The sequence below is a fragment of the Jaculus jaculus genome, chromosome 7 (assembly GCF_020740685.1).
Source record: "Jaculus jaculus isolate mJacJac1 chromosome 7, mJacJac1.mat.Y.cur, whole genome shotgun sequence".
NCBI classification, from domain to species: Eukaryota; Metazoa; Chordata; class Mammalia; order Rodentia; family Dipodidae; genus Jaculus; species Jaculus jaculus.
The window spans coordinates 96987874-97059962 of record NC_059108.1 but is presented as its reverse complement, the minus strand read 5'-3'; the positions used below and the strand labels follow the sequence as shown (position 1 = coordinate 97059962).

General features: G+C 38.3%; 1 protein-coding gene and 1 pseudogene across 1 annotated transcript; one reads left to right on the top strand and one right to left on the bottom strand.

Moving 5' to 3' along the window:
* Window positions 1-7091: 7091 nt before the first annotated feature.
* On the bottom strand, window positions 7092-8235 carry LOC101597540 (cyclin-G1-like). Its single transcript, XM_045155034.1, has one exon. It carries the CDS (start codon window positions 8100-8102, stop codon window positions 7221-7223), a length of 882 nt encoding a protein of 293 aa, XP_045010969.1. The 5' UTR covers window positions 8103-8235; the 3' UTR covers window positions 7092-7220.
* Window positions 8236-28668: 20433 nt separating this feature from the next.
* Window positions 28669-59567, top strand: LOC105943787 (annotated as a pseudogene).
* The last annotated feature ends 12522 nt before the right edge of the window (window positions 59568-72089 follow it).

Genomic DNA, 72089 nt, shown 5'->3' with positions numbered 1-72089 from the left:
TTATATAAATGGATTGAAGGACAAAAATCAAATGATCATCTCATTAGGTGCAGAGAAAGATTTTGACAAAATCTAACATCTCTTCATGATAAAAGTCCTACAGAAACTGGGAATAGAAGGAACATATCTCAATATAATATAGGCTATTTATGAAAAGCCTACAGCCAACATATTACTAAATGGGGAAAAAAATGGAAGCTTTTCCACTAAAATCAGGAACAAGACAAGGGTGTCCACTGTCCCTACTTTTATTTAATATAGTACTGGAAGTCTTAGCCATAGCAATAAGGCAAAAGACACACATAAAAGGGATACAAATTGGAAAAAATAGATCAAGTTATCACTATTTGCAGATGACATGATTCCATGTATAAAGGACCATAAAGACTCTCCTACCAAACTGTTATAGCTGATTAGAAACCTACAGCCATGTAGCAGCATACAAAATTAATACACAGAAATCAGTAGCCTTCATATATGCTAACAACAAACACACAGAGGTTGAAATCAGAGAATCACTCCCATTCACAATCGCATCAAAGAAAATAAAATACCTTGGAATAAACCTAGCCAAGGAAGAAAGGATTTCTACAATGAAAACTTTAAAACACTCAAGCAAGGTATTGTAGAAGACACTAGGAAGTGGAAAATCATGCCTTGGTCCTAGATTGGAAGAATCAAAATTGTGAAAATGGCAATCTTACCAAAAGCCTTCTATACCTTTAATGGACTCCCTATCAAAATTCCAAAGGCATTCTGCATGGAAATAGAAAAATTCAATCCAAAAATTCATTTGGAATCACAAAAAAACTCAAATATCTAAAATAATACTGATCAACAACAATAAGGCTGGTGGTATCACCATACCTGATTTTAACCTATACTACAGAGCCATAGTAACAAGAACAGCATGGTACTGGCACAAAAGCAGACATGTAGATCAATGGAACAGACAGAGGAACCAGATTAAGTCCAGGTACTTATAGCCACCTGATATTTGATTAAAAAAAAAAAAAGGCCAAAAATGCTCATTGGAGAAAAGTCAGCCTCTTTAGCAAATGGAAAACTGCTTATGTATCTGGAGAAGGATGAAAATAGATTCTTCCTCTCTCCATTCACAAGAATTAAGTCCAAAAAGACCTTAACATCAGACCTGAAACTCTGAAAATGTTAGAGGAAAAAGTAGGGGAAGCCCTATAAAATATTGGTTTTGGCAAAGACTTTTTGAATACAACCCCAATTGCTCAGGCAATAAAACCACAAATTATCCACTGGGGCTTCATGAAATTAAAGATTTTGTACTGTAAAGGACACTGTGAATAAAGCAAAGAGGTAACCTGCAAAATGGGAAAAAAATCTTCACCAGCTATATATCTGATAGAGGATTAATATCTAGGATATACAAAGAACTCAAAAAGTTAAATAATAAGAAATCAAACAAGCCAATTAAAAAAATGGGCTATTGAGCTAAACATAGAGTTCTCTAAGGAAGAAGTACGGATGGTGTATAAGCATCTAAAAACATGTTCTATGTCCCTAGTCATCATGGAAATGCAGATTAAAACTGCATTGTGATTCCATCTCACTGTTGTCAGAATGGCTACCAGCATGAAAACAAATGACAGAAATGCTGGTGGGGATGTGGAAAAAGAGGATCCCTTCTACACTGCTGGTGGGAATGCAATCTGGTCCAGCCATTGTGGAAAACGGTGTGGAAGTTCCTAAAACAGCTAAAGATTGAACTACCATATGACCCAGCTATAGCATTCCTAGGCATATATATCCTAAGGACTCATCTCATTTCCTTAGAAGTACCTGCTCAACCATGTTCATTGCTTCTCAATTTATAATAGCTGGGAAATGGATCCAGCTGAGATGTCCCTCAACTGATGAGTGGATAATGAAGATATGGCATATTTATACAATGGAGTTCTACTCAGTGGTAAAGAAAAATGAAGTTATGAAATTTGCAGAAAAATAGATGGATCTGAAAAGGATTATACTAAGTGAGGTAACCCAGGCCCAGAAAGCCAAGCACCAAATGTTCTCTCTCATATGTGGATCCTAGCTCCAGATGAATGGGCTTCTGTAAAAAACTCAATAGCAGAGGTCAGTAAGCTAAAAAAGAGATACAAAGGGAAGAGAGAGGAAGGGAGGAGGGTACTTAATATGTTGGCATTGTATATATGTAAGTAGAAGAATAGATTAAAGGTGGTGAAAATGCCCAATGTGAGGTCAGGGGATGAGACTGAGTAAAGAAAAGGTGGAGGGAGGGATAATCAAAATCTAAGAGGATATAATTAAATCAAATGGAATCCTTCAGTTTTGGACAATGGAACACTCAGGGGCCATAGATCATTGCTGGAAAAATTTCAGTGCCAGGGATGGGATACCATCCAGTGAGTTGTTGGCAAGGGAGGTCCCTGATGATCCAAAAACATTATAGGCCATTGTTAAGGCTCTTGGTTTCCCACCAGGGATCATTGCTAAGACCTTATTGTGGAAGACTCCACATATTTGGCCTGTAAGGCCACTGAGATATCCTGTTGGAACTGAACTGATAACCTTTTCCATGTAGAGCAGCTGACAGAAAGCTGGAAGAAGCCATTCTACATGTAGTTCAATGGGTAAAAGATACACAACCAGTGAAGATACTCAACAGTGGAAACTGCCAGCCTTATATTGGCCAGCCAGGCACAATGAGCCAATGGTTGCAATAGTGGCATGTCTGTCATGGTGGAAACCAACTGCCCTCCAATTGGACTGGAGGCCTGCTCCAAGGGAGGGAATACATCCCTTATACTGAAAACTAAAAACAGGGGTAGTCATGATCCCTAGGGGTATAACACATACTGATGTCTGGATAAGTGTATACACTATGCTTATCAAACCGACCAGTAAGCATTTCTCTTAATATGCATACCCTTATATTAATGTTACTCTCACTTTGGGTAGAGAATCTTCTCTTCAGATGGCAGTGACCTTGGGACAACTCAAAAGGTATCATGGTGCTGGAAAGAAGTGACTGGAGTACTGAGTAACATCTCGATCACACCTTCCAAGGCTCAGGGTCTAATGTGGAAGTGGTGACGGAAAGAATGTAAGAGCCAAAGGAAGGGTAGGACTCCTTACAACTTGCTCCCTCCAGACATAAAATGGCCTGGATATCCATGACCTCATAGTGCCTGACACTACGTACACAAGACCATCATAAGAGGAGGAAAAGATCATGACAGCAAAATAAAAGAGAGACTTATTGAGATGGTGAGGAGATAAAATGGAGAATGGAATTTGAAAGAGGAAAAGGGGGGAAGGGAGGGTATTACCATGGGATATTTTTTATAATCATGGAAAATATTTAAAAAATTGAGAAAATAAATAAATAAATAAAAATCTTTTGACCTTAGTCTTCACTCCACCTTCTCCAGGACCCTAAATTTCAGATGCTTTCCCCTTTCTCCTTTTGAGGGTTATATCTTTAAGGCTACCTACAAGGATAAAAGTTTCTATGGTATCAGCTAATTTTGTATTTAATTTTGTATTTAATTTTGTATTTAATTTCGTATTTATTTTACATTTCTCCTCCCCCCAAACCATCCATCCCTATTGTCCGGGACTTGAGTTTTCTATCAGGTATCACATCAGTGCAGGTCCAGATTAGTAACCACAGAGAAGAGACACAACGCAACATTTGTCTTTCTGTGATTGTGTGAGTTCACTGACTATGACATCTTCCAAGTCTGCCTGTTTTTCTATACACTTAATTGTATTATTTTTTCTATTGATAAAGACACCATATGCTGCTGACACATAGCACAGAGAGACCTGGCTAAAATTCAGAAGAAAGCCAGTTTCCAGACAATTAGGCTGTTTAATGCTGGAATACACTACATGAGCTAGTAGGCAAAAATGGCTAACAACAGTCTGAACAACCAGAGTTCTAAACTAGCCAGAAGCCAACACCCTGACAAGATGTACACATCAGTGCAATAGTGGCACACAGCCTCAGTGGGTAACCAGTAGCTTTCTGATTGGCTAAGAGATCCACTCAGTTGAAAGAACCCATATCTGGAATTGGTAACCAGGTCAGAATCCTGTGGAGAAAAAGAGTATGTTCTCTAGTGTCAAGATCTCACCAGTCTTTGGCTAAAAAGGGGGCTATATGCATCCAATTTTCTCTAAATTAATATTTGCCCTATTTAAACTATGTTGATTTCTCTCTTATTAGAGAATCTGTACTTCTTTTTAAGAAGGTAGAGAGACAGGAGGAGGTAAACTACCCCTTGCACTTCAACCAAGCCACAGCTTAAGCCACAGAGGAATTGAGGAGATGAGCAAGAGTGCTGCTTCCATGCTGAATATGATAATCAATGCCAGTGTGTAGGAAACAGACCCTAAGGATACTCAACATCTACCAAAGCAGAAATCCAGAGGCTCCTAAGAGCTATCACTGAAGTAGAGTTACAACTCACTCACCAGGGCTTAGGGTATTTTGCAGAAGAGTGGTTGGAAAGATTGTAAGAGCCACAAGTTGAGACATCATGCCCAGAGGTTTTCCCTCTCCACCAAAATAACTGACTACTGCTCCCACAAAGCATAAACTACAACCAAATGGGGAATACCTACAACTGCACTGAAGAGTGTCCCCAACAGAATAGGAGCAGAGATGAGGGAAAATCGGGTACCAACACATGATGTATCCATATGAATCATGTTAATAATAATAATAATAATAACAACTTAATAGTTATTTTAATTTTGGCTATACCAGTGTAAATTCCCACAATAGTGTATAAAAACTCCTCATTCTTCATAACCTCACCATATTTTTTTTATCATTATTGTCTTAATGATAGCCATTTTGACTAGGCTGAGAGGAAATGTCAAGATGGTTTTAAATTTGCATTTCTCTGATGACTAAATATGTTGAACATTTAAAAAAAACACCTGCTGCCATTTGTGTTTCTTCTGAGAACTTTCTATTAATTTTATTCTTATTCCTTTTTTTTTTTTTGCATTCCATTCATTAGTTTTATTGAAAGGTATACCCCCTGGTACCAAACAAAAATGTAGTTGGTTAGGTTACCTCTCCCAACTCAAAAATTAACACTGAGGTTTCCAAATATTGAAGTATATCAGCCTTTTGGGAAACTGAATAGTTATAAGATATGGTTTACAAAAGCTAAGGATTAAATACACAGGTTCTTTGGTTTATTTTTCACCACTCATTTTTCCATAGAATTATGTCAACACTAGTTACAGCCATTCTGGATGAACTCAGGCTGTCCCTTACACTGAGTACTCTTTATGACACTTGAACACCACAGATCTCCTCACATTCATTGACCAACATGGAGAATCCTGAATGTTAACTACCTCAGAGATCTCATGCTTTTCTTAAAACACCCTAAGGAATTTCTACAAGCATATTCTGTTCCTTTTAAAACAAAATTCTACATTAGAAGCAATGGTAGCTTTATAAAAACAATTTGTAGCAAAACTTCTGGAGTGCTTTATCTGGCCTGAATTTACTTTCCCAGGGTAAAGCAAGTTTTCAAAATGGTAACTCATTCTGAGCTATCAATATAGTAGAAACAAATGTTCTCAAATGTGACTAGATTGAAAGAGTAGATTCTGTATAAAAAGGTTTTTTTTTTTTTTTAATCATAGATACAAAAATCACCTGTTTTTCAGAAGAAATATTCATGGATATGCCAAACTTGTGAAGTCTCTACTTTTTGCTTTGTATAAAATTCTTCAAGTTTAAAGGAATACCTCATGTCAGAATTATCCACTGCTTGCATTATGGGTCCTAAGCAATATTAACTACCCAGAGTATTAGCCCTTACACTGCCTTAAAGTGCATTTGTGAAATGTTGGTTTTGATATAAACCTCATGATTTAAATTTCATTAACCATTTTCAATACCAACTAAATATACTGATCCAATACAGAATGTTAGATCAGTGTTAGAAACTAAGATTCACAGTTTACCTCCTCAGGCTTATTACTATCACTTCACATTTATGTCTTTGGCTTTGATTTAAATGCATCACAGGTGAATTCAATTCTCAATAATTCTATGGAGCACTGAACTGGGCAGTTGTCCCAAGCTGAGAACACCACACCAGTCTAGTTGTGACATTCTGAGTTCTCACTGCTTCAATCCACTCCAACAGGGAATCCCGAGCCTGGAATCATGGTGAAAGGTGTCAGAGTTGAAATTTTTTGTTTCTGCAATGATATTATCCAAAGACAACAGAAAAACAACTTAATCAAAGTCTGCCTATATATCACCAACAATCATGTGTAGATGTGTTAACATTTAGTTTTGAATACAAAAAGAGAAACCATCACTATGAATTAAGAAATTTAGATGGCAAGAATATGCAGTTTATATCAGTAACCAAGTTTACATTTTTAGACATATTACTTTCTAGTATTTGAACCACTATAGCTAGCTATGCTATGTTATGCTATGCTATGTTATGCTATGTTAACAACAGTATTGAGACACCCTAGCAATGTCCAGGACCTGGCCAGCATTACTCATCATGCCTTTGCTCATCAGCTCACATGCTCAGCGTTGTTCATATGCGGGTGGAGCTTTTGTTCCTGTTATCCTAGCTGGCCTGTGTAACTAAATGAGCAACATGGTGAGATGGTAGTCAAGCTGAAAAAACTACTATTTTAGTACTATTAAAAAAAAATCAGGCGGGGCTGGAGAGATGGCTTAGCGGTTAAGCGCTTGCCTGTGAAGCCTAAGGACCCCGGTTCGAGGCTCGGTTCCCCAGGTCCCATGTTATCCAGATGCACAAGGGGGCGCACGCGTCTGGAGTTCGTTTGCAGAGGCTGGAAGCCCTGGCGCGCCCATTCTCTCTCTCTCCCTCTACCTGTCTTTCTCTCTGTGTCTGTCGCTCTCAAATAAATAAATAAAATGTTTAAAAAAAAAATCAGGCTTGGGAGAATGCTGGTTTTAAAGCTGAAAATTTAACATTTTTGGGAGTTGGGAAATTCCTTTCTCCTAAGAATAGTGTGTCTTGTACATGGTAAACACCTTTATGTAACAGTTGACTAGATCAGTGAAATCATTTTTCCCTTTTCTACTTCAACTTCATATCATTTATTTTGAAGGTACTATTTCAATTCTTCAGCTGAGAAAGAAAATTATCACACTGGAAAGTTTCCCTTCATCAGAGAGTAACCTCTAAATTTGGAAACTAAGAAATGGTTTCGGGAATCTTTGGCAGGTGGGTCACCCTCTGGTAGCTGCGTTTCAGCTGTCGTGTGCGCCCAGAAACCATCCATTTCAACTTCTGAACCTCAGGTTTGGAACACTTGCTGGATGAATATTCAGCTAGACACTTGGATACAAGCTCTTGCCAGAAGGTCAAATCTCGGCCATTTACCTTGGAATGTTTCTGAAGACTTTCTACTTCTTCTGTTAACATTGCGCACTTCAGTGTTTGGATCTCCAGTGCAATGATAGACAAAGCCAACACAGAAGGCGTTGCTTTAGAAAATATGATCCTGCAGTGACACGCCTTGAGTTGAGCTTCCAGTCTCTCAAAATTAAGACTGTTTCTCCTCTCATATGGCAAGTTCTCTTGAATGAGTGAATAATAGAGCTGCAGGAATTGAAAGGCAGTTGTAGCTTTGACTTTCCAACACACCTTCTCCAATATAATCTTTTCCATTCTCATCAAGTCTGAAATCGTGAACTGATACTGACTTATCCGGATCAAATCAGTTGCCAACGGGACATTCCTTTCCTCTTCTGTCAGTTTTACTGCTAAATAAAAACAGCTCAGTCCAACACACCTGAGATGCTTCGGTTGTACCTTCATTTTAGACAGGAATCTGTCCAGTAAATTCACAGCTAAAGAAAATGTCTCAGTGTCGAAACCAAAGAACTGAGTTAGACTAAGCAGATCTTTCACTTCAAAGTCCCTCAATCTCGCAGTCATCCTGAGGCCATTATCGTGGGCAGACTCAATCAGTTTCAAGCCGCAGACCTTTGGCTGACATCTGGACTCCTGTTCCAACAGGGTATTCGGCTGGTGTAACAGTTTCTGAGAGTAGGTCGTCAGTACTTCTATCATCTTGAGTGACAGTCCCTGCTCCGCAGCGGTGACCACCCTCCCCGGGCCTGCTCTCACCTCGCCCCGCGACACCGATCCGAGAGGATTTGGGGGTGCTGGGGCTCGCGGGCAAGCGTGGCGGGGCCCGGGGAGGGGCGGCGGGTGGGGGGGGTGGTGCAAGGATCTGCAGCACAGCCCAACGCGCTCGGCCCGTCTCGCGGTCCGGTCCTTATTCCTTTTTTCTTTTTTTTTCTTCTTTATTTGAGAGAGAGAGAGAGAGAGAGAGAAAGAGAGAGAGAATGGGCATGCCATGGCCTCCAGCCACTGTAAAAGAACTCCAGATGCATGCACCCCCTTGTGATCTGGCTTACATGGGTACTGGAGAATCAAACCTAAGTATAGGCTTTACAGGCAAATGCCTTTACCACTAGGCTATCTCTCCACCCCTCATTATCCTGTTTCTTAATTTACAATTTTATTTTGTGTTTATTTTTTATTTTTATTTTATTTATTTATTTTTGTTTTGTTTTTTTGAGGTAGGGTCTCACTCTAGCCCAGGCTGACCTAGAATTCACTATGTTATCTCAGGGTGGCCTTGAACTCACCGCGATCCTCCTACCTCTGCCTCCCAAGTGCTGGGATTAAAGGCATGTGCCACCATGCCCAGTTTGTGTTTAGTTTTTGTAGTTCTTTGCATATTCTAGGTACTAAGCCACTGTCAGAGGAATTACTGGAGATCTTCTCTAATTCTATAGGCTTCCTCTGCACTTTGCTGATCACTTTGCTTTGCTGTGAAAAAACTAATTTCTACAGCTCCATGCTATAGAAATCCTCCTCAGAAAGGTTTTACTTCCAGTGTACTGGTCATTTTTTCCTGTAGTATTTTCAGCATATATGTCTTTAAATAAAGGTATGTGATCAATTTTGAGTTGATCTTTAGACAGAATGACAGATAATGATGCAATTTCAATCATCTTCAGATAGATATCCAATTTTTCCAACACCATATGTCGAATAGGCTATTTTTACTTTTGTTTATGTTTTTCTGCTTATTTGAGAAAGCTAGGTGACCATACCTCTATGGGTTTAGTTCTCCATCATCCATTTGATTTTAGTGGTCTATGTGTCTATGATTTTTTACTATGGTTTTAGTTTTTGGGGGTGTGGGGGTGGCTGGGGTTTCAAGGTAGGGTCTCATTATAGCCCAGGCTGACCTGGAATTCACTATGTAGTCTCAGGGTGGCCTCGAACTCACAGGATCCTCCTACCTCTGTCTCCTGAGTACTGGGATTAAAGGTGATTGCCACAATGCCTGGCCTTTCTTTTTTAAAATTAACTAATTTATTTATTTTCAAGCAGAAAGAGATAGAGACAGTCCATCATTCCATTTTTTTTTTTTTTGAGGTAGGGTCTCACTCTAGCCCAGGCTAGCCTAGAATTCACCATGTAGTCTCAGGGTGGCCTTGAACTCATGGAGATCCTCCTACCTCTGCCTCCTGAGTGCTGGGATTAAAGGTGTATACCACCATGCCTGGCCCTATTATAGTTTTATGCAGAATTTTTGATGTGGAATTGTGATACCTCTAGAAGTATTATTTCAGTTTTCTTTGGCTATGCTTAATCTTTTATGTCTCCATTTAAATTGGATCATTTATTTCACCTGTAAGAAAAAAAAATTATTTGTAACTTTGATTAAAATTGCATCAAACCTGTAGATTAATTTTGGTAATTGTGCAATTTTCACAATATTGGTTCTGCCAATTCAGTAGCATGGACAGTCTCTTCAATATGTGGTGTGTCCTATTTATACTATCTGAATGTCTTTCTTACAGATATCTTTCATATCTTTGGTGAGGCTTATTCCTAAATTGTTTTCTAGGGAAATTATTAGTAGGTTGTGTTACTATTTTCAATATTTTCTATAAAATGTAATTTTATCCCAATTTCTTCAATGATCCATTGTTTATTCAAAAGTGTATTGTTCCATCTCCAAATATTTGTGTAGTTACTGATTATTCTCTTGCTGTTGATTTCTAATTTTATTTCAGTGTGATTTGATTGAAAAGGTATTATCCTATTTTCAGGAGTTGTTGAGACTACCTTGTTGGCTGATGATGAGATTGATCTGGTAGAAGCTTCCATGTGCCATGGGAAGAATTTGTTTTACTCATCTCTTCAGTGGACTCTTGTTTAGATATCTGCTAAATCCAGGTGGCCTATGGGATAAGTTAGCTCTGAGTATCTTCTATAGAATTTCAGTTTGGAAGTTTTGTCTAAATATGCTAGTAGGCTATTAAAGTCTCCCCTTATTTTTGTGTCTATTATTGTCTCTATTATTGATGTACCTTTTTATGCATTTTGATACTTGTGTTATGAAATTGAGAATCCTTTGTTTTGTGCTTAACTCTTTATAATTGTTACAACTTCTTGATTGTTCTCTTTATTTATATGCAGTGTCCCTTTCTTTTCACTAGCTTTGGACTGAAGTCAGCTTTATCAGGTATAAAAATATCCTCCACTGCTGGTTTTCTGCTTACATTTGCTTGATAGCTTTCTTTTCAGCCTTTGAAACTCAGTTTGTGGATATCTAAGTCTACCTCTGTTAGTTTCTTGAGAACTGCAGATTTGGGGTTAAAATTCTGGTTGGCTGGGTTGTTGGCTCCAGAGTTGTCTTCCTAACTTTGCTAAACATGGCTGATTTATTTACAAGTATTCTTTGTTCTTCTGTTAATTTCTTGGTCAGTATGTTTTTATACATGCTCACATGACTAAGACTATTTACCTTCTTAATGTGTGTGTAGTGTGCCTTTAAGAATTTTATGAGGCTGTCAAGATTGCTTGGTGGTTAATGACACTTTTTTTGAAAAACCTGTGGCCCAGGTTTGATTACCCTCATTAAGTCAGATGTACAAAGTGGCTCATGCATCTGGAATTTGTTTTCAGTGGCAAGAGGCCCTAGCATGCACATTACTTACCCTCTGCTAATCTCACAAAAATAAATTTAAAAAAATTAAAATGAAATTTTCTGTAATGCCTTAAATTTGTGTTTATCTAGGATTATTATTTTTTTGCCATCAATTTTGAAAGATAACATGAATGGGTATAATGCTCTTGGAAAGTTGCTTACTTTAAGATTCTGAAATATATGTTTCTTTGCTGTTTTTGCTTTTAGGTTTGCTGAGGAATGTTCTAAATTCACTCTGATCTTTCTGCCTTTATGTATGAGTTGCCATTTTTTCCCTTACATCTTTTAACATCCTCTACTTTCTGTTTTTGACATCTTGGCTAGTATGAATCCTGTAGAAGTTCTTCCCTGACCTTGTGTGTTTAGAGTGCTAATGTCTCTTGTTTGCATGTTGACTGCTTTCTACAGGTTTGGAAAGTTTTCTGCTATTATTTCATTGGGTAAACATTAAATTTCTCTATATGTTATCTCAGCTCCTTTTTATACCCCATGAATTCTGAGGTTTAGTCTCTTTATCTCAGATTTATTAGAAATATTGTTCATGATTCTTTTTTTCTCTTTGTAAATGTTTGTTTCAATTATTGTCCTGACTTTATCTTTCATTCCTGTAATTTGGTCTTCTGTATGATCTTACATGCTGGTAATGCTCTCTGTTATTTGAGTAATTTTCCTTATCAGTTTCTAGAATTTGTGTTTGGTTCTTGTTTAGTGTTTCTCTTTCCTTGTAGAGCTTTGCCTCTTTTATCGGACATTCTTCTGAAATTGTCTTATAGTATCATTCACTTTGAAGAGTGTTGGACCAAGTTCTTGAATGAATTTCCTCAGTTCATTCATTTGATTGATTGAGCCATTTCTGTAATTATTGATCTTCTTTAGAATTAAGATTCTGAATTATTTCTTTAACATTTTCTCTATCTTGAGAGTTATGGCTTCCCACTTGTAGGAGAATAAGTAGGCTGGAATTGGCTCAAGATGTGCCCTTACAGGAAACACCTGAACGATAAGACACCGGAGAGGGTAAGATTAAGTCTAACCTAAACCTTCTACATCTTCCCTCCCTCCCTCTCCCCTCTAACTCTTGTATATTGGTTATTTTTTTCCTCATTTTCTTAGTGGGCACTGACCTGTAACCCCCACTACCACCATGGGGCTATCATCCACAATGAGCTTTTGATCAGTGAAACCGAGAAGGTTTCCTAAATGAATGACAGACTTCTGTCAGAGTACTTGATGACCCACCAAAGGCCAGTGGTAAGACCCTATTGCTGAAGACTCCATATGCAGCTGACACGTAAAATGGAATGGCATGGCTGGAAACCAGGAGAGAGTCAGTCCCCACACAGTCAGCGTGTCTAGTGCCAGAAGGTGCTACATGGCGACTGGGGGAAATGACCAATATCTGTCCAACCAACTCATGGTCTAACCTACTTAGCAACAAATAACCTGATGTGATGCCCACACAAGTGAAATAGTGGCACACAGCCATGGTGGGGGACCAACTGCTACCCATTTGGCTAACTGATTCCCTCAGTGGTATGACACCCATAGCTGGAGCTGGGAAACAAGTCAGAACTATACCCAAACATAAGCCCACTCTCCAATATCAAGCTACCATCAATCATGGGGTACAAGAGGGCCTACACCTATTATATTCTTTATCAAAAAAGTAAGTGTTATCTCAATTTTCCTGGGTGCTAACTTACTCTCCATTGGAGAATCTGCTTCTCTTTTTCAGATAGATGCAGATCCTAAGGAGAGAGCTGCCCCATCATACCTCAAAAGGGGCCCTACTGAAACTAAGGAAAACTGGTGAAACAAGCAAGGGCGCTGTTTTCCTGATGAACCAGATACCAGCACAAAGGGGAAGGAGACCAACACAGAGTAAAATCAACTCCTACCAAATCAGAAAGCCAGAGCCTCAGAGGCCCCCAACACCTCAGCACTGAAGCAGACTAAAAATGAACCCAACATGGCTCAGGGAAATTTTGCTGAAGAGGGGGCGGAAAGAATGTAAGAGTCACATGTTGGGTCATGATATGCAGAGACATTTATTGTACCAATAACTGTGAGCTAGCTCCACAATGCATGACCCATTTACATCAACAAGGAGGGGCTATTGGGAGGGGTAGGTCATGGATGAGCCCAAACAATGGTACCAAACTGCCTGTGTTTGCTAAAAAGAAAACTAATAAATTAAATTAAAAAAAAAAAAAAAAGATGTGCTGATCCCTCAATATGTTTTGTGTCTCTTTGGGGTTTTTGGTAGTTAGTTAGTTTGTTTTTGCATCTGATAACAGATTTGACTCCCCTGGCTGTTTTGCAAGGTTTATTTTTCTTTTTAAATTTATTTATTTATTTATTTATTTGAGAGTGACAGACAGAGTGAGAGAAAGAGGCAGATAGAGAGAGAATGGGCATGCCAGGGCTTCCAGCAAGAACAAATGAACTCCAGACACATGTGCCCCCTTGTGCATCTGGCTAACATGGATCCTGGAGAATTGAGCCTCAAACCAGGATCCTCAGGCTTCACAGGAAAGCTCTTAACTGCTAAGCCATCTCTCCAGCCCGCATTTCTTTCCTGCATGCTTTCTTTTTTGTGTGTGTGAAGGTGTGCCTGGAGTGGAGGCAGACAGTGTTTGCCTGGGGTCAGGGTGACACTCGGGGTGGAGGGGTGCCACTCCACGGCTGCCCTGAGTCACTCCAGTAAGGATGAGCGTCTGCTAGCAGGGTTGGGCTTTTCTAGGATGGGACATTTATTTCTTAATTAGCAACTTTATTTGAAATCTAGTTATAAATTTAAGCTCTTTTTCAAATCAATCCAATTTATAGTTAAATACAATCTTAAAAGATGAATTATTTTAATTTAGCCAAATGTATGCATATAAATGTTTACATCTAATTCCACACAGAGTGAGATATTCACTAAGATAATTTCTTACCATTTTTGCTGGCATATGGAAAGTTATAACTTTATATATTCTTGATTTTTTTTTTTGAGAGAAGGAATAATGGTTTTCATAACTGCCCTGTTTCTCATTTTTTGTTTTCTTATCTTCCTTAGTTTGAAAATCTGTGAAAGTAATAGAACAAATCTAACAGGTAGAAAAGGAAAAATGTGCTATAGGAGAAATTTCTGAGGGCAGCAAGAACACAAAGTGTGATACAGTGTGTACGGTAACTGTGGACAAAGCATGTAGTGATGAGATGCATGTGTATTGATCTCTTTTTCAAGGTCATTTATTTTGCCTGCTAGATTAATGCAGAGAAATAAAATGGAACCTTATGAACTAATTTTTATTCAGGGACTTTGCACTGAGGACTTGCTATGAAAAGTGAACAATATTGGTAGAGGAATATTCAAAAATAACCTTCCTAAATTGAAGTAGAACTTTTGATCTCTTACTTCTTATTTTATAGTCCCTACTTAGCATGCCACAAAGAAAATCAGGAAATTAACATATCCAAGTTAAGGGACAAGATGTTGCTTAGGGACCTAGTGCACCTCCAGAGCTTCTGAAATTGCATTTTTCTTGCAAATGGGAATATATGAACAGGGATGATATATGCAAATATTGGCTAGAACACATTGATCCTAACAGCATATGGTGACTTGTACGCAGCAGTCCACAATACAATGATCAGGCCCTTATACTGTAAAAACAGTAATAGTTCCTGAGTAGCTCTCAACTTCCCTCCAAGCCATGGGGTCATCTCAGCTCCCAACTCCTAAAATATCACCTGGGAGAGAGAGTTGTTGATAGTATTTACCTGACAAAAGTTGAGTTTTACAAATGATAACTTTAAATTCACAATAAATTTCTGACATTAAGTTTTAAAGCTAAAAGAATTTTCTTCAAATATACAGAAGTGTGTATAATTATGTAACTTTTTAATTTATTATATAATGAAAAGAATGGAATTTTCTTTGTTCATGTGCATAATACTGAGAAAATTATTCTGCTAGCAATATCACCATTTACCCAATTAATCAGTTTTCTGTCATGTATTATGTTCATTTCTACTTCCTGTCTGTTGATATTACTAAAGCATGCTAAAAGATATAGTAGTAACATGAAGTTAGCACATTTTTATTGTTGAATATTAATAATAAAATAATACACATATTTCTCCATCTTTGTTTTTGACTTGTAAATTCCAAGTGCTTTAGATGACTTTACCATGTGACCACCTTGGACACAGGTTTAGTTCTCTTCATCTGTGCATTCACAGGGCACTGCACTTGGGTAACACTTGAATACACTCTAGTAGATTATGATTTGGGATTTTGTTCAGTGCTTCCAATGGAAGAGTAGCTTTCCAAGTGAAAACTGGAGTATGGGGCTGGAGAGATGGCTTAGGGGTTAAGTGCTTGCCTGTGAAGCCTAAGGACCCTGGTTCAAGGCTTGATTCTCCAGATCCCACGTTAGCCAGATGCACAAGGGGCACACATGTCTGGAGTTCGTTTGCAGTGGCTGGAGGCCCTGGCGTGCCCATTCTCTTTCTCTCTCTCTCTCTCTCTCTCTCTCTCTCTATCTATCTCTATCTGCCTCTTTCTCTCTCTATCACTCTCAAATAAATAAATAAAAATGAACAAAAAAGTTTAAGAAAAAACAAACTGGAGTATGTTCCCAAGAAGTGGGATCATCTGTTATGGATTGTCATGTGAGAGACAATGAATAAAGGTTTGGTGGGTATTAAAGAAATGTAAACCCACAAATGCAAGATGAACTCAAACTAGAAACATATTTCTGCTTGACATTGGTCTTTCGTCAAACTCTTTATAAATGACTCACACCAATAACATGATCTCTTATTTACCCAAAGAATCCTAACAAACATTAGAACTCTGAATCAGTTTACGTTATAGGTGCAACATACCCAATAAATTGGTGCTTTGGATTTGCCTAGTATTCTATGGTGGAATTGATTTCTGAAAATGGACACGATAAATATATAGTATCATTATGACACTGACGTTGCAGATTACTTTAAATGTAATTAACAGGAAATATAATGTTGATAAGACATGGATCATCTTTGTATTTGGTGTATATATACAAATAAATAAAAAAGTTAATAAGAACTTCAAGTTAATGAGTGCTTCCTTGAGTTCTCCAGCTCATTTTCTGGCTGATTTAAGGTTGACTAGATTAAGACATCGCTATTTCTGTAGGAACTTTCAGTTTGAATTTTATATAATTTAAAACAGTATTTCAAAATGTTATATCAATCTTCAGTTTCAGCTTCTTCACAGTAAGTCATTGTCCTGGTTTACTGTTAATATGATGGGCATAACTTATGATATATTTAATGATAAAAACAATGAATGCACCAAAGTTTTTAAAAGAAATAAATCCCATTTTAATTAAAATTGAAATGTTGAGGTCCAGAGGCACTGAATAAGTAAGAGAATGTAATTTTTCGAGTATAGTAGCAAATCTGAATTTTGTAAATTACAAGTTACTGAGAAGATAGACTCTAGTGTTAGTAAATTCAGAGTGTGGGGTAAAAAATGGCGAACTCTTCCTGTGGTACTAAGCACAGATGACTAAGAAGAACAAACGTACAGAAAAAAAGAGGCAAAGAGAATCCTAAGGCCCCACATTATGTTTTAAGGAAGATTATCCACTTATTCATTGCTTATGGGTGTGTGTGAGAAGGAGAGAATGAGGAAAAGTGGTGTGTATGTGTGTTTGTATGTGTGTGTGTGTGTGACAGAGATAGAGAGAGAGAACAAGCTTGTGAAAACGCAGGCATAATAACTCCATGGAGTGTAGAGGGCAAAGAAAAATTTTGAGTTTATGGTTCTTATCTTTCCCCTTATTTGAGGCAAGGTCTCCCTCGTTCTCATTCTTGCTGTTGTTGCCATTCTCTGCTAGGCTTGCCAAAACATCTAAGATAATGGGACATTCTCCCATTTTGCAGTCAGTATGCTGGGATTACTGAAGCCTGGAATAGGTTTTGTCTTACTACGTGGGATTTGGAGATCAAATTCAGGTTTTCAGACTGAAGCAACAAGAACGTACGTAGTTCATCAAGTCACCACCCCAGAACATATTTTTTCTTTAAGTAAATGTTACTAAATATATCTGGGGCAGAGAGGAGCTGTTTCTCAAACAAAGAAAAACGTAAGTTATGTTTGTCTAATGTCTTTGTAAATAGTCTGATGATTATTCTTCTGATAAATAGATCAACATTATTTGCTTTAGAAGAGCCCCATTTGTACTGTGATAGAGCAGTGCGTCCAATCCTAAGTCAATATCTATGCCACAGGGTTTCTTACAAGTGTCACATATCTAGGGAATATTTATATATGAAATGGGAATTCATTTTATCAGTGATCTCTATTTTATGAAATAAATTTAAATGTTACACGAAATATATATATGTTACTAGAGGCCAAGGAGTGTTATGGATGAAAAATATTCTGTGATGCATATGAAACAGCTTAAATGTCTCTTTACTTAATTTGTGCCTCTTGATTCCTTATATCCTTGATATCATTATAAAATTTGGTACTATGTAAGTCTAATTTGAAAATACGATATTTGTATTTGCATAACTAAAGAAAATTTAGGTAAACTAAAGAATGAGGTTGCCCATTCTGCTGTTGACAAGTAGGATAAATAGGACTTCATTTCCCTTTGGGAAATTGAATTAGAAGAAAAGGGACAATATTTTTCTCTAGGGTCTAGGATGAAGGAAAGCAATTTCATGACTGTCTGAGGGATAGTGGCATTTAGAGACTGTACACCTTTTTGAGGTGGAATGCTGCTGGATTTTGTTTTTGGAAGATTGTATAACAAATGTAACTGGAAGGGTTGATTGTGGGATAAAGAATTATCTTCAGTGTATAGGTTTCAAACATAGGACCATGTAAAGTATTAAAGTTAGACACTGGTCAAAATGGAACTTCACCTAGGCTGTTGTCTTCAATTGACCACCCTCTGTCCCTCCACTGTCTGAGACCCATATCAAGAGTGTGGTTGACACAGGGCAGTGAGGATTCCCTGTCAGGTCTCATATCTCTACTTTCACACCACACTTCTATATCTTCTGCTCAAGTGGGTTTGATCCTATGCAGAATACACTCCTAAATCTGTGTTCCAAATAAAAAGGACCGCACAACTTGGTGGCACACTCTGGGTTCAGAGTTCACTGAACCATTGACTGCAATGGGGCTTAGGCTTGTCCTATGAAATGTAAGTAATCTAATCCTTACCTGTCTTTGTCAAAATTAGGTGGTTATAACATACATTTATAGTTGTTTATAAACTTCAGAAGGGATATTTGGCATATATATATATTTCAGTACTCCCTTCTAAAGCACAGCAAATATTGAAGTGAGTTCTATACTTTTTTTTTTAAGAATTCTGACATACAGAAAATAAGAATTTATAGTTTATTTCTAGCTCAAGGTATAATTTGTTTTTGTGTGGTTTCTTACTATCTGATTTGTCAATTTTTTAAATAAATTCCTCTTACTGGAACAAAGTGATGCTAATGTCTTACATAGTAGTGAATAGAAACATACAAATTAAAACTCACTTATTGAAACATTCATTATTAAAGGTAATTCACTATTAAATTGTTAAAAAAATTATCATAATTTAGGAACTTAAGATAAAGAGAAATGTTTTGTGAATATATAATTTCACATAATCTATCAGCTATATCAAGCAAGGTGCTAAAGTCTATAAGCCCAGCACTCAGGAGGCAGAAGCAGGAGAATCAGGAGGGAATTCAAGCCCAACTTTATCTTCACAGGGAGGTTCAAGTGCCTGTGTTACAGGACAATGTATCTGAACCTTCACTAGACCCTTACAGGAAACACCTGAACCACAAGACACTGGAGAGGGTAGGATCAAGACTAACCTAAATCTTCTACATCTTCCCTCCCTCCCTCTCCCCTTCTCCCCTCTATCATCTCTCCTCTCTAACTCTTATATATTAGTTACGTTTTGCCTCAATTTCTTGGTGGGCACCAATCTGTAACCCCCACTTCCAGCTTGGGGCTACCATCCACAATGAGCTTTTGATCAGAGAAACCTACAAGGTTTCCCAAAACAATGACAGACTTCTGTCAGAGTACTTGATAACCCACCAAAGGCCAGTGGTAAGACCCTATTGCTGAAGACTCCATACGCAGCTGACACGTAAAATGGAATGGCATGGCTGGAAGCCAGGAGAGAGTCAGTACCCAGACAGTCAGTGTGTCTAGTGTCAGAAGGTGCTACATGGGTGACTGGGAGAAATGACCAATATCTGTCTAAGTAACTCATTGTCTAACCTACTTAGCAACAAATAACCTGATGTGATGCCCACACAAGTGAAATAGTGGCACACAGCCATGGTGGGGGACCAACTGCTACCCATTTGGCTAACTGATTCCCTCAGTGGTACGAGACCCATAGCTGGAGCTGGGAAACAAGTCAGAACCATACCCAAACATAAGCCCACTCTCCAATATCAAGCTACCATCAATCATGGGGTACAAGAGGGCCTACACCTATCAAACTCTCTATCAAAAAAGTAATTGTTATCTCATTTTTACGGGTGCTAACTTACTCTCTGTTGGAGAATCTGCTTCTCTTTTTCAGATAGATGCAGATCCTTAGGAGAGAGCTGCCCCAACATACCTCAAAAGGGGCCCGACTGAAACTAAGGACAATTGGCGAAACAAGCAAGGGTGATGTTTTCCTGTGAACAGGACACCAGCACAAAGGGGAAGGAGACCAACGCAGAGAAAAATCAACTCCTACCAAATCAGAGAGCCAGAGCCTCAGAGGCCCCCAACACCTCAGCACTGAAGCAGACCAAAAATGAACCCAACATGGCTCAGGGAAATTTTGCGGAAGAAGGGGCAGAAAGAATGTCAGAGTCACATGTTGGGTCATGATGTGCAGAGACATTTATGGTACCAATAACTGTGGACGAACTCCACAATGCACGACCCATTTACATCAACAAGGAGGGTCCAATGGGAGGGGGTAGATCATGGATGAGCCTAAACAATGGTACCAAACAGCCTGTGTTTGCAGAAAAGAAATCTAATAAATTAAATTAAAAAAAAAAAGTTCATTTTTCCCAAATAAAATGAAACTTTAAATTTTTCCAAGGTATATCTAATTGAATTGAGGCAGAGAAGACAAACTAATGAAATTACTTCATAAAGCCATTGTATCAAAATTCACCTATAGCATTGATACTGAGTGCTAAAGTATCAGATGCATTTTATTAGTTATAATTAAATAATTCCCAAGTATACTAAAATATTTATTTAGAAATGCTAAGAAGAGGCTGGAGAAATGGCTTATCAGCTAAGGTTCTTGCCTGAAAAATCTAGTGATCTGGGTTAAATTCCCCAGTACCCACATAAAGCCAGATGCAGAAAGTAAAAAGGCTCATGTACCTGGAGTTCATTTGAAGTGGCAAGAAGCCCTGGTGTGCCCATTTTCCCACTCTCACTCTCTCTGCTTGCAAAATAATTGAATAAAAATATTTAAAAAGTTTTTTGTTGGGCTGGAGACATGGCTTAGTGGTTAAGCGCTTGCCGGTGAAGCCTAAGAACCCCGGTTCGAGGCTCGATTCTCCAGGACCCACCTTAGCCAGATGCACAAGGGGGCACACGCATCTGGAGTTCATTTGCAGTGGCTGGAAGCCCTGACACGCCCATTCTTTCTCTCTCTCTCTATCTGCCTTTTTCTCTCTCTGTCATTCTCAAAGAAATAAATGAAAATGAACAAAAAAAAAAATCAAATAAATAAACAAACATTTTAAAAAAGTTTTTTTTGTTATGTAAAAACTTGTATGGAAAAATCATATGTTAGTACAATCATTTCCTTCCTCCCTGCCCCCATTCCACTGACAGCCCTCCTCAGTGGGATTGCTTATTTCTTCTAGGGTTGTAGGTTATGAGAAGTGAAAACATCAGTCATTCAAAGTAATAAATATATTAAAAAAAATGCTAGGAAGGTCAATAAAATCTGAAAATAAAACTGACACACCTTCAAAAAAGATCTATATTGTTTTAGTTATAGATAAGAATAAAGTTATGAGAATTCAGTTATGAAAGCTGTCCTGAGAAAATGTATTAAATTTCATTTTTACATACAGATTTTTTACATACAGATGATGTTTTTAAACTATGATACTCTATGAAAACCCATCTTAACCCATCTAAAATGTATATCTATATAAATCTATAATGTAAACTTTCTCATATTTCTTAGGAAAATTTGATATATCTGTCTTTTACATATAAATTTGCAAATAAGATTTGTCTGTAATTTCCTTCTTATATGAAACTATTAGGCTCATAAAATAGATGGTAGAGTATTTACTCCCATTTTCATACTTTTTATAGGAGGAAATTGAATACTTTTTAATTAAATAGACTATAATAGGTTAATTTTGAAATACTTATACAATTAATTTCATATTTTTTAGTTCAGGCAAAATTTATCTTTCAAATTAAGTCAATCTTGGAAATTTATCATTTATCTAGAAAATTATGTTCTCTTAAATATCATTGATGTCTTATTTTTATTAGTATGCTAATCTTTCATATAGTTATACTTATGTTCTTTTAAAATATTTTTATTTCTTTATTTGATTTGAGAGAGAGAAGAAGAGAGAAAGAGGGGAAAAAGGGAAAAGTTGCCAGTGCAAACTCCAGATTCATATACCAATTTGTCCATCTGGTTTTACATGATAACTGGGCAATCAAACCCAGGCAAACAAACACCTAAGCACCTTAGCCACCTTTCCAGCCCTTGCCTTTTGTATTCTAATATAGCCTATGCCATAAAATTCTCCTATTAGAATTTTAAATGTTTCATTTTGCATTGATATATTAGCCTTTTAAATTAAAATTTATATTTAACCTCAGGAAATGCTGATGTGTTAATTATACACCTCAATACATACCAAATGGTTTTACCTTGGAAATATAACCAGACTATTCCCCAGCCTCTAATGATCCCTCATACAACAGCAGCCACCCACCTCCCCAGATAAACACCACATCTGGTATTCACAGGACACAGGTTTTCTGATTGGCATTTTCACATTTATGTGAATGCCTGACTTCTGTGGATGAGCTGCATTGTCAGCTTTGTTTGTTTTTTCCATATAAAGCTTTGTCATGGGCTGGAGAGATGGCTTAGAAGTTAAGCACTTGCCTGTGAAGCCTAAAGACCCCAGTTTGAAGCTCACTTCCCCAGGACACATGTTAGCCAGATGCACAAGGGAGCACATGCGTCTGGAGTTCGTTAGCAGTGGCTGGAGGCCCTGGCACACCCATTCTCTCTCTTTCTCTCCCTATCTGTCTCTTTCTCTCTCTGTCATTCTCATATAAATAAAGAAAAATGAATTTTAAAAGTTAAAAAAAATAAAGATGTGTCATGTTAGATTATGAATTCCTTTTGTTGTGTACTCTTCTATTTGTAAACATAATATGAGCTATTAATCCATAAACAGGAATAAATCCATTCTTTACCAGCTTTTCACTGATTGCCTGACTAGGAGTTTTAAAACATCAGTTTTTAACATGCACAGGGTACTTTTGGCTTACTGTATTGAAAAATACCACCAATAGTAATATAGAGATGTTCCTAAAAGCACCCATGCTATTCAATACTCTCTCTCTTCAGTTATTTTTCTTTTAACCATTCTAATGTTTAGTACTTTTCCCTTAAGTTTTTAATTTGCATTTGTGAGAAAATAAATGTATATTTCCTTCTGACCTTTCTAAGTTGTTAATTTCCTTTTGCTCCTAGACTATTTTCTCAAAAAAATTTCCTGTTAACATCACAGTTATTTCACCTATTAATTTTCTAATGCTAAAAAAGTATGTTAAAAAGGAAGACCTGCCGGGCGTACTGGTACATGCCTTTAATCCCAGCACTCAGGAGACAAAGGTAGGAGAATCATCGTGAGTTAGAGGCGACCCTGAGACTACATAGTGAATTCCAGGTCAGCCTGGACTAGAGTGAAACCCTACCTCGGAAAACCAAAAAATAAAATAAATAAAAATAAAAGGAAGATCTTTTAGTAATTATCAGCCTTAAAATTTTTATAAAATCGACATGAGAAAGTAAACTACTGCTTCTTATCCAAACACTGTTATCACTCTCTACTACATATAAAATTATTGACCAAGATAGATCACTCATTTAGGAAATGACCATTCATAATTCACTTCAGTTGTCTATTTTCACTGTTAGAATGGTGACAACTAATTCCATTTATCATTCCAGTAGGACAAGTAAATATACTAGATAATACGTTTGGAGAGTTTTTACCCTTCTATCTTTTAAATCCAAATTGGAGTTCAATATGAGAAACTTACAAAGTCACTTTATTTATGTCATTACAATTATAATAGACTTATAATAAATGGTTTTGCATTATTGATTCAAAAGTTGTTGAACTTCTTCTGGTTAAGATGGCAGCTTAGGTACCATGCCAAAGCAGCCTAAGAGGGAAAATGACCAACAAAACTCAGCAAAATACACACTTTTACTAAAAAGTGAGGTGCATGGGAAATCGAAATGGAAATTGAAGTGGAGAAGTAGAAGAGATCCAGAGCCCACACAGGCAGGTTAAAGCAGCCCTGGCAGGTCTGCCGACCTGGTGGCAGCAGCACACTGGAAAGCCACCAGGCTCAGCTAGAGCCACAGGAAAAGCCAGGTGAGGGAGGCTGTCACTCACACTGTAGCTCTCCGCAACTGAAGAAACATGAAAGGAGAGCAGCAGTAAGCAAGAAGAAGCAGATCACAAGGTAGAAAGACACGTGGAACAGTGAGAGAACCACAGCACCTGTGGTTCCCTCCCCTCCCCCACCACCTGTGCCCAGCTCTAATGAACAGAGCAGCAGTCCTGGGCAAACAGTGGGACTCAAGCAGGAGCAGAGTCTGGCAGCAACATAAGCAGCTCCAGCACCAGCAGCAGCAGCCCAAGCAGTGGCAGATCCAGCAGCAGCAGCGGAGGATCCAGCAGGGGCAGCTAAAGCAGCAGCAGCAGCGGTGGACCCAGCAGAGGTGACAGACCCAGTAGTGGCGACAGATCCAGCAGCAGCAGCTTCAGGAGCAGCACTGGCAGTTCCAGCAGCAGGGGTGCCATTCTGTAGGGCCACAGTTGCCAGGCTTGGTTTGCCCCACAGGAAAAGCCAGTGCCCAGTTCCAGAAATCAGAACAGTAGCCTAACGACACAGCCAACAACTTGACTGAGAACAAAATCATCCAAAAATGTAACTGGGATTGATTGCACCAGGGAAGGGTCTCACTTGGTCACAAGCTGACTTGGATCCCTCAACAGACCAGAAATCTTAACCTCTTTGTTGCTACAGGATCTGGTTGTCATAATAACTTCTCTTGCATAAATATTTGGTGCTTTTTTTTTTTTTTGTGAGGCAAAGTTTTATTGGGTAGAAAGGAAAGAAAAAGAAGAAAGCAGGTACATTAGGTCTGCATCCCAGAAGTTGGTATCTCAGGATACAGGCCCAAACTGTTTGGACTATCAGATGTTTATAGTAAAAACAGGTTGGGAGTTAAACCACAAAGTTACATACTGTTAAACAAGAGGTGGGCATTTCAAGAAGTCACAAGGTTATATAGGTCATATAGGCAGAACTGAGGCAAGAAACATTCTATGCTATGTAATCACAAAGTTATTTAGAAACAAAGAGATACAGGAAGGTCATGGTACATACCACAGAGGGATCTTTCCATTTCTTTAAAAAAAAAGAAAAAAACAAATAAAAATAATTTATAAAATTGATTTCATAATTTGCAACCCAGTTGTTGCTTTATTGAAATACATAACTATGATAGTAGCATGCTTTTTATAAATAATCTTTTTTTGTTTTTCCTTATTTTTATTTATTTATTTTTTTAAATTTAATTTATTAATTTTCTTTTCAATAAATACAGTCAGCTTGGTACCATTGTTTAGGCTCATCTATGATCTACCCCCTCCCATTGGACCCTCCTTGATGATGTAAATGGGTCGTGCATTGTGGAGTTAGCCCACAGTTATTGGTATGATAAATGTCTCTGCAAATCATGACCCAACATGTGACACTGACATTCTTTCCACCCCCTCTTCTGCAAAATTTCCCTGAGCCATGTTGGGTTTATTTATGGTCTGCTTCAGTGCTGAGGTGTTGGGGGCCTCTGAGGCTCTGGCTCTCTGATTTGGTAGGAGTTGATTTTTCTCTGCGTTGGTCTCCTTCCCCTTTGTGTTGGTATCTGGTTCACAGGAAAACATCACTCTTGCTTGTTTCGCCAGTTGTCCTTAGTTTCAGTTGGGCTCCGTTTGAGGTATGTTGGGGCAGCTCTCTCCTTAGGATCTGCATCTATCTGAAAAAGAGAAGCAGATTCTCCAATGGAGAGTAAGTTAGCACCCAGAAAATTGAGATAACACTTACTTTCTTGATAGACAGTTTGATAGGTGTAGGCCCTCTTATACCCCGTGATTGATGGTAGCTTGATATTGGAGAGTGGGCTTTTGTTTGGGTATGGTTCTGACTTGTTTCTCAGCTCCAGCTATGGGTCTAGTACCACTGAATGGATCAGTTAGCTAAATCAAGACCAGTTGGTTCCTTACCATGGCTGTGTACCACTATTGCACTTGTGTGGGCATCACATCAGGTTATTTGTTGCTAGTTAGGTTAATCAATGAGTTGCTTGGACAGATCTTGGTCATTTCCCCCAGTCGCCTATGCAGCACCTTCTGGCACTAGACACGCTGTCTAGGGACTGACTCTCTCCCGGCTTCCAAACATCCCATTCCATTTTACGTGTCAGCTGCATATGGAGTCTTCCGCAATAGGGTCTTACCACTGGCCTTTGGTGGGTTATCAAGTACTCTGACAGAAGTCTGTCATTGTTTTGGGAAACCCTGTAGGTTTCTCTGATCAAAAGCTCATTGTGGATGGTAACCCAAGCTGGAAGTGGGGGTTACAGGCCAGTGTCCACTAAGAAATTGAGGAAGAACATAACTAATCTACAAGAGTAAGAGAGGAGAGAGATAGAGGGGAGAGGGGGAGAGGGAGGGAGGGAAGATGTAGAAGATTTAGGTTAGTCTTGATCCTACCCTCTCCAGTGTCTTGTGGTTCAGGTGTTTCCTGTAAGGGTCTAGTGAAGGTTCAGCCATTTGGTCTGTCTTTTAGGAAGTAGAATTTTATGGTACCATTGCCATTTGGGTCTGGATTAATGTTTTCCACCCTTCGATGCCCTCCCTGTTCTCCCATCCATCATATTGTCTAGTCCATGAGGTGCTTTCTGTGTATGTAAGGTATCTTGGGTAGATTCAGGTTAGGTGTTGTAGATCAGTGAGACTATGTGTCTATTTTTTATCTGTGTTTGGGTAAGTTCACTGAGAATGATCTGTTCCAGGTTCAACCATTTTTCCTCAAATTTTTTATGTCATTTTTTTTCTTACTGCTGTATAGAAGTCCATTGTGTAGATATACCACATCTTTGTTATCCATTCTTCTAATGATGGACATCTGGGTTGATTCCAGCTTTCAGCTATTACGAATTGAGCCACTACAAAAATGATTAAGCAAATCTCTCTGGCCTTTGGTTTGAAGGTTTTAGGGTAGATGCTCAGTAAGGGTATAACTGGGTCTGTTGCTATTTCTATAGTCAGCATTCTCTGATCCTGTGAGTTGACCAGCCATGTGGTGCTCGGTTCAGTGCTGTTTTTGATTGAATGTGTACAGTGTTTATTTAAATTTTAGAATCTACCTGTATTTTATTCCACTCAGCCTACTTGAATCCTCCCATAGCAGGGAAAATCAACCCCTAGAAACAGCTTTGTAGAACTCTGAGAGCCTTAAGAGCCACACCTAACACCTTAAGCTCCTATCCTGAAGATATATAACATCAAATCAATTGATACAGCTAAGAATACCTAGCTAGCTAGAACATCCAAGCATTAACTTAATCCAAGATGCAAAAATATATATATTATAACACAAGAAATACTAAAAAGCAAGACAATATAAATCCACCTAATGTATTAATGCATCAGAAATGACTTCCAGTGAGAACAAGTTAGAGGAAATGCCTGAGAAATATTTCAAAAGAATGATTGTAAATATGTTCAAAGAAGTCAGAGAACAAATCGAAGGAGTCAAAGAGATACTCAAAGAGGAAATCAAAGGAATCAAAGAAGATGTAGGACACCAATTTCATGAAACAAAGATGGCAATACAAGACATAAATAAGGAAATAGATATAATAAAGACAAACCAGTCAGAATTAGTAGCAATGAAGAACACAATTAATGAAATAAAAATCTCTGTAGAAAATCTCACCAGTAGAATGGATGAAGGAAAGAACAGAATACCTAAGCTAGAAGACCAGGTGGCAGATCTAATACACCCCAACAAAGAGAAAGACAAACTTATAGAAAAGTATGAGAGGGAATTTCAAGATATTCGGGACACTATGAAAACTTCAAATATACGAATTCAGGGCATAGTAGAATGAGAAGAATTCGGCTCCAAAGGCATAGTAGGCATCTTCAACAAAATCATAGAAGAAAACTTCCCCTAATTTGGGACAAAGAAGCAAATGCAGATACAGGAAGCCTTTCAAACCCCAGCCAGACAAAACCTGGAAAGAACCTCTCCTCATTAGATTATAATCAAACAGCCAAACACACAAACCAAGGAAAAAATACTGAAAGCAATTAGAGAGAAAAATCAAGTTACCTACAAAGGCAAGCCCATCAAGATTAGAGCAGATTATTCAACACAAACTTTAAAGCCAGAAGGGCTTGGAGTGATGTATTCCAAGTTCTGAAAGATAACAACTGTCAACCAAGGTTACTTTATCCTGCAAAGCTATCCATTCAAATAGACAGAGAAACAAAGACATTCCATGACACAAGTAGTTTAAAGGAGTATTTGAAGACAAAACCACCTGTACTGAAAATACTTGATAGGACCCTCCGTGCTGAAGAAAAGGAAAAGCACACATATAAGGAAACTGGAAAAAACAAGAAATACTCAAATACTAGTTATCACAAGAAAGCAAAGGTAGAAATGGAACTGTAGGGAGCTAATGCAGACGCCATTACAAGATGGCGCTGGCTTCCTGCCAGTCTTGAGGTAAACAATTCCTTATTTAGGCAGCGCCTCGGTGCCAACCTCGCTTGAGGTTGCGCATGCGCTTGATGTACCTTGTCCCAAGCCTATCCCGTGGCTCCTGTGGGCAGGTGAGCCTATGGCAGCCAATCAGCAGGCACCCCATAGTATTCTGCCCTATTAAAGCAGCTACACTCCTGCGTCCCTCGCCCCTCGCCATCAGCTTTCCTGTTAACCAAGAGGCTCTCCAATAAAGTGTGATCAAGGATTGTCGTCTGGTGGTCATTGTTCTCCTGCAGGACAGGGGGCTCGCCCCAAAGTGGTGCTGAAATCCTGGGAGGCTGTGTGCTTTGTGGTCACTGGGTGAGGGGCCGAAGAGGATCCAGAACTTGACACACGGAGAGGAAGACGTGGGTAAGTCATCCCCAGTCATAATGTTTTTTCACTTAGATCCCTACCTGATCCTTGTTATTTTCATTCCTGTGTGGTTTATTGTCCTTTTCGTTTGCTGTGAGCGCAACATGGGCAATTCTCAGGGTGCGAGTTTTGTGACTGTTGACTTTGTCCAGCCGATAAAGGAATTGCTTAAGCAGATGAACATTAGGATCTCCTCTGCAACAATTAAAAAGATTGTTAAAGACCTAGATACGATCGCGCCCTGGTTTGCGGTCTCGGGGGACCTTTCTCTCCCTACTTGGGAGAAATTAGGTAGAGAATTGGAGGCAGCAAAACAAGAGAACAGAATTGGTAAGGGTACACTGCCATTTTGGCGGCTGATTCACTCTTGCTTAAGTAAAGAAAACCACATGGAACTTATTAAAAGGGGACAGGAAGTTCTCGCAAGGCATCAGGATAGCCTTTCTGAGTCAGATACAAATGGGGATTCACACAATAGGCCTAGAAAAAAAGGAAAAATAAAAAGGGAAAAACAAAGACAAGATACAGAAAAAAGTTTACAAGATGAGCTCAGAGAAACAGGTGAAATCTATAATTGCCCCCCCCAGGGGGAAAAAGGAGCCTTTGACAGGCTCTACCCTCCCATTGAGGAGCTTACACATTTAAATGTACTTGACACAGATGAGGAGGCTAGCTCGGATTCTGCAGAGGAGGAAGAAAAAAAATTATTTAAAGGGGAAGAGGAAAGACAAAAGGAGGCCACCGCCTGTTATAAAAGGGAACAATATAGGTCCCCGCCTAGGTGCCCTCTGCTAACAAAGGGGCCTCAAGGCCAAGGGTGTGGTCCTTTACAGTCGATAGAGCCTTCCGCACCCCCACCCTATAACTCCCCTGGGGACACATGCCGCTTCATTAAAACAAAAACCTGGTCACGGCTGGCCTCCGCTTTTCCCGTTTTTGAGGACCCAGTAACTCAACAAAGGAGACATGAACCAGTTCCCTATAAACAACTAAAGGATTTGATTCAGGCTGTCAAGGATTTTGAACCAGGTGCAGATTATTCCGTTGCGCTGTTGTGCAGGATCATTACAGCTCCTTTGACTCCTACAGATTGGACAGAGTTGGCAAAGGCTTGTCTTTCAAAAGGCCAGTTCCTTGAGTGGAAATCTTTGGCTACAGATAATGCTCAGACACAGGCTCGAGCCCTATTTTGTCCTTTGTTGAAAATAGTCTGGTTTACTTTCCTAAAATCACTGTTCAGGAGCCTATTACATCAGCCCCTGCCATCTTTACTGATGGTTCAAAGTCTGGTCGTGGGGCCTACTTGGTACAGGGCTCGGAGCCTATAGTAAGAATGTTTAGACCCGATTCCCCTCAAAATTGTTGAATGCCTAATTGTTTTGGAGGTCTTTCAGACATTCTCTACTTCTTCTAACTTGTTCACGGATTCCCTACATGTAGCTAATGCGGTTGCTGGCCTAGAGATTGCCGCTTCGGTTCGCTCTACTAGTCTAGTGTCTAATATTCTTTTACAACTTCAGTCTTTAATTTTGCAGCGAACTTGCCCTTTCTATGTAACTCATATTCGGGCACATTCACTACTGCCTGGCCCCTTATCACAGGCTAATGACCTCATGGACCGGGCCACTAGGCTTGCCATGATTTCTCTGGAAGATACAAAAGCTTCAGCTACTGAATTCCATAGATTATATCATGTTCCTGCAAACACCTTGAGAAAGAAATTCTCCATTTCCAGAGATGAGCCACGAGACATTGTAAAATCTTGTCAGTCTTGTGTCACCTTTTTACCCTCACCACATGTGGGTGTTAACCCCCGGGGCCTACGTCTTGGAGACCTTTGTCAAATGGATGTGACACATCTTCCACAGTTTGGAAGATTAAAATACCTACATGTCTCAGTGGACACTTGTTCAGGCGTTATTTTCGCCTCTCCATTGGCAGGTGAGAAGGTCTCTCATGTCAAAACTCACTGCCTAGAGGCCTGGGCTGCTTGGGGAAAGCCACACCACCTAAAAACTGATAATGGCCCAGCGTACTCATCTGGTGGCTTTCGAGCCTTCTGTGCCCAAATGCAGGTTGCTCATACCACTGGCCTTCCTTACAACCCACAAGGTCAAGGTATAGTAGAAAGAGCCAATAAAAGTCTAAAAGCTCTTTTCTTTAAACAAAAAAGGGGGATAGCAGAAAATGCGACCCCCAAGGAGAGAGTTTCCTTAGCCCTTTTTACCCTTAATTTTTTAATTTTAGACAACAATGATAAATCTTCAGCTGACAGGCACAGTCAACATGTGATTCAATCATCTAGTGAGATGGTGATGTGGAAGGATGTCTTAGATAAATAAATGGAAAGGACCGGATCTTGTTATAATAAGATCCAGGGGAGCTGTTTGTGTTTTTCCACAGGAACAGGATTCCCCTCATTGGGTTCCAGCCCGGCTGGTGAGGACAGTCAAGCGATCTCCGGAGGAGGGTCCAGAAGACAGTAAGGTCCATCAGGTCGGAGATGATAAAGGTCTTGTGGATAATCTTCCTCCTGTGCCTGGAATCCATTAAAGGAGAGCCACGTTGGGGTATTCTGTCAACCTTTCCCAAACCTATGCTGGTGCTCCATTCTGCCACGGTCTTCCCTCGCTTCTTTACAACTCCACTTTCAAAGTGGATTTTATGTGGGACAAATGGCAGCTACACGGACTTTACACCCTTTGTACTGTTACAAGGAGGACTTGTAGCTTGCAATAATGTGCCCGGGACTCTCCATTCGGAGAATCAAGTGGAAGAGGGTGTTAATGACATTGGACATGGCTGTGGGAGGAATACTTCCTTTGCCCCTGCGCCGGCGTGTGTTCATCCACCATTTCTGTTCGTTCTTAGTATGCTATGGTCCTTAGGTGCCCTGGTGGGTCCCCGTGCCTGTAGAGGCCCCCAGCAGGCTATCGCTATTCAGACAAAAAAGAGATTTTGGTATCACGGCAGCGGTGATAGCGGCTGTGGCTGCAATAGCAGCTGCTGCCACAGCAGCCGGTATGGCCATGGCCACTTCGGTACAGACTGCTGAAACTTTGAATAGTTTGGCCTCCTCCACTACCGTGGCTCTGGAGACTCAGACAGCCCTAAATTCCCATCTAAAGAGTGTTCTCTTATTTTAAGGAATGGGTAGGAATGGGAATGTTCCTAGTGTGCTGCCTGGGAGGATGTGTACTTTGCCTCTGGTTGATTTGCCGCCTGTGAACCCAGACCAAGAGAGACAAGATGGTCATTTCTCAAGCACTCGCTGCCTTGGAAAGTGGTTCCTCCCCCCAAATTTGGCTGTCAGCTCTAAAAGGCAAATAGCTCCCCTGGCCCTTGCACCCTCAGGGTCTCAGAGTACCCATTGCACGAGGATGGGCAGGGATCTGGTAGCTTTTGTTTGACCGCCGCCTTTGCACTCTCAGGGGATCTGTCCCATTGCACTGAGGAAGGGGAGGTTGAACTTCTTCCCTTGATCAGTCAACACATCATGAGGTGCAGACCTGATCGGGAAGGTGGCTATTTTTCCTGAGCTATGCCATAAGTTAATAAAAAAGGGGGAACTGTAGGGAGCTAATGCAGATGCCATTACAAGATGGCGCTGGCTTCCTGCCAGTCTTGAGGTAAACAATTCCTTATTTAGGCAGCGCTTTGGCGCCAACCTCGCTTGAGGTTGCGCATGTGCTTGACGCACCTTGTCCCAAGCCTATCCCATGGCTCCTGTGGGCGGGTGAGCCTATGGCAGCCAATCAGCAGGTGCCCCATAGTATTCTGCCCTATAAAAGCAGCTACACTCCTGCGCCCCTTGCCCCTCGCCATCAGCTTTCCTGTTAACCAAGAGGCTCTCCAATAAAGTGTGATCAAGAAGGATCTTCATCTGGTGGTCGTTCTTATCCTGCAGGACAGGGGGCTCGCCCCATGGAACCACAAAAAAAAAAAAAAAGGTAAACATAAATACACACCTTTCAATAATATCTCTTAATAACAACAGCCACAATGCCCCACCCAAAAGACATAGGTTTGCAGACTTGGCTAAAAAGCCGGATCCTGGGCTGGAGAGATGGCTTAGCAGTTAAGCGCTTCCCTGTGAAGCCTAGGGATCCCGGTTTGAGGCTTGGTTCCCCAGGTCCCACATTATCCAGATGCACAAGGGGGCGCACGCATCTGGACTTCATTTGCAGAGGCTGGAAGCCCTGGCCCGCCCATTCTCTCTCTCTCCCTCTATATGTGTTTCTCTCTGTGTCTGTCACTCTCAAATAAATAAATAAATAAAATTAAAAAAAAAAGCAGGATCCTACAATTCACTGTCTCCAAGAAACTCACCTTTCTACAAAGGATAGATATTACGTTAGGGTGAAAGGTTGGAAAATGTTTTTTTAAGCAAATGGCCCTAGAAAACAAGCAGGGGTTGCTATCCTAATACTGACAAGGTAGACTTCAGTCCAATGTTGGTCAAGAATGATAAGGAGGGCTGGAGAGATGGCTTAGTGGTTAAGCACTTGCCTGTGAAAACTAAGTACCCCAGTTCGAGGCTCACTTCCCCAGGTCCCACGTTAGCCAGATGCACACGGGGGCACACGCATCTGGAGTTCGTTTGCACAGGCTGGAAGCCCTGGCGCGCCCATTCTCTCTCTCTCCCTCTATCTGTCTTTCTCTCTGTGTCTGTCGCTCTCAGATAAATAAACAAATAATTTTAAAAAAAGAAAGATAAGGAAGGTCACTTCACATTGATTAAAGGCACACTCCTACAGGAGGACATTACAATCCTAAACATATGTGCACCTATCTTGGTGGCTCCCAAATTCACCAAACAAACATTATTAGAACTAAGGTCACAGATAACACCAAACACAGTGGTGGTGGGTGACTTTAAAACTGCACTCTCATCAATTGACAGGTCATCCCAGGAAAAAATAAACAGAGAGTCATCTGGACTAAATGAGGTCATAGAAGGAATGGACCTAACAGATATATACAGGACATTTCATCCAAATGCTGCATAACATACATTCTTTTCAGCAGCACATGGAATATTCTCTAAAATGGACCATATATTAGGACACAAAGCAAATCTTAACAAATCCAGAAAAATAGAAATAAATCCTTGCATTGTATCTGACCCAAAGGAAATTACACTACAAATCAGTAGCAAGAAAGGCTATAGAGCATAAACAAAATCATAAAAACTAAACAATACCCTATTAAATGATGAATAGGTCAATGAAAAAATCAAGAAGGAAATCAAAAAATTTATATAGTCAAACGATAATGGGAACACAGTATGCCAAAATCTCTGGGACACTTTGAAGGCAGTTCTAAGAGGTAAATTTATAGCCTTAAGTGACTATATTAAGAAATTAGAAAGGTTGCAAGTAAATGACCTAATGCTTCACCTTAAAGCCTTGAAAAAAGAAGAACATGACAAACCAAAAATCAGTAGATGGGAAGGAATAATTAAGATGATGGCAGAAATTAATGAAATAGTAACAAAAAATAAACAATCCAAACAATTAATGAAACAAGGAGTTGGATCTTTGAAAAGATAAACAAGATTGATAAACCCTTATCAAATCTGGCCAAAAGAAGGAGAGAAGAGACACAAATTAATAAAATCAGAAATGAAAAAGGTAACATCACAACAGATTCCAGAGAAATTCAAAAAATCATAGGGACATACTAGAAAAGCATATACTCCAAAAAGTCTGAAAATCTGAAAGAAATGGATGATTTCCTTGAACTACATTGACCTACCTAAATTAAATCAAAATGAGATTAATCACTTAAATAGACCTATAACAAACATGGAGATCCGAACAGTTATCAATAATCTCCCAACTAAAAAAAGCCCAGGCCAAGATGGATTCGCTGCTGAATTTTACCAGACCTTTAAGGAAGAGCTAACACCATTGCTTCTTAAGCTTTTCCAGGAAATAGAAAAAGAAGGAATTCTACCAAACTCCTTCTATGAGGCCAGCATCACCCTGATACCAAAACCAGTCAAAGATAGAACAAAGAAAGAAAATTACAGACCAATCTCCCTCATGAACATAGATGCAAAAATTCTCAACAAAATATTGGCAAACAAAATACATGAATATATCCAAAAGATCATTCACCCTGAGCAAGTAGGCTTTATCCCAGAGATGGGGACACGGTTCAATATACACAAATTGATAGAAGTAATATGTTATATAAATGGATTGAAGGAAAAAAAAATTACATGATCATCTCAATAGATGCAGAAAAAGCATTTGACAAAATTCAACATCCCTTCATGATAAAAGTCCTACAGAGACTGGGAATAGAAGGAACATATCTCAAAATAATAAAATCTATTTATGACAAGCCTACAGCGAACATATTACTAAATGGGGAAAAACTGGAAGCTTTTCCACTAAAATCAGGAACGAGACAAGGGTGTCCACTGTCCCCACTTTTATTTAACATAGTTTTGGAAGTCTTAGCCATAGCAATAAGGCAAGAGACACACATAAAAGGGCTATAAATTGGAAAGGAAGAGATCAAGTCATCATTATTTGCAGATGACATGATTCTATACATAGAGGACCTTAAAGATTCTACTAGCAAACTGTTAGAGCTGATAAAAACCTACAGCCATGTAGCAGGATACAAAATAAACACACAGAAATTGGTAGCCATCCTATATGCTAACAACAAACACACAGAGGATGAAATCAGAGAATCACTCCCATACACAATTGCATCAAAATAAATAAATAAATAAATAAAGTACCTTGGAATAAACCTAACCAAAGACGTAAAGAATCTCTACAATGAGAACTTTAAAACACTCAAGTGAGTAATCGCAGAAGGCACTAGGAAGTGGAGAAATATCCCTTGTTTCTGGATTGGAAGAATCAATATTGTGAAAATGGCAATCTTACCAAAAGCAATCTACACATTTAATGCAATCCCTATCAAAATTCCAAAGGCATTCTTCATGGAAATAAAAACAATTCAAAAATTCATTTGAAATCACAAAAACCTCGAATATCTAAAATAATACTGAGCAACAAAAATAAGGCTGGTGGTATCACCATACCTGATTTTAACCTATACTACAGAGTCACAGTAAGAAAACAATGTGAATCTGGCACAAAACAGACATGTAGAGCAATGGAACAGAATAAAGGACCCAGATGTAAGCCCAAGTAGCTATAGCCACCTGATATTTGATAAAAATGCCAAAAATACTCATTGGAGAAAAGACAGCCTCTTCAGCAAATGGTGTTTTGAAAACTGGATATATATCTGCAGAAGGATGAAAATAGATTGTTCTCTCTCTCTATGCCCAAGAATTAAGTCCAAATGGATTAAAGACCTTAACATCAGACCTGAAACTCTGAAACTGCTAGAGGAAGTTGGGGAAACCCTTCAACATATTTGTCTTGGCAAAGACCTTATGAATACAACCCCAATTGCTCAGGCAATAAAACCACAGATTAATCACTGGGACCTCATGAAATTACAAAGATTTTGCACTGCAGAGGACAGAGTGTAAAAAGCAAAGAGGCAACCTACAGAATGGGAAAAAAAATCTTCACCAGCTATATATGTATTATAGGGGATTAATATCTAGGATATACAAAGAACTCAAAAAGTTAATAAGGAATCAAACAAGCCAATCAAAAAATGGGCTTTGGAGCTAAATAGAGCACTCTCAAAGGAAGAAATACAAATGGCATATAAGCATCTAAAAAAAGTTCTACGTCACTAGTAATCAGGGAAATGCAGACTAAAATTACATTGAGATTCCATCTCACTCCTGTCAGATTCGCTACCATCATGAAATCAAATGATCATAAATGTTGGCAGGGATGTGGAAAAAGAGGATCCCTCCTACACAGCTGGTGGGAAGGCAATCTGGTCCAGCCATTGTGGAAATCAGTGTGGAGGTTCCTAAAACAGCTAAAGATTGATCTACCATATGACTCAGCTATAGCACTTCTAGGCATATATCCTAAGGACTCATCTTATTTCTTTAGAAGTACGTGCTCAACCATGTTTATTGCTGCTCAATTTATAATAGCTGGTAAATGAAACCAGCCTAGATGTCCCTCAACTAATGAGTGGATAATGAAGATGTAGCACATTTATACAATGGAGTTCTACTCAGTGGTAAAAAAAAATGAAGTTATGAAATTTGCAGAAAAATGGATGGATCTGGAAAGGATTATACTAAGTGAGGTAACCCAGGCCCAGAAAGCCAAGCGCCACATGTTCTCCCTCATATGTGGATCCTAGCTACAGATGATTTGGCTTCTGCCTGAGAAGGAAAATACTTAGTAGCAGAGGTCCGTAAGTTAAAAAGGAGATATAAAGGTAAGAGAAAGGAAGGGTGGAGGGTGCTTAATAGGTTGTTATTGTATATATGTAAGTACAATGATTGAGATGGGGAGGTAATATGATGGAGAATGGAATTTCAAAGGGGAAAGTGTGGGGGGGATGGAGGGTATTACCATGGGATTTTTTTTATAACCATGGAAAATGTTAATAAAACTTAAGTAAATAAATTTTTAAAAATGTTGATGAACTTTACAGACCTTCTTTTATGTAAAGGATATAAATTTAATAATAAAGAAGAAAGTATGCATTCCTAGAAATGTGCAGATATGAAATTGGGTTTTGATAATGAAATGAAGGACATATACATAATGTAAGTGAAGCAGAGTTGCTGGTGTCTGTGTGAAAACCAGTTGGAAAATAAACTTTAACTCATCAGGCCTGGTTCACTTAAACCCAGCACGCTGCAAGACCAGCTGTGACTTGATGAGCTCCTGAGAGGTAATCTCTGTTTCTCAGGATACTCTGCCTGATCCTGAGGCCTAGGACCTCCCTGACACATCTAAGAGCTCAGAACTTTGCCCAAGTAAGTGAATCCCTAGAAATATTCCAAACAGAAATGTCTTTGTGTGTTAACCTAGTAGATAACACTTGAAACAGCTGTCTCATGTTGATGTTGGGAGAGCGACATACTAACCCTTGGACTTCAAGCTTGCTTCTGATTTTGCTTGGGTTTCAAGCACACTTTTTTTTTCTGTTACTGTTTCTAACAAAATCATTTGTTATCATAAAACACAATTGTGAGTAAAACACTTTTTGTACATTCTTTTAGTTCTTAGAGCAAATTATGAAACACGAGTTTAGTATAAAAACTCCAAAATATCTTAATTTGAATTATTAATCCACATTTATAAATAAATCACCTATTTTTATATATGAATAACAAATTTAAAGTTAGAAAAATTTAATTTCTTTTCTGGAAATGCTGGGCATGTCATTGAGGCAACACTTTCAAAAATAGTGATTATAGATTTACAATTAGAGGTAAATTTGGTATAATGATACAAGTAATCAATTAAGACACACACACACAGACATATATATATTCTACATATATATGTATACATATACATATAACCACTTTAAAGTAGGTTTGCAAATATTATCAGGTTATATTACTGAATGATTCTGTGAAAGAAATAAATAAACAAACAAATGTAATATAATATAATAGAAGAGTTACTTTTATCCTAATAGCTATCTTACTGTTATCGTCAAGGAAACTGCAGAACTCCTTAAAACTGGTTTTAAAAAGAATAGTTTCATGTTAATGTAGAAAAGAATCTTGTCTAGTCATTGGTTTATATTGTTGGAGAGACTATGGTGAAAAGTTAGTGCTACAGGGAAGTTGGGTAGGAACGGAAAGAAAGGTGTTAATATCCAGATTGATAATAACTAGGAAGTTAAGTTGAGAGTTCCTGGTATATACTTACAAAATATTTTATAGATACTGACTTAAAATTAGATTAGTTACTATTACCTCACTGTGACAAAATATCTGACAGAAGCAATTTAAGGGAAGAAAGGTTGATTTTGGCTCACAATTTCAGATTTTGTGGTCCATCACAGTGGGCCAGGAGTGGTAGACATTCTGACAGATCCTCATATGCCTCCTGACCAGGAAGCACAGAAGACAGGTGAGAACCAAGAGTGAACACAGCCTTCACAGGCTCATCCCTAGTGATCTTGCACAAGCCAGACAACACAATTTTAAGGCTCCACAGCCTTCAAAAGAGTACCTTCACCTAGAAACCAAACATTCTAAATGTGAACAATTGGGACTCAGAAATTCAAACCACGAATGACAGTAAGTAAATAAAAATAATATTTGTCATTGGCATTTATCACTTTCACTCTGTTGTTTCTTTAAACTTAAAAAAAAAATGAAAGAGAGATGGAGAAAGGCAGATGGTGTGTGTGTGTGTGTGTGTGTGTGTGTGTGTGTGTGTGTGTGTGTGTGTGAGAGAGAGAGAGAGAGAGAGAGAGAGAGAGGGAGGGAGGGAGGGAGAGAGAATGGGCATGCCAGGTCCTCCAGCCACTGCAAACAAACTCCAGACCAATGCATATCTGGCTTATGTGTATACTGGGGAATAGAACCAGGCTTCTTTGCAGGCAAGTGCCTTAACCATTAGGCAATATCTCCAGGGCTTCAGTTGGTGCCCTGGTGAGGTGCAATGTTAATTTTCTATGGCAAACACTTATTCAGTGTAGTTTATCCACTTCTTAAACAATCTATTATTTAATTAGCATAAAGGTGCATGGGACAAAACAAAACACTGTAAGTTTTGAGAAAGAAGAATATTTGGAAATATCTTCTCTTATCACTTACAGAATAAAAAGAATCCTAATAATTCTTTCTTTTAGTGTTTTATTTTTATTTATTTGAAAGAGAGATAGAGAGGCAGAGAGAATGGGCACACCAAGATCTCTAGCCACAGCAAATGAATTCCAGTTGCATGCAACACCTTGTGCATTGGACTTATTTGGGTCCTTTGGCTTTCAAGCAAGCACCTTAATTGCTAAGCCATCTATTCAGTCCAACTTATTTAACTCACACCTATCAAACCTGAGTCTGATTTCATGGGAACCAACCAGCAATAAGCCTTCAATTAAGTCAACTGATTGTGGTCTATATTCTCTGAATATTCTTTGTTACTGTTTGTGATTGTGCTGAATATCTGCCAGTCACACAAAGATCAGCCAACAGATATTTCTTCAATGCATTATAGGCTACTGATAAAGTGTTTTAGATCCTTTCTGTAATAATTTCATGTTACATATCAGCACTTTTGCAGCAGCCCACACTTTTCAAAAAGATTAAATGTGCCCCCACCCCCAAAACAATTAGCACTTAAAATGCTTGTATAAAAACACTAATTGTTCTTTAATTCATGCATTCTCAATTAATTTTTAATAAGGTTATTTATTTAGTTCTTGTGACAACAGGCCATTATATGCTACACGTGCCTTTTATTGTGCATTATAATGTAAAATAGTTCTATGAAAACAGGTCTGTGTGATTCTTTGATCTATGGAAGAATAGCAGATTTGTCTGTCATTAGCTTACAAATGATGAGACTAAAAGGCACTCATGACTGACTGACTCTTGTAGACACACGTCTGAACCACCTGTTAAGAAAAGAAAAGATTATAGAGGACTTCTGACCAAAAATTAGCTATGAAAATTGATTGTTCTGAAGATTCCTAAAGATAAACAATGATATAAAACGACACTAATCTAGACCCAAATGGCAATGGTACCATAAAATTCTACTTCCTAAAAGACAGACCAAATGGCTGAACCTTCACTAGACCCTTACAGGAAACACTTGAACCACAAGACACTGGAGAGGGTAGGATCAAGACTAACCTAAATCTTCTACATCTTCCCTCCCTCCCTCTCCCCTCTCTCTCTCTCCTCTCTAACTCTTGTATATTAGTTATATTTTTCCTCAATTTCTTAGTGGGCACTGACCTGTAGCCCCCACTTCCAGCTTGGGCCTACCATCCACAATGAGCTTTTGATCAGAGAAACCTACAAGGTTTCCCAAAACAATGATAGACTTCTGTCAGAGTACTCAATGACCCACCAAAGGCCAGCTGACACATAAAATGGAATGGCATGGTTGGAAGCCAGGAGAGAGTCAGTCCCCAGACAGTCAGCATGTCTAGTGCGAGAAGGTGCTACATGGGTGACTGGGGGAAATGACCAATATCTGTCCAAGCAACTCATTGTCTAACCTACTTAGCAACAAATAACCTGATGTGATGCCCACACAAGTGAAATAGTGGCACACAGCCATGGTGAGGAACCAACTGCTCTTGATTTGGCTAACTGATCCCCTCAGTGGTACTAGACCCATAGCTGGAACTGGGAAACAAGTCAGAACCATACCCAAACACAAGCCCACTCTCCAATATCAAGCTACCATCAATCATGGAGTACAAGAGGGCCTACACCTATCAAACTCTCTATCAAAAAAGCTAGTGTTATCTCAATTTTCTGGGTGATAACTTACTCTCCATTGGAGAATCTGCTTCTCTTTTTTAGATAGATGCAGATCCTAAGGAGTGAGCTGCCCCAACATACCTCAAAGGGGGCCCAACTGAAACTAAGGGCAATTGGCGAAACAAACAAGGGTGATGTTTTCCTGTGAACCAGATACCAGCACAAAGGGAAAGGAGACCAACACAGAGAAAAATCAACTCCTACCAAATCAGAGAGTCAGAGCCTCAGAGGCCCCCAACACCTCAGCACTGAAGCAGACCACAAATGAACCCAACATGGCTCAGGGAAATTATGCGGAAGAGGGGGCAGAAAGAATGTCAGAGTCACATGTTGGGTCATGATTTGCAGAGACATTTATCATACCAATAACTGTGGGCTAACTCCACAATGCACGACCCATTTACATCAACAAGTAGGGTCCAATGGGTGGGGGTAGATCATAGATGAGCCTAAACAATGGTACCAAACTGCCTGTATTTGCTGAAAAGAAAACTAATAATTTAAATTAAAAAAAAAAAAAGAATGACAAATTTCTGTCAGAGTACTAGATGACCCACCAAAAGTTAGTGGTAAGACCCTATTGCTGAAGACACCATATGCAGCTGACATGTAAAATGGACCAGCATGGCTGGAAGCCAGGAGAGAGTCAGTCCCCAGACAGTGTGTCTAGTGCCAGAAGGTGCTACATGGGCGACTGGGGGAAATGACCAATATCTGTCCAAGCAACTCATGGTCTAATCTACTTAGCAGCAACTAACCTTCTGTGATGCCTACACAAATGCAATAGTGGCACACAGCCATGGGGAGGGGGGGACCAACTGCTCTTGAGTTGGCTAACTGATCCCCTCATTGGTACAGGACCCATAGCTGGAGCTGGGAAACAAGTCAGAACCAAATCTAAACATAAGCCCATTCTCCAGTATCAAGCTACCATCAATCATGGGCTACAAGAGGGCCTACACCTATTAAATTCTCTATATAAAATGATTTTGAAAAAGCAGGTGAGAATAGGGTTGATGATTAAAGTTCCCTAGCCCTTTTTTCTTTCCTTTATAAAAAAATTGGACATTTTATTATTAGTTTTGTATGTAGTGTATATACAGCCATGATGGTACCATCATTAGCCTTCTCCTTGTTTTCTCTCGATGAGGATTGTAAGTCTTGCATTGTGGGGGTGGCCATCAGTTATTGGGGACAGGCAATGTCTCTGTGCATAATGACCCAACTTATGGCTCTAACAATCTTTTTGACCCCTCTTCCATGAATTTCCCTGAGCCTTGTTCGGTTCATTTTAGGTTTATTTCAGTGATGAGATCTTGGGAGTCTCTGTGGCTATGGATCTCTGATTTGGTAGGAGTTGTTGAGTGTTCTCTGTGTCTATCTCCTTCACCCTTGTGCTGATACCAGGTTTCTGAGAAAGAATCTCTTGCTCATTTCCCCACTAACTCTGTGGCTTCAGCTGGTGCCCTGGTTAGATGCAATACGCTGATTCCATCCTCAGGTTCTGCATCCATCTGAAAAAGAGAACCAAATTCTCCAACAGAAAGTGAGGTCAGAGCAAGATACATGGATACCCATTATTATTTTAGAAAGAATTTAATAGGTGTATGCCCTCTTGTAGCCCACTATTGGTGGGAGCTTGATTTTGTAGAGTGGGCTCATTTTTGGATATGGTTCTGACTTCTCTGCCATTCCAGGTATGGGTTCCATTCCATTGAGAGGATCTTTTAGCCACCACAGCTGTGTGCCACTATTTTACTTGTGTGAGTATCACGTCAGGTTGATTGCAGCTGAGTAGCTTAGACCAGGAGTTGTGTAGAAAGATGTTTGTCATTTTCCTCCAGTGGCTCAGGTAATACCTTCTGGCACTAGAGGAGCTAACTGTCTGGTGATTGACTTTTTTCCAGATTCCAGCCAGGTCACTCCATGTTTCATCCCAACAGCATATGGTCTTTGGCAGTAGGACCTTACCATTAACCTTTGGTGTGTCATCAAGTACTGTCGCAGAATTCTGTCTTCTTTTGGGAAACCTTTTAAGTCTCTCTGATCAATAGCTCATGATGGATGTTACCCACATGCTGGTACTGGGAGTTACAGGTCAGTGCCAAGGTAGAAGAAGGAAGAAAAATAGAGGTAATATAAAAGAGAAAGAGAGAAAAGAGAGAGAGAGAGAGGGACAGGAGAGGATTGAGGATAGTCTTTATCATACCTTCTCCAGGTTTTAAGTCTAGTGATTACCTAATAAAATTTTACTATATAGTTTTTAAGAGAATGTATTAGCTAAATTAGTTTTACTCCAAGCAATATTACTAGATATGCTCTATAAGAAATTTTAGAAGTTTAAATAATATTCAATGAGTTTACAGCCTATGACCATCCTATTGGTTGCTAGATATGTGATGATGATGACAGGAAGATTGCACATAGATCAACTAACCTAGCTTGAGATGCTTCACTCAATTAGCTGTGGAAGTGAGGTGGAGATACTTAGTTTCTGTACCATGAAAGATTCATACATATGTCCCAAAGAAAGTCTTCAGCAGAAACCAAGTTGCTATGCACCTTAACCATGGACTTATAGCCTCGATAAATGTGAGAAAAAAAATTTGGATAGTTCAAGCTACTTTGTAGATAGTATTTTCCATTGAGCAAACGAAGACTCCATGTTTTATAACTTAATATATATTCTGCTGAAAATGGGAAATAATTCAATTGTTATTAGTTAGTAACTTTATCATATGGACCATATAGTTATGGGTCATGAATGCAGCAGTTAGTCACTGTGGGAGTATAATGACTCAGGATATTCCTTCCCACCCCGTGGCTCTTACAATGTTTCCCATTCCTCTTCCATGATGTCCCCCGAGTCTTGGCAAGTGTATTATGTCTACTTTAGTGTTTAGCTCTTAGCATCTTTTGAGTTTCTGCTTTGATGAGGTTTGAGTTCCTCCAGTGTCTATCACCACCTCTCTGGGAAGGTTGTCAGGCTTGCTGTGAGAGCAGTACTTATGTTTAACTTTCCATTAGCACTGGGGTGTCACCTGGGCCCAATATATACACAAAACCAATTCAAATTATAAGCCAGGGAGTTTTATAAAATGGATCTGCCAGTGACAGGCCCTTAAGGAAAAGTAGCTGTGGAAAGGCTTACATAGATTTAATGAGAATGACAGAATTTTACATCAAATTAAATGTAGAATAAAGAACTTATGTGCTTTAAATTGGTCTAGTAAATGTTTAATACTATCATTTGGACTGTAGAGGGTGAGAAGAGTTAAATGAAAAATGTTAGTCATGATGACTTTGATGCTGTTATGAGATCAAGACTTCAATATGTTGTTGGATGCATATGGTGAAACTCAGAAAGAATGACTGAAGACACACTAGGGCCTCCTGCCACTTCAAAGAAACTCTAGTTGCATGCCCCACTTTGTGTATCTGGCTGTATGTGGGTACTGGGCAAACACAGGCCATCAGGCTTTGCAAGTAAGTGCCTTTAACCACTGAGCAAACTCCCTAGCCCCAAATCATTTATTTTATTTATTTACTTGTTTAAATGTGAAAAATAATTGTCCCGTACTTATGGATATTTTTGAAATGAAAGACTATAAAGTTATGAAGAATAAATTAGGTAATATGAGCCCATTTATATAGTTTCAAATAAAGTAACAATAAATAATAAATGTTTAATATCACAGACATCATCTCATAAGTTTAAATGTTATAATCTATTGGTATATTTATGATTGTAATTTATTTATTTATTTACTTTTATGAGAGAGAGGGTAAGAGAGTGTAAGGAAGAGAGAACAGGCACACCATAGACTCTAGACACTGCAAACAAAATCCAGACACATGCACCATCATCAAGATTTATTTTTAGAACAGTATCATTCTTACAGAAAAAAAAGAGCAGCAAGTACAAAAATTTCTTATACCTCATGGATTATTCCACTTCCATTATTATAACATAATATCTGGGCTGGATTCTGTAGCAAACAGCTTCAGGTTCACTGAGATGAACTTCCAAACCAAGCACATTTATGGAGGAAGGGATTTATTGAAGCTTACAGATTCAGAGGAAGTTCCATAAAGGCAGAAAAAGCTGGCCTGCTTTCACAGGAACAAACATAGAGACAGAAGCACAAGCCAAAAAAGCCAAAAGCCACACAGCATACTTCAGGAACTCCAGCAAGGCACACTTTGCATATCTTTAGATTGTAATCTGAAAGCCACCATCATACCTTAAGATCCACCCAGTGACACTGCCTCCAGCCAGGTGGCTGCAGATGCAAACTACAAACAAACAACTGAACATATTGGGGGCCATCTATTTAAACCACCACATATTCTTTGAAAGAAAAGGTGTTTATGTATCTTGGAATTTTGGAAATGGTAGAAGGCACCATGGGGAAGCACATTCGCCTACAAGAGGGGAGATGATATGATGATTCAGGGAGCCAGAGAGCAGGCGACATCATTCTTGCCCTTTTAGAACAGTCCATTCACAAGGAGTAGCTAGGACTCCTTGAGAGCTGCTTTAATGCCTTCCTAGGGCCGCACATCAATGACCCAACTTCATCACCTCCCAGCACTGCCATGCTGAGGATCAAGCCTCTAGATGATTTTCAGTTTGATCTCATCCTATTTACCAATTTTTGATTTTGTTTCCTGGACTTTTGCAGTGCTATCCAGAAAAGTGTTCACTATACTAATGGTGTAAAATGTTTCCTTTTATTTTTGTACTAGTTTCAGAATATCAGGTCTTACATTTGAGTTGCTCTTGTACAAAGTAAGAACTAAGGGTCAAATTTTAGTTTTCTGAATGTAGGCATCTCTTTGTCCAGCAGCCTTTGTTGAAGAGCTGTCCTTTCTCAAATGTGTGAATTTATTTATGTGTTTTACCTTCTTTTTCATTGGTATATGTGTCTATCCTATGCCAATATCAGGTGCATGGGTTATTATAGCTTTGTAGTATGTCTTCATGGTGCAAATTGTGATACCTTGAGTGTGGTTCTTTTTGTATAAAATTTATTTGTGTTATTTGTGATATTTTATTCTCCCTCATAAATTTCAGAATTTTCTTTCTTTCCTAGCTATGTAAATAATATCTTTAGTATTTTGATTGTAATTGTAATTAATCTATATTTGCTTTGGGTAGCAATATCCTTTTAACATGAAGATGGCAAGTCATTCTACCTTTGTTTTCTTTAAATTTCCAATTTAGACGTCATACACGTCCTTATGTAAGTGTGTGTGTGTTTCTTGTGGCCATGGTGAATGAGATTATCTTCAATATTTCTTTCACAAAATTTACTTTTGGTTTATACAGACGCTACTAACGTTTGTGCGTTGATTTTATAACCTGCCAACTTGCTGAGTTTTATCAGACCTAAGAGTTGTTTGTGTATTTATTAGCATTTTTTCTATGCATAGAATAAGTATCACCTTAAACTTGGGACCATTGTACTTCTTCTTTGCTATTTGAAAATATTATTTTTTCTCTTTCTTAATTATTCTACATAAAATTTCTAATATTACATTGAATAACAGTGGTGAGAGTTGACCCCATTATTTTACTAGTGATCATAGAGGGAATTCTATCAGTGTTTTATCTACTCAGCAAGATGTTTACTGGGGGTGTGTCACACATATATATTGTTTGAAGCTTTCATCATGAAGGGATGCTGAATTGTATCAATTGTTTTATCTGTATTCATATAATTTTCATCCTCTATCCTGTTGACAGGCTATACCTTATTTATTGATTTGCATGTGTTAAACTTCCTTGCATCCCTAGAAGGAATATAACTTAATTGTAGGATATGCTCATTTGGATATACGCTTGAATTCAATTGGTAATATTATGTTGAAAACTGTTGCATCTATGTTCACCAGAGATACTGGTTTCTAGTTTTCTTCTTTTCATGTGTCCTTGTGAAGTTTTGGTAGTAGAGTAAACCCAGGGAATTTCTCTCTGTCAAGTCCTATGAAAATGCTTGAGTTTATATCCTCCTTCCCTGACTGTATCCCATACATTAAGCATTGAGCAGGGCAACAGTTGTAGTTCAGATTTCTGACCTGGGCATTAGCCCTCATGGTAGCTTCAGCTATGAGTTTTGTTTCTCATAAATCCTGATGTTTATCTATCTGTCTTTTCAGACTCAGGCTAACATTCAATCATCCTCTCTCTTTGGGGCTGCAGAAATATTACCAATTTTAAATCTTGTCAGATTTCTATGAGTCATGACTGAGCAGTGATTTTTAAAAGAACTGGAGCTAGAAACTGGAAGTCTACCTCAATGATTTTTTGTAATAATTTTGTAATATAATTTAAAGGAGGAACTGGGGAAGTATTTCAGCATTTCCTCTACTCTGCTTGGTCACAGTTTGATTTGTTTGTGAGATTTGAATTTACAAATGCTTTGCCTATTGTTTGCAGTACCACTACAGTTGTTTTAGATAGAAAATTAGAATTTTATATCTTTTGCTTGATTTCTCTGAGATAGTAAAAATATGGTACATATATAATTTCATACTTCAAATCATTGAGCATATCCCTGATAAGAAAATTTTACTAGAAATTTATTACAATTAAGTGTTTTGAGCTTGCAGATTTAATAAAGAAAATCCTATGACTTCCTTGCTCTGTACATTTTAAATTTTGTTTCTCTGCCACTGTGTACATACATAAAATGTAAGGTGCAGTGGGACATGTTCTATGATGACTTAGTCACTGAATTACCAAGTCTAGAAGGCATGTCAGCTGGCAGATTAGAATTCATGTCCACCAGATTGTTACCAATTACTTGGCTATACATAGAAGTCACTCAGTTGACATAAAAATTTCACTTTCCCATGTCAATAAATTCACTTAAAATTCACTTTACCTTTTCTTGAATCTTAAAAATACAACTACTCCACCACTATCTGATGACTTACAATATACAACATATAAATGGAAACTGCTTGAATTTTTTGCACTGGTCTTGCAAAACAAGTTGATACTGAGTGAAATGAATGCCTTGCTAGAGTTTTCTATTAGTGTCTAGGAAGAAATTAATGCAAATGAGAAGCCCAATAGTTAGGGTTCTTTGGCTACACTTTCAATTAGTTCTCAACTTCTGTTCTTAATCAATCATTTCTATGATTACTAAAAATGTATTGGAGTAATAAAAATATCCCATGATACTTTTCAGTGCCTGGCAAAGTGATTAATTAGAAGCTGAAATCTGGGCATTTTTCATGACAAAATAATTGCTGCAATTATCTTTAGTCTTCCTATGCATTTAAATGAAGTATTTTTAAAGAAATGTTCTAATTGTCTTGATTTTGTAAAATCTTCAAATTCATTGTTCTTATGTAAATCACAGTTCTTATAACATACAAGCTCTTAAGAAAAGTCATTTAGTGATGGCTAATTATTAGAATGTCAAAGATGATGTTTGTACTTTATACTGTCCTTTATAAATAAGATTATAAATAAAGTTTCCTTTTCCTTAAGCAATAGAAATTCTTTGAAATGTAGTACTTATAATAAGAATGTGAATTAAAGTATCTATCTATTAAAATATCTATATATGAAAAAAATAGAATGTACTTTAATAGTTATAAAATGACTTTATTTTTATATGAGTTGTTATTGGATAAACAATATTTAAAATATATTGTTTGAAAATAATCTCAGACAATTATTATACAGCAAAATTGGTTGTCTCATACTATTTTAACAGTCACTTTAAATATAAACAATAGGAAAAGAATCCATAAAACCTATGAAAAGACATTGGTTAGTTAGCTCTAATATGTAAATAGATTTTAAGAACTGAAACTTTTTGACTGCAGTCAACTGAAATAAACCTTAGGGACTTGAAAAGTGTTGTAGATATTCGAGGGTTTTTGTGATTCCAAATTAATTTTTGGATTGTTTTTTTCTATTTCCATGAAGAATGCCTTTGGAATTTTGATAGGGATTGCATTAAATGTGTAGATTACTTTTGGTAAGATTGCCATTTTCACAATATTTATTCTTCCAATCCAGGAACAAGGGATGTTTCTCCACTTCCTAGTGTCTTCTGCAATTTCTCCTTGAGTGTTTTAAAGTTCTCATTATAGAGATTCTTTACTTCCTTTGTTAGGTTTATTCCAAGGTACTTTATTTTCTTTGATGCAATCATGAATGGGAGTGATTCTCTTATTTCATCCTCTGTGTGTTTGTTATTAGCATATATGAAGGCTAGAGATTTCTGTGTATTTATTTTGTATTTATTTTGTATCCTGTTATATGGCTGTAGGTTTTTATGAGCTCTAACAGTTTGCTAGTAGAGTCTTTAGGGTCCTTTAAGTATAGAATCATGTCATCTGCAAATAATGATAAATTCATCTCTTCCTTTCCAATTTGTATCCCTTTTATGTGTGTCTCTTGCCTTATTGCTGTGGCTAAGACTTCCAAAACTATGTTAAAGAAAAGTGGGGACAGTGGTCACCCTTGTTTGTTCCTGATTTCAATGGAAAAAGCTTACAGTTTTTCCCCATTTAGTAATATGTTGGCTGTAGGCTTGTTATAAATAGCTTTTATTATACTGAGATATGTTCCTTCTATTCCCAGTCTCTGTAGAACTTTTATTATGAAGGGAGGTTGGATTTTGTCAAATACTTTCTCTGCATCTATTGAGATGATCATGTGATTTTTGTCCTTCAATCCATTTATATAACATATTACTTCTATCAATTTGCATATACTGAACCATCCCTGCACCTCTGTGATAAAGCCTACTTGCTCAGGGTGAATGATCTTTCTGATATATTCTTGTATTATGTTTGCCAATATTTTGTTGAGAATTTTTGCATCTATGTTCATGAGGGAGATTGGTCTGTAATTTTCTTTCTTTGTTCTATCTTTGACTGGTTTTGGTATCAGGGTGATGCTGGCCTCATAGAAGGAGTTTGGTAGAATTCCTTCTTTTTCTATTTCCTGGAAAAGCTTAAGAAGCAATGGTGTTAGCTCTTCCTTAAAGGTCTGGTAAAATTCAGCAGCAAATCCATCTTGGCCTGGGCTTTTTTTAGTTGGGAGATTATTAATAACTGTTCGGATCTCCATGTTTGTTATAGGTCTATTTAAGTGATTAATCTCATTTTGATTTAATTTAGGTAGGTCAATGTAGTTCAAGGAAATCATCCATTTCTTTCAGATTTTCGGACTTTTTGGAGTATATGCTTTTCTAGTATGTCCCTATGATTTTTTGAATTTCTCTGGAATCTGTTGTGATGTTACCTTTTTCATTTCTGATTTTATTAATTTGTGTCTCTTCTCTCTTTCTTTTGGTCAGATTTGATAAGGGTTTGTCAATCTTGTTTATCCTTTCAAAGAACCAACTCTTTGTTTCATTAATTCTTTGGATTGTTTTTGTTGTTGTTGTTGTTGTTTCTATTTCATTAATTTCTGCCCTCATCTTTATTATTTCTTCCCATCTACTGATTTTTGGTTTGCCTTGTTCTTCTTTTTCCAAGGCTTTAAGGTGAAGCATTAGGTCCTTTACTTACAACCTTTCTAATTATTTAATATAGACATAAGGGTATAATTTTACCTCGTAAAACTGCCTTCATTGTGTCCCAGAGATTTTGATATGTTGTGTTCTCATTATCGTTTGACTCTATAATTTTTTTGATTTCCTTCTTGATTTCTTCATTGACCCATTCACCATTTAGTAGGATATTGTTTAGTTTCCATGATTTTGTGTATGTTCTATAGCCTTTCTTGCTACTGATTTATAGTTTAATTCCATTGTGGTCAGGTAGAATGCAAGGATTTATTTCAATTTTCCTGAATTTGTGAAGATTTGCTTTGTGTCCTAATATATGGCTAATATATGGTCTATTTTAGAGAATGTTCCATGTGCTGCTGAAAAGAACGTATATTATGCAGCATTTGGATGAAATGCCCTGTATATATCTGTTAAGTCCATTCCTTCTATGACCTCATTTAGTCCAGATGCCTCTCTGTTTATTTTTTCCTGGGATGACCTGTCAATTGATGAGAGTGGGGTGTTAAAGTCACCCATCACCACTGTGTTTGGTGTTATCTGTGACCTTAGTTCTAATAGTGTTTGTTTGGTGAATTTGGGAGCCCCCGTGTTAGGTGCATATATGTTTAGGATTGTAATGTCCTCCTGTTGGAGTGTGCCCTTAATCAATATGAAATGACCTTCCTTATCTTTCTTGACCAACGTCTACCTTGTCAGATATTAGGATAGCAACCCCTGCTTGTTTTCTAGGCCCATTTGCTTAAGAAACCATTTTCCAACCTTTCACCCTAAGATAATGTCTATCCTTTGTAGAAAGGTGAGTTTCTTGGAGACAATAAATTGTAGGATCCTGCTTTTTAACCCAGTCTGCAAACCTATGTCTTTTTGTTGGGGCATTGAGGCCATTGATATTAAGAGATATTATTGAAAGGTGTGTATTTATGTTTGCCATTTTATTTATTTATTTATTTTTGTGTGTGTATGTGGTTCTGGTTCTACCTTTGCTTCCTTGTGTTAACTAGTATTTGAGTATTGCTTGTTTTTTCCAGTTTCCTTATATGTGTGCTTTCCCTTTTCTTCAGCATGGAGGATTCTATCAAGTATTTTCTGTAGAGCTGGTTTTGTCTTCAAATACTCCTTTAACCTGCTTTTGTCATGGAATGTCCTTGTTTCTCTGTCTATTTGAATGGATAGCTTTGCAGGATAAAGTAACCTTGGTTGACAGTTGTTATCTTTCAGGACTTGGAATACATCACTCCAAGCCCTTCTGGCTTTAAAGATTGTTTTGAATAATCTGCTGTAATCCTGATGGGCTTGCCTTTGTAGGTAACTTGATTTTTCTCTCTAACTGCTTTCAGTATTTTTTTCCTTGGTTTGTGTGTTTGGCTGTTTGATTATAATATGATGAGGAGAGGTTCTTTCCAGGTTTTGTCTGGCTGGGGTTTGAAAGGCTTCCTGTATCTGCATTTGCTTCTTTGTCCCAAATTAGGGGAAGTTTTCTTCTATGATTTTGTTGAAGATGCATACTATGCCTTTGGAGCCGAATTCTTCTCATTCTACTATGCCCTGAATTCATATATTTGAAGTTTTCATAGTGTCCCAAATATCTTGAAATTCCCTCTCATACTTTTCTATAAGTTTGTCTTTCTCTTTGTTGGGCTGTATTAGATCTGCCACCTGGTATTCTAGTTTAGGTATTCTGTTCTGTCCTTCATCTATTCTACTGGTGAGATTTTTATTTCATTAATTGTGTTCTTCATTGCTACTAATTTTGACTGGTTTGTCTTTATTATATTTATTTCCTTATTTGTGTCTTGTATTGTCTTCTTTGTTTCATGAAATTGGTATCCTGCATCTTCTTTGATTCCTTTGATTTCCTCTTTGAGTTCCTCTTTGACTCCTTCGATTTGTTCTCTGACTTCTTTGAACATATTTACAATCATTCTTTTGAAATCTTTCTCAGGCATTTCCTCTAACTCGTTCTCACTGGAGGTAATTTCTGATGCATTAATACTGTTAGGTGGATTAAATTTTCTTGCTTTTTAGTATTTCTTGTGTTATAATGTATATATATTTGCATCTTGGATTAAGTTAATGCTTGGATGTTCTAGCTAGCTAGGTATTCTTAGCTGTATCAATTGATTTGATGTTATATATCTTCAGGATAGGAGCTTAAGTTGTTAGGTGTGGCTCTTAAGGCTCTCAGAGTTCTACAAAGCTATTTCTAGGGGTTGATATTCCCTGCTATGGGAGGACTCAAGTAGGCTGAGTGGAATAAAATACATGTAGATTCTAAAATTGAACTGTACACACCAATCAAAATCAGCACCAAATGTTTATGCAAGAGTAGTTATTATAACAAACAGATCCTCTAGAAACCAAGAGGTTAAGATTTCTGGTCTGTTGAGGGATCCAAGTCAGCTTGTGACCAAGTGAGACCCTTCCTTGGTGCAAGCAATCCCATTTACCTTTTTGGATGATTTTGGTCTCAGTCAAGTTTTTCGCTGTGTTGTTGGGCTGCTGCTGTCCTGATTTATGGAACTGGGCACTGTCTTTTCCTGTGTGTAAAACTGAGCCTGGGAACTGTGGCCTTGCAGATTGGCCCCCCCGCTGCTGGAACTGTCACTGCTGCTCCTGAAGCTGTCACTGCTGCATCTGTCACCGCTGCTGCTAAAGCTGTCGCTTCTGGGTCGGGCGCCTCTGCTGGGTCTACCGCTGCTGCTGCTGCTTTAGCTGCCACTGCTGGATCCTCTGCTGTTGCTGTTGGAACTGCAGCTGCTGCCTCTGAAGCTGCTGCTGCTGGATCTGCCACTGCTGCTGCTACTGGATCTGCCAATTCTGGGGTCGCTGTTGTGTTGCTGGAGCCGCTGATGTTGCTGTTGGACTCTGCTCCTGCTTGGGTCCTGCTGTCAGCTCAAGTTGGTGTGGCTGGGTCTGGGACTACTGTTCTGTTCACTGGAGCTCGGCACAGGTGGTGGGGTTGTGGAGGGAGCTGCAGCTGTTCTAGTTCTCTTGCTGTTTCACATGTTCTTCTATCTTGTGATCTGTTCCTCCGTTGCTCACTGCCACTCTCCCTTTACATTTCTTGTGTCGTGAAGAGCTCTGGTGTGAGTGGAAGCTCCCCTAACCTGGCTTTTCCTGCAGCTGGAGCCAAGCTGGCAGCTTTCTGGTGTGCTGCCACCACCGTGGTCTGCGGACCTGCCAGGGCCACTTTTGCTGGCCGGTGTGGGCTCTGGATGCTCTGGATCTCTTCTAGTTCTCCACTGTTGTTTTGATTTCCTATATACCTCACTTTTTAGTAAAAGTGTGTATTTTGCTGAGTTTTTTCGGTCTTTTTTCTTTTTTTTTAATTTTTTTTATTCATTTTTTATTTATTTATTTGAGAGCGACAGGCACAGAAATACAGATAGAGGGAGAGAGAGAGAATGGGCACGCCAGAGCTTCCAGCCACTGCAAACGAACTCCAGATGCGTGTGCCCCCCTGTGCATCTGGCTAACGTGGGTCCTGGGGAATCGAGCCTCGAACCGGGGTCCTTAAGCTTCACAGGCAAGCGCTTAACCGCTAAGCCATCTCTCCAGCCCCTCTTTTTTCCCCCTAGGCTGCTTTGGCGTGGTACCTATGCTGCCATCTTACCCGGAAGTCCCCCTGAGTAGTATTTTAAATTCAGCATTAAAATCAACAAAATTTTCTTTTCTGATAAGCTTTGAGGTTGGACTAAGTTCATTTAATTCTATTCCTTAGTAAATATTGAGAGCTATTTTCATAAATCAATTTTTCATTCTACAAGGAGATGTACTTTAAATGAATGCAAAATGTTTTCCACAGGATCTTTTTAACTAGTACTGAAAAATAAAAATAAATAAATACAGATACATTAAACCAAAACTCATATCCCTTGAAGATTTTTCTTTGAATCTCTAATGAGCTTTTAATTGTGAATTTTAGTTTTAAAATATGATTATAACAGAAACAAATTATTATGTAGAATGATAGTTTTAGAGATCTCACAGCAATGTCCAACATTTTGCATATTGAATACTATAGCATTAATATGTGATTTCTCTAACACAAAAACTTGCTAATGCAACCGCTAAGTTATGCACTGTCACCTTAATAGTGTACAAACATATAGTCATTCATATTCTTGGAAACACACAATGAAAACTGAAATTGATTTATATGGAATAATATTAGTGACATATTTAAATGCAAAACTTAAAACAATACAAATGTAATATTGGAAATGTCTCCTGACTTTGAGTATGGTAGGCATTTTTTTTTTTTTCAAATTGAATTCCAAATGCACTGATTTTAAAGGAGGGGAGAAATTAATACTTGACTTCATAATAGGACATCATAGAAAAAATTTAACATTTTTAAAAAAGCAGAGTATGCATGATTTTAATATTACACTTTAAGTTAATCTGAGCTCAGTAACTTATAGTAAACATTCTTAAATTTCAGTTGGAATATAAGTTGAAAATCTACTAAAATGAAAAAAGAAAAAGTTGGATAAGCCTGAATGTAAAGAAACCTAGTTAAAAAATAGTAATTTAGTGTTGCACAGGTAACAAACCTATTTCTGATTAGATGTAAGACTTGCCCATGGTACTGAAAACTGACTTAAAAGCCCATGATTATAAAGGTCATCTAATTCAAAGGGGAAACCAGTACTGTTAACTAACTAAATGGACATGCTGTGCCCATGAAATTGACCTATAAATATTTATGTTTATCCATAAAGATTAGTGCTGATTTCACCTTTGGTCACAGAAGCTTCTTTGTGCAGATGGCAATGACTATTGAGGAAATTCAAAACTTGCCAATATGCAAAAAGTAAGTGAAAGTTGAGTGCTCAGCATTAATTGAGACATCTATAATCCTCTAAGGCTGAAGGAACAGTAAAGAAGAGCAGCCATTCCCTATTATCTATCTATCTATCTATCTATCTATCTATCTATCTATCTATCTATCTATATCATCTATCCATCTATCTTTCTGCCTTTCTTTCCCTCTCAAATAAATAAATAAATAAAATTGTTTAAAAAGAATCTGAGAGCAAGAGCATGGGGGGGAGTCTTTGGGACACTAACGTCCAGACATGAAAAGGCCATTATGCTTCATGATCTCATGCTATTTTTACTACTTCCACAAGATCACCATGACATTGACCACATGTCTCCAAAGAGATAGAGGAATTCAGAGGAGGATAGTCATCAAAATGGAAGATGGTGTGGCTAGAAAGCTAAAGGAGTTTAGAGGTATTGGAAGAGAATGTGATCAAATTATATTCTATTCATGTATGAAAATCATCAATAAGGCTTTAAAATATATGGACAAGAAACTGGGAATTAGAGAAAATTGTTTGTAAAAATGTTTCATAAGCAATGGTCACTGAGAAGGACCCTACTGTACTACCAGCAGCAGTGTAGACTAGTGTCCTTTGTCTGATAAGTTAATGGGTTACATTTCTCACAGAAGCTGCATGTCCACTGATGCTGACAAAATGCTTCTATCTATGGATATCACTGTAGATCTTTCTACTTCTTAATACAAATGTGTTAGGATGCTTACAATAGTGATTGTGACACCAGAGAACTACTAGTTGCCTACTTATTGATTATATAAATTGAATCATGTGTTTAAAAGTTGGAATGGCATTATAATTCCTTGCTGGAAAAGGCCATTAGACCACCAGAACATCTTCAATTGAACAGTTTAGGCATATCTTTCATAATGACACATCTTAGCTTAAGGATACTGGATGAATTAATGATGGTATTTGGACATTTTAGGTGACTTGGGGAAATATTAAAGAAAATGGGACATTTTCCTGCAATGAATATTGCCATGACACAGGTGAGATTTCATGGTTAGATATCTGGATTGAATATGTAAGATGGGAGGAAAGGTAAAGCTATATGCTCATGAAGTGGTACCCATTTATTTTACTCAAAGCATCTTATGTGTCGTTATCTTGGTAGATATGATGGCATTGATATTTATTCCTGTGTCTAGAAATTATTTGTGGTGATCATCTTTTGCCCTGATGTATCAGGACCACAATGCAGCCTTTCCTTAAATACAAAATAATTTAAAAATAATATAAAAAGAAAAAAAAAATTAGAGTTCTAAATCTTGTGCTGCAAGTTAAAGGAATCTTTTCTCTTTTTTGATGATTTCTCAGTGAAATTTATATCAAACCTTCACTGAAGAACTGAAACCAATTTTTCCTCAAACTGTTTTGCATAATTGGAGGTCAGGGAATCCTCCCTAACTCCTTTTATGAATCTAGCACCAATATAATACCAAAACCAGACAGAAATGTAACAAGAAAAATATAGGCCTATATCACTGATGAATTTAAATGAAAAAAATCCTGAACAAAATCCTAGCAAACTGAATTCAATAACACATCAAAAGCATTATCTACTTTGATCAAGTAGGCTTCATCCCAGGGATGCAGGGGTGGTTCAACATATGGAAATTGGTCAACGTAATACACCACATAAATAAACTGAACCATAAGAACCACATGATCATATCAATTGATGCAGTGAAGGCCTTTGACAAAATATAGCACCAGTTCATTATCGAAATACTGGAAAGAGTAGGAATGATGACTTATATCTCAACACAACACAGGCTATATATAAAGCACCTAAATTCCAAAAACCATTTAGTGGAGAAAGACCCAAGGAGTTCCCATTGAGATTGGGATCAAGACAGGGGTGCCCATTCTCATCACTGCTCTTCAACATATTACTAGAAGCAGTAAAAAAGGAGAAAGAAATAAAGAGGATATAAATTTGAAAAGAAGAAGACAATTTAGCCCTGCAGACAACATGATCCTACATAAGTGACCCAAAAGTCTCTCAAAACTTCTAAAGGTTATTAATTCCTTCAGTAAAGTGGCAGGATACCAAATTGATGCACAGAAATCAGTAGTCTTTCTATATGGAAAAGATAAATACGCAGAGAAAGAAATCAGTGAGGCTGTCCCACTTTTTTCAATAGCAATGAAAAAAATATAAAATACTTTGGAATAGCACTAACTAGTGATGAGAAAGAGGTATATAATGAAAACATAAAGAAAGAAAGAAAAAAAACCCTCAAGAATGAAACAGAGGACTGGAGAAGCTGGAGAGACTCCCCTATGCTCCTATAGAGGTAGGATTAATATTGTGAAAATGGCAATTCTACCAAAAGTAATATATAGATTTAATGAATTACCAATAAAAAAATCTCAGCATCATTCTTCACAGAGATAGAAAAAATGATCTCAACATTCACATGGAATGGAAGGAGGCCTTGGATATCCAAACATATCCTCAGGCCAAAAAATAAAAATAAAAAAATACCACCTCTGGAGGTCTACCATACCCAATCTAAAGCTATATTACAAAGTCATATAACAAAACACCATGGTAGTGGTATAAAAAGCAGAAACATATACCAATGGAACAAAACAGAAGGTGCCTACCTTAGGTCAAGTAACTATAGCTACTTGATTTTTGATAAAGGTGCCAATTAGTTAGACTGAAGAAAAGACAGCATCTTCAACAAATGCTGTTGAATAAATTGGATAACCATATGTAGAAAAATGAAACTAGATCCCCTCATCTCACCACACACAAAATTCATGTCTAAATGGATTAAATACCTCAGTATATGGCCTGAAACTCTTGTCCTACTGAGAGAAATAACAGGAGGCAGTCTATATGATATAGATGTTGGGAATGACTTCCTAAACAAAACCCCAGTAGCTCAGTAAATTAAACAATCACTCACCCAATGGGACCCCATGAGGCTAAAAAAACCAAAACCAACAACAACAACGAAAACTTTTGCACAAACATACCATAAGCAAAGCCAATATATTACACAGTGAATGGGAGAAAATCTTTACCAGTTATACCACTGACAGAAGCCTAATATCTAGAATAAACAATGAACTCAAAAAACTAAATAATAGAAAAAAAATCAAAAAGCCATTCCAAAAATGGTGCACAGAAACAAAAAGGGAGTTCTCAGAAGAAGAAATACAAATGGCTAACACAAAACTTCAGTAAATGTTCAACATCCCTACACATTAGGGTAATGTAAATTAAAACAACCATGAGATTCCACCTTACTTCAGTAATGATGGCAATTATTAAAAACTCTAACAACCAAGCATGTTGGTGAGGATATACGGAAAAAGGAACGTTCATCCTCTGTGGGTGGGAATGTACAACCACTAGGGAAATCAATTTGGATATTCCTGAAAAGGATGAACAAAGAACTGCCCCCGCCCCCACCCTCAGCTCTGCCCACACCAAGCCCTGCACCAAGGGCAGCAGGTAGGGAGCTGAGCCCCAGGAACAGTAAAATGGTTCAATGTAAAGAATGGATATGGTTTCATCAACAGGAATGACACCAAGAATATCTATTTGTATACCAGACTTCCATAAAGAAGAAAAACCCCAGGAAGTACCTTCGCAGTGTAGGAGATGGAGAGACTGTGGAGTCTGATGTTGTTAGAGAAAAGGGAGTGGAGGCAGCAAATGTTACAGGCCCTGGTAGAGTTCCAGTTCAAGGCAGTAAATATGAAGCAGACCATAGCTATTATAGAGGCTTTCCAGTCGTAGGGTCCTCCACGTGGTAGTGAGAGTGGAGAAAGGAATGAAGGCTCAGAGAGCACTCCTACAGGCCAGGCCCAACAACTCCGGCCCTATCGCAAGCGAGGGCTACCTGACTACATGAGGAGGGCCTAGGGCATCAACCACAGAACCCCACCTCCTGTGCAGAGAGAAGGGATGAAGGGTGCTGACAACCAGGGAGCAGGAGAGCAAGGCAGACCACAGAGACAAAATATGTGTGGGGGTTATGGACTACGATTTCGCAGGGGTCCTCCTCGCCAAAGACAGCCCAGAGAGGATGTAATGAAGAGGACAAGGAAAATCAAGGAGATGACACCCAAGGTCAGCAGCCACCTCAACTTACCAACCCAGACGCCCAGAGAACCCTAAACCACAAGATGGCAAAGATACAAAAGCAGCTGATCCACCAGCTGAAAATTCATCCGCTCCCGAGGCTGAGCAGGGCGGGGAGGAGTAAATTCCGGTTTACCATCTTTACTATCATCTGGTCATCCAAGAAGAAGAAATGAATATGAAATTCCAGCAATAAGAAATGAACAAAAGATAGGGGCTGTAGACTTTAAGTGCTTGTTTTTTGCCCATTGACCAGATAAACGAGAACTATCTGCATTGGCTATACAGCATGAGGTTTTTATTATTTTTACCTAAAGATGTATCCTTTTGGTAATGGCAAACGTGGTTTTTTAAAAAGCCTGTTTTTTCTCAATACACCTTTAAAGGTTTTTAAATTGTTTCATATCTGACCACATTGAAATTTTTAAGAACTTCATTTTTAATTTGTAATAAAAAGTTTACAACTTGATTTAACAACAAAAAACCCCCACAAACTGCAAGCACCTGTTAATAAAGGTCTTAACTAATGTCTTTGTTTAAAAAGTTATATTTTCATAATCATTATAATTTATAAATTACTTTTCATGTTTCAGACAGTATAGAATCATATTATAATAAATGTTAGTACTTTTTGCTTATTGATTCAGAGGGAACTTACTAAAAAATGTTTTTATTTTCTGTAATCTTTCCTTATTGTGCTTAAATTTTGTTTCATAAAAAGGCCAAGGGCTCTCTGTAGATTTTCTGAAAAAAATCCTAGGAGAAACATCTATTAATGAAAATATCAGCTGGGCGTGGTGGTGCACATCTTTAATCCCAGCACCTGGGAGGCAGAGGTAGGAGAATTGCCATGAGTTTGAGGTCACCCTGAGACTACCTAGTGAATTCCAGGTCAGTCTGTGCTAGAGTGAAACCCTCCCTCAAAAATATACATATATGTATATATATCACATATAACTAGATTACTGTGACTTATCCAACCCAGTTAGTTTTTCCCCTGTGTAAATCTAAGGAGATACTTTTTTCAGACTTATTTAGATGCCAACTTAATACAAAGATGGGGAGTTACATCAATAAATATAGGAAGTGTGTTCTATTTGAATTAAAAATACATAAACTATTGATGAATCACCAAGGAAGTAATTATTGGATGTGGATCTGTTACTAACTGGTAAATTTTATAGTGCTATAAATTACTCTAATCTGAAATCTCAGCAGGGAGATTTTAATGGCACAATTATTTACTCAAATTAAATAATAATTAGTATTGGTAATATTATACTAATTGTTACTAACATAGGATATTGATGGTGCTTAAAAGCTAATTATTGAGTTATTTCAGGAAAAATTACATTATAATAAGTATGCATACACATGCATACACACACACTTTATGATCTTATTAAACTACAAAGAATATAAACTATTTCTGTCAATGTTTTATTTAAATGAACTTAGATTTGATCAGTGTCATCTCAAGAATTCTCACTTACCTTCCTTAACACATTTTTGTATAATTCATAAATCACATTGGTTTGCTACATTTGTTAAAAATAGTGAATTAATTTCAATACATTACTATTGATGACTAATCATAGCTTACATCATTTCACTCTTTGTATTATAAAGCTCCATTGGTTTTGATAACCTATAATGTGACATATCACTCAGGATACACAATGGTTTGGTTGTATCCCATGCCCTATGCATAATTAATTCATTCTACATCCCATGGACAGGAAACCATGGCAACTATTCTTCTTTGTAATATTTATATAATCTTTCCTTTTTCAGTGTGTAGAATACTGCAATGATACAAGAGGTAGCCTTGTAAGACAGCTGCCTTTAATGTAGAAGTATCAAGTTAAGATATTATTTCTTGGCTGGAGAGATGGCTTAGTGGTTAAGGTGTTTGCCTGTGAAGCCTAAGGACCCAGATCCCAGATTCAATTCCCCATTATCTACATAAGCCAGATGCTCAAAGTGGCACATGTGTCTGAAGTTCGTTTTCAGTGGCTGAAGGCCTTGCCTCCTGCACCCTCCCCCTCTCCCTGTCTTGATCTGTGGATCCCTCTCTCAAATTAATTAATTAATTAAATTGAACAATAAGATATTTTAAGAGATATTATTTTTTCATTTTTTAAATGTTTTACTAATTTGCAAGGAAAGGGAGAGGAAGAGAGAGAGAGGGTGGGGGAGAATGGGTACACCTGGGCCTCGAACAATTGCAAACAAACCCTAGATGTATACAACAATTTGTGCATCTGGCTTTATGTGGGTACTGGGGAATCACACCTGGGTCAATAGGTGTTATAGGCAAGTGCCTTAACCACTGAATCATCTCTCCAGCCCCAATATTATTTATTTTTAATGAAGAATAATAAATCATTGTAAGGATGTATCAAAACACGTCTACTCATTCACCTACTGAAAAAAAAAAAGCAGTCTCTTTCCTAATTTGCATAGTTCATAATGATATTAGTATACTTGTGCAAAGGCGTTGAGACAGTACTTTCTAGTTCTATTTAAATGCTGAGAATGTGGATTTTTGGACTGCATGAGGAAATTAGACTTACTTTGTAAAAAAAAAAAAAAATGCAACTTACCTTTCAGAGCAGCTGTACTATCTGCATTCTCACCAAGAATGGATTTATTTATCTGTATCTTCACCAGTGCTTGGCATCTGCATTTATAATTTTTCCATTTGATAAGTATTAATTTGGATTTAGTTGTCTAATTTGCTATTCCCTAATGATGTATAACATTGAACATGTTTTCATAAGATTATTCTATAACTGAAAATCTTTCTTGGTGAAGCATCTGTTAGAATCATTTGATGATGTTTTTATTAGATGGGTTACATTCCAAGTGCTAGGTTTAAGAGTTATTTATAAAATTTGCATTGAGGTAATCTTCTTTTCAATACCCATACATGCACATGACTATCCTGTTAGTTTCCAGGGATATTTATATAATCTATCATTAAACAAAAGAACATATGTTAAAGTAGGATTTTCTCAATTCAGTGAGAGGAACCACAGGGAGACTGCTATATGGATGTTTCACAGAACTAAGCTCTAGAAATTGAGTTAAAAATCAGCATGGTACTGGCACAAAAACAGAAATTTAGACCAGTGGAACATAATAGAAGACCTGAACTTAGGTCAAGTAATTTCAGCTACTTGATCTTTGACAAAGGTACAAATAGTATAGACTGGAAAAAAAGAAAAACACAGCATCTTCAACAAATGGTACTGAACAAAATGGATAACCATATGTACAAAAATGAAACTAGACAAACCCATCTCGCCATACACAAAAGTCAAGTCCAAATGGATTAAGAACCTCAATATAAGATCTGAAGCTCTTCAACTACTGGAAGAAAAAAACATAGAAGGAACTCTCCATGATATAGGAATTGGGAAAGACTTCCTGAACAAAACCTGAATAAACCTGGAAACTAAACTCTCAACCAATGGGATCTCATGAAGCTAAAAAAAAAAAAAAAAAAGATATTTGCACAGACATACCATAAGCAGAGCCTATAGGTTATCCACAGAATGGGTGAAAAATTTCACAACCTTTATGTCTGACAGAGGCCTAATATCTAGAATCTACAATGAATAAATAAATAAATAAATCAGACAACCCATCCCCAAAATGGGGCAGAGAATTGAATAGGGAGTTCTCATAGGAAGAAATACAAATAGCTAACACACACTTAAGAAAATGTTCAACATCTCTAACCATCAGAGAAATTCAAATTGAAACAATCATGAGATACCACCTTAATCTAAGAAGGATGACAATCATTAAAACAATCAAACCTTGAATATCTAAAATAATACTGAGCAACAAAAATAAGGCTGGTGGTATCACCATACCTAATTTTAACCTACACTACAGAGCCATAGTAGCAAAAACAGCGTGGTACTGGCACAAAAACAGACATGTAGATCAGTGGAACAGAATAGAGGACCCAGATGTAAGCCCAAGTAGCTATAGCCACCTGATACTCGATAAAAATGCCCAAAATACTCACTGGAGAAAAGACAGCCTCTTCAGCAAATGGTGTTTTGAAAACTGGATATATATCTGTAGAAGGATGAAAATAGATTCTTCTCTCTCTCCATGTACAAGAATTAAGTCCAAATGGATTAAAGACCTTAACATCAGACCTGAAACTCTGAAACTGCTAGAGGAAAAAGTAGGGGAAACCCTTCAACATGTTGGTCTTGGCAAAGACTTTCTGAATACAACCCCAATTGCTCAGGCAATAAAACCACAGATTAATCACTGGGACGTCATGAAATTACAAAGCTTTTGCACTGCAAAGGACACAGTGAAAAAAGCAAAGAGGCAACCTACAGAATGGGAAAAAATCTTCACGAGCTATATATCTGATAGAGGATTAATATCTAGGATATACAAAGAACTCAAAAAGTTAAATAATAAGGAATCAAACAAGCCAATCAAAAAATGGGCTATGGAGCTAAATAGAGCACTCTCAAAGGAAGAAATACAAATGGCATATAAGCACCTAAAAAAATGTTCTACGTCACTACCCATCAGGGAAATGCAGATTAAAACTACATTGAGATTCCATCTCACTCCTGTCAGATTGGCCACCATCATGAAAACAAATGATCATAAATGTTGGCGGGGATGTGGAAAAACAGGAACCCTTACTGCTGGTGGGAATACAATCTGATGCAGCCATTGTGGAAATCAATGTGGAGGTTCCTAAAACAGCTAAAGTTTGATCTACCATATGACCCAGCTATAGCACTCCTAGGCATATATCCAAAGGACTCATCTCATTTCCTTAGAAATACGTGCTCAACCATGTTTATTGCTAATCAATTTATAATAGCAGGGAAATGGAACCAGCCTAGATGTCCCTCAACTGACGAGTGGATAATGAAGATGTGGCACATTTATACAATGGAGTTCTACTCAGCGGTAAAGAAACATGAAGTTATGAAATTTGCAGAAAAATGTACGGACCTGGAAAGGATTATACCAAGTGAGGTGCCCCAGGCCCAGAAAGCAAGCTCCACATGTTCTCTCTCATATGTGGATACTAGCTACAGATGATTGGGCTTCTGCGTGAGAATGAATATACTTAGTAGCAGAGGCCAGTAAGTTAAAAAGGAGACATAAAGGGAAGAGAAAGGAAGGGAGGAGGGTATTTAAGAGGTTGATATTGTACATATGTAAGTACAATGATTGTGATGGGGAGGTAATATGATGGAGAATGGAATTTCAAAGGGGAAAGTGTGGGGGGGGGAGGGAGAGAATTACCATGGGATTTTTTTTATACTCATGGAAAATGCTAATAAAAATTTTAAAAAAGTGATAACTAAATTTCAATGTATCTAAAAGCATCTTGCATATTAATAAAATAAAACTAATTTCTAAGAAGGAAAAAAATAAAATAAAATAAAATACCTTGAGGAAGGAAAAAAAATGCATTACTACCTTGCAATTTCAAAGTTTTTCTATCTCCAAGATTTGGAGAAAACAGAGTGATTAAAAAAAAAAAACAATTAAACGACAACAAATGCTGGCAAGGATGTGGGGAAAGAGGAACCCTCATTCACTGTTGGTGGGAATATAAACTTGCAAAGCCACAATGGAAGTCAACTTGGAGATTCCTGGTAAGGATGAATATAGAGCTACCAACAGACCCAGTTATTCCCTGTTGCAGTCAGGTTCACATTGCTGGTAGAAATCACCAGAACAAGAGCAGCTTGTGGGGAAAAGATTTATTTTGGCTTACAAGCTCAAGGGGGGAGTTCCATGATGGCAGGGGGAAAAGATGGTATGAGTAGAGGGTGGACATCACCCCCTGGCCAACATAAGATAGACAGGAGAGTGCGCCAAACACTGGCATGGGGAAACTAGCTATAATACCCATAAGCCTGCCTCCAACAATACACTCCCTCCAGGAGACATTAATGCCTAAATGTCCATCAGCTGGGAACCTAGCATTCAGAACACCTAAGTTTATAGTGGACACCTGAATCAAACCACCACATTCTGCTCCTGGCCACCATAAACTGATATCCATTCATGGTATAAAATACAATGCATTCTGTCCAACTTTAAAAGTCCCCATAGTTTTTATCCATTCCAATGATGTTCATACCTCCCCATAGTCCCAGGTCTTATAACTGAGCCATAATACCAAAAGATAACACTGAAAAACCTACAATGGCACAGAATAAATATTCACCCTGCAAAAGATGGCATTAGGCATAGAAAACAAAGACTCAACCAATAAATGATTTAAACAGGGAAAACACCAAAATCTGTAGCTTCAAGTCCAATACCCCTATCCAGTGACAAATCTCCAAGTCTGATAATTCTAACCAGTAACAACACTCTAGCATTCCAATTCCACCCCTCTAGCTAGGCTACTCACAGTCCTGGAAAACTTCATTGGGGCTGGCAACTCTCCTTGGCAGTCATCTCGTGGTCAAGGCATCTCCACTGGGTCTCCACTGCAAACCACCGTTCATCCTCATGACACTATGGGGTCTCTATGCAGGCAACCAGCAAACCTGCTTCACACTGCCCATGACCATTTCCAAAACACAAGTCCACGTTGCAAACTCAATGACCCTCTCTTTTCTCCATTTCTTAAACTCAACAATACAAGTTAGGGTGCCAATTTGTTAATCCAGGGGGGAATAATGCAGACTTTGAAGAAAAGGACACTTCTTGAGCACTCAGGCCTCTTCAAAACAGTCTACGTTCTTCCTGTTGCCCCAGTGCAGATCAGTTGGCCCAATCTCAAAGGCTGGAATCTCAAACAATTTGCAGGTGAGTGGGCAGCAGTTTAGGACCAAAGATTTCATTTTTTATGTGCTATATTTCTCCACTCACACCAGTTCATTTCTATGCAAAGCAACCCTGCACAATTTCTCAGGACACATACATAACAGCAAGCTTCTCACAAAAACTGCTAGCCCAGTCCAAGCAAAGCTCTTTCTCACCTTCATAAGCCAAGCCTCACACTCCATAGTTTTTACTGCATTCAGATCTTTCAATTCTGATCAGAATAGTTCATTAAGCTATAGTTACAGCACTGCAAGGATTCTCTTAGGCCAAGGTTTCAAATCCTTCTACATTCTTCTTGAAAATCAGCTCCAAAAAGCCAAAGCCACAGAATCAGGTGTCTAGCAGCAATCCCACTTCTAAGTACCACTTTACTGTTGCAGTCAGGTTTGCATTTCTGGTAGAAATCACCCAACCAAGAGCAGCTCATGGGGAAAAAGAGATTTATTTTGCTTTGCAGGCCCCATGGGGGAGTTTCATGATTGCAGGGGAAAACAATGGCATGAGCAGAGGGTGGACATCACCCCCTAGCCAACATATAACAGCAGAAGGAAAGTGTACCAACCACTGGTAAGGGGAAACTGGTTATAAAACCCATAAGCCCTCCCCCAACAATACACTCCCTCCTGGAGGCATTAATTTTCAAATCTGTATCAGCTAGTGTTAGGAGCCGCGCAGACGCTATTACAAGCTGGCGCCGGTTTCTGGCCTCTTATTGGTCACAGCTGGTGTAAATTTAGCACAGTGCGCATGCTCCAACCCGTTGCGGGCTGATGCTAATGAGGCATCCAGAAAGTAACCAATCACTGGTGGCCACATATCCACAGTTGACCAATCATTTGTGGGTAAGCAGCCTAAACCCTATATAAACAGTTGCCTTTCGTGGTTCTGGGTCTTCGCGTCTTCGCATCTAGCAGTTTGGCAGTCCCTAATAAAGTGTGTTCAGAAGAATCCTGATTGTGGCGTCCTCCTTGCTGGCGAGGCGGGCGTGACAAGTGGTGCCGAAAACCCGGGAATTGAAGAACATCTTGCACCAGCGAAGACCCCTGTTTTAAGGAGGATTCAGAACTGACACACGGGACGGACGGATCCGGACTTTTTTCTGAGAGGTATGCTGCCCTGGGAGGTTGATCCTATTGTTGTAATTTTCTTCTTGCCCTGTGTGCTCATTATAGTTTTTGTTTGTTGTGTTTTTTGTTGCTGTAAGTCAGAGGTAGATAGCTCTGCTGGCTGCCCGCTCTTGTACGTACAAGAGACAATCATGGGCAATATCTATTCGGGACCGTTACTCCGTGCTTTACAAGGATTGCTAAAAGAGAGAAATCTTAAAATATCAGAGTCAACTTTAAACGGATTTCTGAAGGAAATAGACCGGGTTGCACCCTGGTTTGTAGCTACGGGGTCATTGACGGTACCGTCTTGGGAAAAGTTAGGAAAAGATCTGCAACAGGAGAAAGGCAACAATACGCTAGGACTGGGAATTTTGCCTTTGTGGAGGATGGTTAGAGCTTGTCTGGATGACAAGCAGTGTGAAAAGAAAGTGAAAGAGGGCCAGAGGACTTTAGCGGAACATCAGGACAGTATGTCAGAAACAGAAAAAAGGGAACAAAAAGGAAAACAGAATAAAAGGAAGGAACAAAATGTAATGAAGGTTAATGATAAAAAGGAAACTAAGGTTAAAGATTTAGAAGGTAATAAAAGGAAGGAACAAAATGTAATGAAGGTTAATGGTAAAAAGAAAACTAAGGCTAATGGTAAAAAGAAAACTAAGGTTAAAGATTTAGAAGGTAATAAAAGGAAGGAACAAAATGTAATGAAGGGTAATGATAAAAAGAAAACTAAGGTTAAAGATTTAGAAGGTAATAAAAGGAAGGAACAAAATGTAATGAAGGTTAATGGTAAAAAGAAAACTAAGGTTAATGGTAAAAAGGAAACTAAGGTTAAAGATTTAGAAGGTAATAAAAGGAAGGAACAAAATGTAATGAAGGGTAATGATAAAAAGGAAACTAAGGTTAAAGATTTAGAAGGTAATAAAAGGAAGGAACAAAATGTAATGAAGGGTAATGATAAAAAGGAAACTAAGGTTAAAGATTTAGAAGGTAATAAAAGGAAGGAACAAAATGTAATGAAGGTTAATGGTAAAAAGAAAACTAAGGTTAATGGTAAAAAGGAAACTAAGGTTAAAGATTTAGAAGGTAATAAAAGGAAGGAACAAAATGTAATGAAGGGTAATGATAAAAAGGAAACTAAGGTTAAAGATTTAGAAGGTAATAAAAGGAAGGAACAAAATGTAATGAAGGTTAATGATAAAAAGGAAACTAAGGTTAAAGATTTGGAAGGTAATGATTTGTATCCTTTATTAAGTGAATTCAAACATTTACATGTGGCAAGCTCATCAAGTTCTGAGACTGCTTCTGTAAGATCTTTTGAATCTTCAGATAGCGAAGGGGAGTTGGACTTGTATGATGAGGCTCTGTTAGAGGAGGAAGCTGACAGGCATCAGGCTGAGAGATATCGCCCTGACCCGCCTGTTGTGCCTTCTGCCCCACCTTTAACAAATAGGGAAGTACTGAGATACATGGAGGGAACTTCTTTCTGCAAGCCAAAAGAAATAAGAAAAATTCAACAAATATTTCCAGTGTTTGACGATCCAGCTCAGGGCCGATATCATGAGCCCATAGGATATAAACAGTTAAAAGATCTTGCAGAGTCAGTTAGGACGTATGGGACTAATGCCTCCTTTACTCAGGCTCAGGTAGAGAGGCTCACTGCTCATGCAATGACTCCTGCAGATTGGTATAATACAGTGAAAGCCTGCTTAACAATGGGACAATATCTTGATTGGAAATCTATCTATCAAGATGCCTGCGCCACTCAGGCTAGACACATTTAATTTTTTAAATTTGGACGTGATGGGTAGGTCAGCAGCAGACAGGCATTGTCTGCCACCATCACCAGTTTCAGAAAAAATAAAATGGAAAGATGTTATATCTAGTCAATGGAAGGGCCCGGATCTTGTTTTAATAAGATCCAGGGGAGCTGTTTGTGTTTTTCCACAGGATCAAGACAATCCCATTTGGGTTCCTGCCAGACTGACGCGAGTGGTCAAAGAGAGTCCAGAAAAGGATGAAGATCGTGATTGCTGTGCTGATGATATTACCCCTGTTCAACCTGCTGGGGATATGGACAGAACCCCGTTGGGGAATACTCTCAGTATTCCCAAAACCTCTACCTGTAATTCATGATGCTGTTCTCCTAGTTCTATGACTTTGTTTAGAACCAAAAGAGATTTTGGGATTACTACAGCCATTGTGGCTGCTATTACTATATGCTGTTCTCCTAGTTCTATGACTTTGTTTAGAACCAAAAAGAGATTTTGGGATTACTACAGCCATTGTGGCTGCTATTACTATATGCTGTTCTCCTAGTTCTATGACTTTGATTAGAATCAAAAGAGATTTTGGGATTACTACAGCCATTGTGGCTGCTATTACTATACAAATTGCGGCGACTTTGAATAATTTATCAGTTAATGTAGCTAATACTTTGGATGTTCAAACTTTTATTAATGCACAATTAAGAGGAGGGTTAATGATTGTTAATCAAAGAATTAATTTAGTGTAAGAATACTTTATGGTAATTGGCACAATTGGGATGTGAATGGAAAATGGATTGTGTATAATCTGTCACGCCAGTTATCACATTATTTGTTTACTAACTGGACTGCTGACCCATGTGAATTCAACATGAGTGGACTTGTTTTTGGTTACGGGATTATTGGACTGGATATAGAAAGCTACCTTTTATTTGAAGGAATGGGCTGGAATGGGTTCCATAATGCTGTTTTTGATTGCTGTTGCAATCGGATGTTTTTGGTGTTTCTGTAAAATGCGAAATCAAAGACTCAGAAACAATGCTATGCTAGTGCAAGCATTTGCTGCACTGGAAATAGGACATTCACCTAATGCTTGATTGATAACTCTGAAACAATAGGGAGCTGAAACCAGTGATTGGTGCTTACTCTGGGCCTCGTTGGTATTTGCATGATGTGCCTGTGTATAATTTTGCTATTGCTTAACCTGGACGTTTTCTCCCTTCAGTTAAGCTGTCTTGTGGCCTTTGCACCCTGAGAAGCTTGTTCTCATTGCACCAGGTTAGGCATAAGACTTTTAGTTTTATTTCACACTCAGCCTTTGCACATCCCTGAGGAATAACTCATTGCACAGGATAAGGTGAGTTGTGAGTTTTCCAAGGCCTTATAACCTTGATCGCCTGTTGCCAGAAGTGGGAAAGGCTAGATCGGTGATTTGGTCCCTTGGTGTCTAAATAATAAAAAAAGGGGGAGATGTTAGGAGCCGCGCAGACGCTATTAAAAGCTGGCGCCGGTTTCTGGCCTCTTATTGGTCACAGCTGGTGTAAATTTAGCACAGTGCGCATGCTCCAACCCGTTGCGGGCTGATGCTAATGAGGCATCCAGAAAGTAACCAATCACTGGTGGCCACATATCCACAGTTGACCAATCATTTGTGGGTAAGCAGCCTAAACCCTATATAAACAGTTGCCTTTCGTGGTTCTGGGTCTTCGCGTCTTCGCATCTAGCAGTTTGGCAGTCCCTAATAAAGTGTGTTCAGAAGAATCCTGATTGTGGCGTCCTCCTTGCTGGCGAGGCGGGCGTGACAAGCTAGGATCCTGGCATTCAGAGCACCTAAGTTTATGGGGGACACCTGAATCAAACTACCACATTCCCTTATTGGATATTTAAATATTCTATGCTTCAGTACAGAGGTATTTGCTCAACCATATATATATAGCTTTTCAATTCATAACAGCTAAAAACTTAGGTGCCCATCATTGGATGAATGGATAATTAAGTTGTGGTAAATTTACAAAATGGAATTCTACTTAGCAGGGAGGAAAAAAATGGTAAAATTTCATTTGCATAAAAATTGACAGACTTGGAAAAGATCGTACTCAGTGAACTCACATGATCATAGAAAGACTAACACTGCATAGTTTCACTAATCTGTCATTCCTAACCTAGCCCAGCCAAAGTTGATGACATACCTGACAGGCAACTCAAGGCACAGACAATATGATTGGAAGGTTTGGGGTCGGGGGGGGGGGAGGCGAAGTTGGGGGAAAATTAAAGACAAACCTAAATCCTAAATGAATTTGTACAATAGAACCCTTTATCCTTGAAGATAGACTAAAAGATATAAGCTTCAACAGGAGTAATGTGGGATAAGAAGAAGAGCACTGGAGAGGGTGATATGAAGACTAACCTTTTTTTTTTTTTTTTTTTTTTGTCTCTAGCCTGTAACTCCCAGTTTCAGAAATTGGTTGCTACACACAATGAGCCATTGATGCGAGAGACTTTTGAGATCCCCAAAACAAGACAGGGCTTTTGTGAACATACTTGATTACCCACCTGAGGTAAAAACTGAGACCCTATTCCTGAAAACACTATATGCTACTGACACAGAGCATGAAAAGTCCTGGCTGGAATCTGGAAGACTGCCAGTCCCCAGACAGCCCATCTGGTGTTGGAAAGTACTACATAAGCTACTGGAAGAAAGTGGCCAACAACAGTATGAGCAACCAGAGATCTAAGATACTCAGAATGGATGTACATGCCAGTGCAACAGTTGCACATAGCCTTGGTGGGTAAAAAATAACTTTCTGATTGGCTAAGGGTTTTGCTCAGTGTAAAGGAACCCATATCAGGAATTGGGAACCAGGTAATAATCCTATGTAGATAAAGATTATACTCTCCAGTGTCAACCTCTCACAAGCCTTTGTCTAA

Coding starts and splice junctions, on each gene's coding strand:
- LOC101597540 (XM_045155034.1), bottom strand. CDS start 8,102: ATGATAGAAGTACTGACGACCTACTCTCAGAAACTGTTACACCAGCCG.